The sequence below is a fragment of the Oppia nitens genome, unplaced genomic scaffold (assembly GCF_028296485.1).
Source record: "Oppia nitens isolate AA-2021 unplaced genomic scaffold, nextdenovo-longstitch-racon4-pilon3 scaffold19_pilon_pilon_pilon, whole genome shotgun sequence".
NCBI classification, from domain to species: domain Eukaryota; kingdom Metazoa; phylum Arthropoda; class Arachnida; order Sarcoptiformes; family Oppiidae; genus Oppia; species Oppia nitens.
Genome location: NW_026533198.1, coordinates 11,961 through 84,049, shown reverse-complemented (window position 1 = coordinate 84,049; position 72,089 = coordinate 11,961). Strand labels below are relative to the sequence as shown.

At 25.8% G+C, this 72,089-nt stretch overlaps 6 protein-coding genes and 2 long non-coding RNA genes across 8 annotated transcripts; 4 read left to right on the top strand and 4 right to left on the bottom strand.

Annotated features, from left to right (window-relative positions):
• Positions 1 to 3,486: 3,486 nt before the first annotated feature.
• Positions 3,487 to 4,712, top strand: LOC128966063 (uncharacterized). The gene is made up of 3 exons (XR_008484697.1): positions 3,487 to 3,699; positions 3,765 to 3,959; positions 4,577 to 4,712. It is a non-coding gene; the product is annotated as an uncharacterized LOC128966063 (long non-coding RNA).
• Positions 4,713 to 5,197: 485 nt separating this feature from the next.
• Positions 5,198 to 23,095, top strand: LOC128966013 (uncharacterized). The gene is made up of 3 exons (XR_008484694.1): positions 5,198 to 5,364; positions 16,989 to 17,364; positions 22,832 to 23,095. It is a non-coding gene; the product is annotated as an uncharacterized LOC128966013 (long non-coding RNA).
• Positions 23,096 to 26,466: 3,371 nt separating this feature from the next.
• On the bottom strand, positions 26,467 to 30,711 carry LOC128966107 (BTB/POZ domain-containing protein 6-B-like). The gene is made up of 3 exons (XM_054312920.1): positions 30,448 to 30,711; positions 28,374 to 28,924; positions 26,467 to 27,481 (listed from the first exon to the last, which is right to left on the bottom strand). The coding sequence occupies exons 1-3, from the start codon at positions 30,709 to 30,711 to the stop codon at positions 26,521 to 26,523; spliced, it is 1,776 nt and encodes a 591-aa protein (XP_054168895.1). The 3' UTR covers positions 26,467 to 26,520.
• Positions 30,712 to 39,259: 8,548 nt separating this feature from the next.
• LOC128966207 (RNA cytidine acetyltransferase-like) lies at positions 39,260 to 42,914 on the top strand. Its single transcript, XM_054313042.1, has 4 exons — positions 39,260 to 39,507; positions 39,657 to 39,748; positions 39,856 to 42,621; positions 42,707 to 42,914. The coding sequence occupies exons 1-4, from the start codon at positions 39,400 to 39,402 to the stop codon at positions 42,813 to 42,815; spliced, it is 3,075 nt and encodes a 1,024-aa protein (XP_054169017.1). The 5' UTR covers positions 39,260 to 39,399; the 3' UTR covers positions 42,816 to 42,914.
• A 136-nt stretch (positions 42,915 to 43,050) lies between these two features.
• Positions 43,051 to 47,208, bottom strand: LOC128966106 (WD repeat-containing protein 35-like). The gene is made up of 2 exons (XM_054312918.1): positions 43,986 to 47,208; positions 43,051 to 43,580 (listed from the first exon to the last, which is right to left on the bottom strand). The coding sequence occupies exons 1-2, from the start codon at positions 47,179 to 47,181 to the stop codon at positions 43,051 to 43,053; spliced, it is 3,726 nt and encodes a 1,241-aa protein (XP_054168893.1). The 5' UTR covers positions 47,182 to 47,208.
• A 1,856-nt stretch (positions 47,209 to 49,064) lies between these two features.
• On the bottom strand, positions 49,065 to 50,139 carry LOC128966105 (RNA cytidine acetyltransferase-like). The gene is made up of 3 exons (XM_054312917.1): positions 49,439 to 50,139; positions 49,288 to 49,353; positions 49,065 to 49,110 (listed from the first exon to the last, which is right to left on the bottom strand). The coding sequence occupies exons 1-3, from the start codon at positions 50,137 to 50,139 to the stop codon at positions 49,065 to 49,067; spliced, it is 813 nt and encodes a 270-aa protein (XP_054168892.1).
• A 1,089-nt stretch (positions 50,140 to 51,228) lies between these two features.
• On the top strand, positions 51,229 to 52,344 carry LOC128966219 (trafficking protein particle complex subunit 10-like). Its single transcript, XM_054313060.1, has 2 exons — positions 51,229 to 51,498; positions 51,577 to 52,344. Exons 1-2 carry the CDS (start codon positions 51,404 to 51,406, stop codon positions 51,731 to 51,733), a joined length of 252 nt encoding a protein of 83 aa, XP_054169035.1. The 5' UTR covers positions 51,229 to 51,403; the 3' UTR covers positions 51,734 to 52,344.
• Positions 52,345 to 52,421: 77 nt separating this feature from the next.
• LOC128966104 (uncharacterized protein PF3D7_1120600-like) lies at positions 52,422 to 55,589 on the bottom strand. Its single transcript, XM_054312916.1, has 2 exons — positions 54,899 to 55,589; positions 52,422 to 54,722 (listed from the first exon to the last, which is right to left on the bottom strand). The coding sequence occupies exons 1-2, from the start codon at positions 55,587 to 55,589 to the stop codon at positions 52,909 to 52,911; spliced, it is 2,505 nt and encodes an 834-aa protein (XP_054168891.1). The 3' UTR covers positions 52,422 to 52,908.
• Between the last annotated feature and the right edge of the window lie 16,500 nt (positions 55,590 to 72,089).

The following is a 72,089-nucleotide window of genomic DNA, read 5'->3' as shown; positions in this document are numbered from 1 at the left end:
TTTTTTGATTTTATTTTTAACAAATAATGATTGATTGGCTTAACATGAGGTGTACTGAACCCAACTTTATGTTTGGCATTGAGCCCAACATTTATACAAAAATAATAATAATATTGTGCTGTCTATTGTATATTGTGAAAGACCTAACCCTTTCCCCCCCCCATCAACTTATATACAGTGTATATATATTATATATATATATACAGTATATAACTAACTTATTTTTGACAACTCCTTGATTATCATCTCTATATAAAATAATAATAATAATAATAATAATGATTATGAGTTTATAATAATAATAATTGTGTGCCTTTTTTGAAAGTGGAAAAATATTTCTCTTTGTTTGTTAGATAACTAAAAAAAAATTTTAAAAAAAATTATCATCACTTTTGAGAGAATTATATATATATACATAATAAATAAACTATACATTAAAAACATTATCATTACGAATAAAAAGTTATAATTTTTTTTAGTGTTGAAAGTGTTGAATAATTTTTAGATATATATATATATAGTATTATATTTTGCCACTAAAAAATATTTAGATTTTTTTATGTAAATAAATATACAGTCATATACAATATCATATCAAATAAATAAATTTATATATAAAAATTTGTTTGTTTGTATTGCCAGTATTACTTGAAAGTTATTGCTGGTAACAATCAAATATTACAAATAAAAAAAATTATTATACAATTTATGAATCATCAAAAAAATATAATAATCATAATCATAACGTTAAATCTCTCTCTCTCTCTCTCTCTCTCTCTCTCTCTCTCTCTCTCTCTCTGACATATAATACAATAATACAACAACGATATCATTGAAATCATTTTTTTGTTGAAAATATTTTATAATATATATATATATATATAAAGTACTGTATAGTATTTGATTCTTATAAATTATTATTAGGTAGTATTAATAAGTGCAAAGCGATTGCATATAAATTATGAAAAAAAATATTTTTTAGTGCATTATTACATATTCATTATTATGCAGTTTATTATATATACAGTATATATATATATATATATATTGTAAGTCCGGTTTTATTTAAGGGTTTGGCACATATTATTATTATTATTGTATGATAGCAACAGTGAAAGTGAAAGGGGGGAATGTTAGCTAATAGTATCGTTTTGTTTTTTTTTTGGATGATAGTATATATATATTAATATACAGTATATATATATATATATATATGAATCGCTCAGTTAGTATGGATGGGTAGTATAGAAATGGATGGGACGACGACTATATATCATAACGATTCTAATGAATTGACTCATTTTGAGAATGCCTTGAAAATCAGGTTTTTTTTAAATAATAATAATAATAATATACTGTAATACTGTATAGATATAAAACATATACACTTATTGCACATACATTTATAGCACAGACAACACACACAACACACACAACAACATCAACCACTACTACCTCTTTTTTTTTGTATGCATGACTTTGACATTGAAATATATTAGTTGTAGAGTACATACAGTATATACTGTATATATATATATAGTTTTGTGTGTGTGTGTTTCTATGTGTTGTCTATGTAGTGGTAATTATAATGATTATATAATATGGAAATATTTTGCAATAGCTTATACTACTACTATTAATACTACTACTACTAGGAGTATGTTTTAGCATTGAAATACATTGCACACAGTATTACAACACATACTTTTATTAAACATAGTGTGTGTGTGTGTGTGTGTGTGTGAGTGAGTGTGTGTGTGTGTGTGTTAGCTAAAACAAATGTGTGTGTGTGTGTCTAATATAATATTTTACTTTTTTTAGGCAGTACCAGGTATTATATTTTTAGCTAACACACACACACACACACACACACAAACATTAAACAATTTTACTAATACATTATTAATATAGTATTTTATTAATATACATGTATTTAATATTGTATGTTAATATCAAACTATTCAATGGTGAATATATTAATAATATTTTTTAGAAATACAACAACAAATAATCTAACATTTTATAAATCATTTTTATAAAGCAATAAAAAAAATTGAAATTAATTTTGTTTCCAATTCCTATTACATACAGTTTTTAAAAAAAAATTATTTAATAGTTAACATATTTTTATTATTATTTATTTTTGTTGTTAAAAAACTGTCTACTATTAGTAGGAAAACTAAGAGAAACTGTTTTTTTCAACAACAAAAATAAAATAAAATTTTATTGCTTATTATGTTATGTAATAATTATCAGTTAAAAATACTGTAATAATTTTTATTTTTTATTTTGTAATCCAGAAAAGTAAGAAAACCAAGTAATTTATTAGCAATTATTTAGTATAAATAATTGAATGTGTTTTTTGAGGAGTGAAAGTTAGAGAGAGAGAGAGAGAGAGAGAGAGAGAGAGAGAGATGTGATATGAATTTTAAAATTATATTACTAATGATAACATTTCATTTAGGCGTAAAATTGTTATTTATTATTATCATCATTAATATTTAACTTATACTTTAGAGAGAGAGAGAGAGAGAGAGAGAGAGAGAGAGAGAGAGAGAGAGAGAGAGAGAGAGAGAGAGAGAGAGAGAGAGAGAGAGAGAGAGAGAGAGAGAGAGAAAGCTATATATAATTTTATTGAAAGTGTGTATTAAACCCAATGCTTAACCCAACCAAACAAAACAAAACAAAAAAAATAAAACTAAATGAGTGCTAATTGTGAGGACATTAATGTCTTCAACAATCATTTATCGGTTGGTTCACTAATTTATTGTTCACTGTATTGTATGTTTTAAAACAAAACAAAAAAAATCATGATTTATATATGAAAACAAAAAATAAATTATAAAAACTATCGTTTATTATCGTATTTTTTATTTTTAAGTGTATTTCAAGTGAAATGTTATTGAATTTTATGTAATTAAATACTTCTCTCTTTCTTTTTCTCGATTTTCAAAAACGATTAATAGATATGTTATTTATTATTATTATTATTATTATTAACTAATTTAGTTACCAAAAATAAATTTAATAATAATAATATCCTCTCTCTCTCTCTCTCTCTATTAAAATAAACAAATAACTAAATAATAATTACAATACAATATGAAAACCAATTGAATTATATAACATATTATCTACTATTGTATTAAATGATAATAAAAAAAATCTCTGTATGTCTTTGTCGACCACTTTGAGGCACCACAAGACATGCTATACTTATAAAGAGAGAGAGAAAGAGAGAGAGAGAGAGAGAGAGAGACGATGAAGACATTTCTCGCTAATCAAAAATGGACAGACATTTTATAGGAAAAGTTTTTACACAAATACACTAAAAACTAATAATAATAATAATAACTAAAACAAAAAAACTAAAAGTTATATTATATATAAATGTAATATAATATTAATAATAATAACTAATAAATTGTTTGTTTGTTGTCTTGAATAAAAAATTTTTAGCGTTGCGTCGGTGTGTATGTGTGTGTATGTATGTATCGGCGCGCGCGGCTATCGGTGACGACACCATCATCACCATCAGCACCGATACCATCCTATAGGTGTAGATGTATGCGGTACTGATGATGACGACAACGATGTCGGTACTGAAAAAATCTGGTGTTTTTTTTTCGGGTACTCATCATAATTGCCACAAAACAGTGGGTTTTTATGAGGATTTTATTTTTATTAGGCGCAGAATCGGTACTAACAAAGTAGTGGTTGTTTCCAAATGTGAATGTAATGTATGTGTGTTTTTTTGATTGCAGACAATGACTATATATCGTACATAACAACGACTAAACAGCAACTAATACTGCAATATGTGTTTTGCAATGCATTATCAATAGAAGAGCGCACCGGTAGGTCGGCTCTGGTAATCGACTAACTAACTGACTGACTGACTGACTGACTGACGGATAGAGTTAAATGGCAAAGACGTAGTTGTGTTTTAGCTCATAGAGGTATTACCGATTGAATTATATATATATATATATATATACAGTATATATATATAGTTATATATCTATACAATAGTTTAGTTTTTCTTATAAAATGTTTGTCTCTCTCCCTATCCATCCCTATGACTCTCTCTCTCTCTCTCTCTCTCTCTCTCTCTCTCTCTCTCTCTCCTCTCTCTCTCTTCAACCTCTAGTAGACCTTTAATATACACACTCTCTCTCCTTCTCTCTCTCTCTCTCTCTCTCTCTCTCTCTCTCTCTCTCTCTCTTCAGCCAACTCTCCACACCGAATGTCTCTCTGTTTTCTCTATACCAGAGCTCCCGTTCCCCTAAACATCTGAAACTACGACGCAATTTATTATCGAGTTTTTGAAAAAAATTATTTTATATTTATTTATATATCATATATATATATATATATATATATATATATATATATATATACAGTAAATGTCATTCAATTGTTATTCAATGAGTGACTTATTATTATTATTATTATTTTTGTTATCATTTAACTAACATATAAATATCGTAAAAAAACACATTTTGTTTTATCGACTGATATTTACTTTTATTTAAAAAAAATGTATTGTTATTAATGTTTTTTATTATATGTTAAGATTAAGAGTCGTTTTTTATTATTATTTAATCGCCAATTCATTAGACGCTATGAGAAATATTTTTTTGCTAACAAAAAAAAATCTCATATCTATTTCAATGAAAGTTTTTACATATGTTTTATATAATAATAATAATAATAATCACATTTTTTTCCGATGACTTTTAATTATTTATTACTTCAATAATAATAATAATAATAATAACGACAACAAAATATCAACGAAAAACAAGTAATACTTTTTTTTTAATATTTTTTATTTTGTTAATAGTTTTTATTTTTTGAAATTAGTAATAATAATATTATTATTATTTAATAAGTTTTTATTTTATTGCTGTTTTTTGAAATAAAACAAAATTAATTATTAATAACAAAATGTCAAAATTTTTGACATTGAAATTTGTTTCAATATTTTAAAAAAATTATTATATAATTAAATTAAAAACTATTATATTATACGATTGACTTACAATATGTTTTTTTATTGGTGAAAATTAACGTATGTTATAGTTTAATATATATTAATATATATATATATAAATATACAAACAAAACAAAAAAAACAATATAAACTATTGCAATAGTTTTTTTAAATTGCTAAATAACTTAATAAAATAATTAGCAAAATATATTTATTTTCTTGAAAAAAATATATTGAATAATAATAATAATAATTCAATTGACTTTAACTGAACCCCAAAAATATATTACTTTTTTACAACAACAACAACAACAACAAAAAATCGTCAAAAATCTAAGTCATCATATATTATTGCATCATATAATGCGGTAAGTATTTTGATTTATTTTTAAAATAAGTTATATATATATATAGTTTTATATGATATTATAAAAGTTGTTAAATAAAATTATGTGTGTGTGTGTGTGTGTGTGTTTCACAGCCAAAATTAACATTTTAGATATTATATATTATTTTTTTTATAATTATTTTTAATTATTTATTTTTAACTATCACATGCTATTGCTATTTTTTTAATGCTCATTTTAATTGCCAATTGTATTTTATTTCAACAAAAAAAAATATTTCAATATTTTTTTTTATTAAAAAAAACATATATTGTTTTTAATCTAAATTGTTTTTAGACTACAAAAAATTATTATGGTTATAAATTGTATCGTCTAAAATAAAAATAAATTATTTAATATATTATTTTAAAGGATTATTATTGTATAATACATTAAGCTTTTTTTGTTATGTACTAATGATATAAAATATTAATTTTTTTTAGTAATTTTTAGTATAATTTTTAGTATTATACACTGTATTTTACTCAGTGAAGACATCAAAAATTATTATTTGAATTAATAATTAAATATATTTTATTTAGTTTTTGTTTGTAGAAAAAAATGCTTGTATTTGACGTCAGGCATGAAATAATTTTTTTTTTTGATACAATTATATTAGAGTATATGGCGTAAAAAATTGTCTAAAATAATAAAATCTTTTAAATAATATATATATATATATAAATTAACGATAATTACATTGTTGTCGATGATTACACAATATTTTCCAGTTTTGTGTGGGAAAATACAGACAAATTTATTATATTAAATAAAGTATTTATATATACAGTATATTTATATACCTTTAGATTTATATATATTTAGATATTATATATATATATAGTAGAAATTTGATTTCATTAATTATTTTTCCCAAACATTTTTTTTATCAAATATTTAATTTATTAATATATTTGAAAAAAATGTATTTTCACATTATATATCTTCTTTATATTAATTTATTATTATTATTATTTATTATATTTAAAAATGTGTGTCTATGTGTGATATAAGAAAATTTTTATATAATTAAATTTCCTCGAAATGCAATAATAATAATAACTTTTTCAATGGCTTTACAAATAAAGCCTTGAAGTTTCAGTGAAAATTTCATTTTGATTCATCATTGTTTCTATCGATGTTTGTATAAAACTATTATTATTATTATTATTATTATTATTATTATTATTATTATTAGCAAAATTAGACAAACCTTTAAAATATTTATTATTATTTAATATCATTAGTATTATTGTATTTATCTAATAAAATATAATCTATAAAATATATACAGTATATATATATATTTGTATTGTTAGATAATAGTGTTTTTTAATAAATTATTTAAATATCAAACTATTTTATTATTATTATTACTGCTACCTAACAATGTATATATTTAAATCTACTTTATTAGACACATTTAGTTAATATTAAATTTAAATCCACAGTACCAGTAAAGTTAGGTTTGCATAAAATAATAAGTGGCTTAAATATTTTAATACTAATAAATATTTGAGATTTATATTAACAAAATTAACTAAATAATAAATAAAAGTAAAAAATAAATAAATATAAGATTAGTTAAACTAAAGCCTACATAGAAAATACAGTTAATTTAATTCCCAATAAAATTATACAGAAAATAACAAAACAAATAAAAAATCAAACAAACGAACAAACAAACAAACAAAAACAATCTAGATAAATTAAATTGTTAATTACATAATTTTTAGTATAAAACTGTATATAAAAATTAGCTGCAAAATTGATTATTATTATTATTTTTACATTTTTAATATTTTTATTTTTGATTGAAATTGGTGTAAAATTATCGTAATACATGTATAAACTAATAATAATAATAATAATAATTTATAATTATAAGGGAAAACAATGTGATTTAATGAATTAGCAAACAATAAATTTATAAATAAATTCATACATATCGTAGACTTTATTAATTTTGTCTATACTTTAATTATAATATTTTTTAATATCATTTTTATTTTCAAAATGTGATTAAACAATCAATTTATTTTTATGCTATTCAGCAATTATTTAATGTAAATATATATATATATTAATTTTGTTTTCATTAAATTGAATTAATTTTTGCAATTAAATGTCTTATATATATATATAAAAAACTGTATATATATATGTAATTAAAAAATGTAAGTAATAATTATTATAATGGAAGTAATTGTTTAAAAAAATATTATTCATATTATATGTATGATTGATAAATAGTTTTTTTTTTAATATTATAAAAGTTGTTTTTAAAAATAAATATTTGAAATACAAAAAAAACGCTAATTGTTAGCTATATTTAAGCCAACAATTTAGCTGATGTTAAATATATACAGTATATATACATAAATATTTAAATTTAGTTTAGTTTTATTTTTTAATATATGAAAATCTTTTTATTTATTTTTTATTTTTTTCCCCAAACAAAAAATATCATATGAATAGTCAATTATACATTAACATTCAGCTAACATACACACATACACATACACATACACATACACATACACATACACATACACATACACATACACATACACATACACATACACATACACATACACATACACATACACATACACATACACATACACATACACATACACATACACATACACATACACATACACATACACATACACATACACATACACATACACATACACATACACATACACATACACATACACATACACATACACATACACATACACATACATATACACATACACATACACATACACATACACATACACATACACATACACATACACATACAGTGTGTAGACGTCATTTAAGTAGACATAAAGTATTGATTTAGGTTTAAAACACACATACATTGCATCGGCTCATACCCGTACCATACCATACCATACCATACATCATACAGCAACCAAATAATGCCATACCAACCAACCAACCAAATACACTATCCCTGTGTGCGCTCCACTCGGAGCACAAGCAGATCCAACAAATAAAACTCTTTCCCTATATATTTCAGTACAAGTATTATCATCATTGACTGAAAACCCAATAGCCTTGAACTTGAAATAAGAGAGAGAGAGAGAGAAAAAAAACTTTTTATGTTGCAGTAGTGCAGTAGTACTGTACTACTACTACCAGTGCTCTGAGCTAATGGTGTGTTGGTATGCCTACTGCAGAGAGAGAGAGAGAGAGAGAGAGAGAGAGAGAGAGAGAGAGAGAGAGAGAGAGAGAGAGAGAGAGAGAGAGAGAGAGAGAGAGAGATGTCTTTATGCTCCACCACTTGACTCACTTTTGTAATATTTGTGTCAGTATTACTGCATTATAGATATTTAATAATATTATATATTAAACACATACCTATTTAACTATCTATCTATCCATCCATACCTATGTATTGTACAGTATATACACTATATATATATATATATATATATATATATATATATATATATATATATATACATTATCTATAAATCAATTTATATTTAAATGCAGTAATTTAATTTAATTTATGATCATTTTTGTTTTGGATTTAGAAATTAAATTATATATTTAAAATATACAGTACCGGTAATATTTTAATGTTTTTTATATTATATATAAATTATACAGTATATATATAAATATATATAAACAATTGATAAATTATTTTTCCAATAACCAAAATGAGAGGCAATTATTATAATGATAGATTTTATTTTTAAAAAAAATATAAGTTTATATTATTTTTATTTCGCTCATCAAATTAAATATATATATATATTTTTTTTGGGTACAAACATATCTAGAAGTATTAGTAGTATTATTATTATTATAGTCTACACATACATAAATAATTTTTAATACAGTAATATATATATAATATACTGTATATATATATAAAACATTAATTTTTATGAAGCCTTCAATTATTATCAATTATTTAATTTATAAACAATTTTTTTTTTAAATATTATTGTTGGTTATCTTTAAGAGACTCTTCAATGCATTAGAAATAATATATTATTTATTTAAAAATCAATTTATTGTTTTCTAATATTTAATTTTTTTAAAATTTATTTGTTTGTTTGCTTGTATGAGTCACACATTGTATTATATTTAAACAATACATTTACAAATTACATATACAAACAATAAAAGATTGTGTCAATTATTATTATTATTATTATTATTATTAATTTATTTAAACGTCTAATCGTTAAAATATATATATATATATAAATAATTTTCCAGTTACTAACCAAACTAAACATACTATTGTTAGCAAACATTTTTCTAGCCATAAAATTAATTAATTATTATTTTTTGTTACTGTATTTTTTCACAATATTACTGGTATTGTAATAATATTACTTATATTTTTTGCTGGGATGGGTGGGTGGGAGAGGGGGGAGAAAAACAAAGTTTCACAATAGTCATCAAAAAATATAAACAACAAATCATATAAAAATAATTTTCCAAATATATTTATAAATGTAAAAATAAATAAATATTTACTTATTTGATTTTAATTAAGTTTTTTCTTTAAATAACAAAAGTTTATTGAATTTCTTTAGCAACAAAAAAAATACTTTATAAGTAAAAGTAAATTATATATACAATAATTATTAGTGATTTTTATTATATATATAAAAAATAAATTTATACAACAAAACAAACTAAAAACTTAATTTATATGCTATCTAATAGTATTAATTTACACTATCCTGTTAATAATAATATATTATATATAAATTTAATATCATATTATTATTATTATTATAAAAATCTTGTATTAATGTTTAACATTAATTATTTAGTTGTTTATATATAAATTTGATACTCGTTTTTTCTAATCAAAACTAATTTGCAATTAAAATATTAGTGTGTTTTTATATATATAAGTTATTTGATTAAAATGAAAATTTATTTATTTTTTAAAATTATTAATATTATTATTATTAATTATTATAACAATAATCTTATTAATGATATCCTAATTATTTGAAATATAGAGTAATATATCAACGGAGCAGCAATTGCTGTGTCTCTAAGCAATAAATTTTATAATAATAATAATTATTATTATTATAATAAGTAACTACACTATCAATACATAATTATTTAGACAATTAACAACTTGTCTGTGTATATAATAATCATAAAAAATGTATTATATATATAGTATTACTAACAGATATTTATTGTTTATACAGGAAAGTATTTATTTTATATACAATATATACTGTATATACAGAATATATATATATACTGATAGTATATTTAGGGTTAAAATTAAATGTCAAACCAAACACACACTCACACAAAATAACACACATTTTTTACTTTAATAATAAATATATAATACACTCATTGGTTTAGTAAGTGTGTAAATAATATATATATATATATATATATATATATATATATATATATATATATATATATATATATAATATCGACTCACAAATATATAAGATTTCAAGGACGGGTAGACTTTTTTTTCGCAAGAATCGGTAATTTATAAGAAAAAGAAATTATTTAATATAAGCGCATAGACTTATAAAAGTATAACCAATAGTACAGTACATACAGTATATGTGTTGTATTGGAGAGAGAGAAATAGGAGAAAAGGGCTGTCCATTTAGGTCTAACATAAGACTACTTTTACATAAAGAGAGAGAGAGAGAGATAGATAGAGAGAGAGAGAGAGAGAGAGAGAAAAGAGAGAGAGAGAGAGATTCTAGAATATTCCTGCGCACCGATACCTAACCTCTAAAATACTTGTGTTTGTGTGTCTGACTATAATGACTATAATATTTGCTTATTTTTTCATTATCTCTATCTTTTTTAAACAAAATATATATATATATATATATACTGTAGTAGTAATACATAATACAATATATAAGTATCAATTCAAATATTAATGAAATAAAAGAGAAAAAAAACAATTTGCTATTTTATTGGATTTATATATAAATTAAATAAATTAATATATTTTTTTATATAATATTATATATTATTTGTGATTCTTTATTAATTTTCTATAATAAACAGTAATAAGAAATATATCGATTTTTTTATTAGAGAAAAAAAGTTAGTTTAACTGATTTAAGGTTTTCATATTTAAATAATAATAATTATTATTATTATATTAAAAGATAAATGTTTTCATGAATAGTGTGATTTTGTAATACCTTTTTTCCCCCACTATTTGTTTCAATGATTTATCAATGTCATCACTTTCAATAGTAGTATATATATATATATATATATATATATATATATATATATATATAGTATATACATATATATAAATTTATATATATATATATATTTTATTGTACGTCCATTTTCGTAATACTGTATTTTATGTAAACATTTATACAGTAGTTTATAAAATATATAGAAAACTAGCAGCAATTTTATTATTATTATTATTATTATGGCATTAAAAATAGCTACACTATTAATCATTAAACATACGATAATGACATTTTTGTAAAATAATTATCATATAAAAAAATTTAAGTTTGCTTAAATTGACAAAATCAATAATTATTTGAGTAAATGTCATTTTCTGACATTTTATTAATTAAATTAATTACTAAATTTTTAAAACATTAGTGTAAATTATTATTATTATTATTATTATTATTATTATTATTATTATTATTATTATTCAGTTGTTTGTTTCATATGTAAGTTAAAATTATTTATATTTATTTTTAAAAAAAACTATTTTGTGTTTATTTAGTACTTTTTAAAAAAAAATCATTAATTGAATTATCTTTATAATTAACATAAAATATTTTAATAAAATTAAATTATCATTAGTTTAGTCAATGTTTTTATAAAAATATGCATACATAATGATTAAACTTTTAAATTAATTTAATATAAATATATATTTTAGTTAGTAATTAATTATTTTATTTATTTGGTTTATAATTTATTACATTAGTAGCTATTATATACAATAGATTATTAAATATTATTAGTAAATTTCATTATCATAATCTATATATTATTATTATTATTTGATTGATAATAACTATTAAAATTCAATATACATATATCTAAGCAATAATTAATATACATTTAATTTGAAACTTAAAAAAGGAAATTGACATAAAAATCTAATTTAATATTCAGTATCCTATACATTGAATAATATTATTGTATTATATTTTTTTATTATTATTATATTTATAAAAAAATATAATACATTTACATCTCTGAAAACAACATATATAACAATATATATATATAATTTAAATTTAATTATTTATTACTTACAACACATATGTCTAGACTTTAAAATTTAAATCTTATTGTTGTCTATATATATATATATATATATATATATATATCTATAGACAACATTATTTAGGGTGTAATCGATATGTTAAACAAATAATCGATTTTTTAAGGATATATATATTTTTTTTGTGTATAAATCATTATTACGTTTAGAGTTATCTTATGGTAAATTACGACTACTATTAAATACAACAGACAATAGCTTTATTATAACCAAAATTTATTTTTTTTAAAAATTTATTAACCAAAAAAATAAATAATAAGTTTAAATAATACTTAAATAATAAATAATTATATGAAAACTTTTTAACTTTTTAAAAAATTGTTTTATGAAAAATCATTTCTCATTATAAAAGCCTATTAACTACTATTATATGTATACAACAACAACAACAACAAAACAGTACAGAAAATATAGTTAATATGTATTTATATTATATAATGTAACGAAAAATTCATTTTATTTCAAATGTTATCTATGATATAACATTTAATGTATATATACTAGTATATGTATATGTTATATATAAATATCAAATATATACAGTATTTACGTCATAAACTTTTTATATATACACAATATATTATATATACATATATAAAAAATTTATATATATATTATATAAAATACTTATATAATATGTGTTTGTCTGTAGTCTATATACACTATTTTTTCATATAAATAGTTGTCTATAATGTCTATAAAATTGGGTTTTTTTGTTGTTGTTGTTGAAGACCTGTCCGATCAATGTCTGTATATATATATATACTTATAGTTTAGTATGTATTTAGTATTGAAGATATATTGTATTCACGAGATTGAAAAAAATAAGTTTGAATGCAATTATAGATATGAAAATCAAATCAAACCAACAAAAAAACCCTATTATTATTTTGTTGGTTTTATACCTTTTTTTTTGTTGTTGATATGTATGACAGCACTTTTCACACCATTGCTATAATCAAAAAAAAAAAAAAATCAAACATCACATACCCATACACCCATACACTCAGGTATCTATTTATCTACCTGTGCTCAGACACAAAATGCAACTCTTTTTTCATATATATATTTAGTAGTATTTTCTCTGACTGTCTGTAAAAATCATAATAATTTTTTTTATATATATAAAAAGATACTTGAACTTCAAACAATTTATTTTTACTTTTATTTAATATCAATAGACATTGAGATTTAAACATTGTTTTTTTTATAATACAATATAATATATATATACTGTATATAAGTATATAATTGTGTGATTTTAGAGAAATCCTTGAATTTTTTTTTGCTATTCATTTATATTATTATTATTATTAGTTTTTCTCGAGACCAATATATTTGCCATTATTTTATTTTTTTTACTTTTATTATCAAATTTTTTTTGTGTTATGTCTGCTGAGCTTAAAAATCAATTTTGTAAATACAAAAAATACAACTATAAAAAAAGTAGACACAAAAACATAGACTTAGACGATATATATATATATATATATATATATATTAAATACAGTATTTTTATTAAAAATTTAGTAGACTTTGAATTTCTAGTCAACAAAAATATTACTTTAATTTTAAATATTTAGTTTTTTTTCTCTCTTTTTTTGAAATTAAAGGAAAATCCGTTACTTAAAAACAGATTCAAATATAACTTATATATTACTTATTTATATATATAAAAAAACACAAATTATCATTAATTAGTTGTACACTCAGTTTGTCTTATTTTTGTTTTTTTTTGTTGAAAACTACGAAAGTTTTTTTTTAAATAATAAAAACATAAACCTATTAAATGTCTTAAATTTTTTTGTTAGTAAGTTTGTCTGGAAATTTTGATATATATATATTAATAATATAAAATTTTTGTTATAAAAAATTTTAATGACATTATAAATCATATTTTTGTGTTTTTAATAAATTAAATATATATTATATACTCTGTATATATATAATACTTGACATAAGTCTATATGAAATTTTATGTTCAAATTTTAAAAAATATAATATTAATAATCGATTAAACCGATTAAAATATTTATTTATTTTTTCTATACTAATACAATAATTTGTTTAAATATATTATTTTTATACACAATTGAATTTTATTATTTTTAAAAATAACTATTTAATAATAATATTACTAAATAAATATTATTTTAATACTATTAATTAGTTAATAATTATCTATATTTATAATAAAAAACTACTAATTAATGATATTATTATAATAAAAATACAATAAAAAAATAAACAGTGAAAATAAATTATTAAACATATACTTACAATATGAAATTTTTTTGTTAATCACAAAGTTTATTATAAAATTTTAATAATAATAATAATTACCGTAAATTAAATAACATTAGCGTTTAAAACATTGCCATGTAAAATGTCAAGTTCCCGTATAAATTTTCAACGTATTTTTTAAAATAAAAATATATACATATATTATTTGGGTAATTATTAATTATAATCAATAAAAAATTAAATTTAAACAATTAGCAATAAATGTTTGCCATATATGTTAAGTAATATATTTTTATTTATTTTTTTAAAATCTTATTTTTAATCACGTTTTTGTTGTCATATTATATATATTGTGAGTTTTATATTAGTAGTTATTAATAATTTATTAAATGAATTGACACATGAAATCAATTAATAGTATACTAATTTTTACATAATATTATTCAATAGAAATATCTATTTATAGTTTATTATACTAATTATTTTGTTTTGCTGTCCAAAAATCATTGAATAATATAATATGATACTTACTATTGATTTCATAGGCTATAGTGGAATCATAACATATTATTAATTAATTATTATTAAAAATAATAATACAAATTTTTTTTAAATACTTATTTTACATTTTAATAATAATTGAATATATTGTGTTTGCTCATCACATTGTTGTTTGTAATAGAAATTTGTTTTATCATATTTTTTTGTAACAGACATATATATTAATATATATATATATATAATTGAATAACAATCATAAATAGTAATAACAAGCAATTAATTGACTGATAAAGTAATAGGCGTTACCAATTGATTACAACAATTAACACTTAATTCCTAATCAATGAGAGAGAGAGAGAGAGAGAGAGAGAGAGAGAAGGCCTTCAATGAGAGATTTAAAAAAAATAAAATAAATTTTATTGATTCAAAAAAAAATCTATTGTTTTAAATAACAAATAAATAATTACAAAGGATATGATTTATTCAATGATACTATTGATATGTCCTATTAAGTGAACTATTGTCAGCTATAGTCAGCTCCCGTGACACTTGAAAGTTAGTTATTGTTTCAAACAAACAAAAAATTATATAAATTTTTTTTCATTATTAGTATTAGATTTTTTATTTTATTTATTCAAGTACTTATAAATAGAGATATAGTTTATTGTAGTTTTTTTTGTTATTAGTTTGTAGTTATTATATTATTAAATGATAATCATATCTTAAACAAATTTAGTCGTAAGTCACAGTCAACTATTCAATATATATATATGAAAGTCAATTACACCCCAGTATAGGGAGGTCTCAACTATGTAACCGTTTTTTTTAAATAAAATATTTAATAGTAAAATAGATAATAATAGTAATAATGATATTAATTATCTAAAAACTATTAAAATAAAAATCTGTATATAAATAGTAGATATTTTTTTACTACATTTTACAGTATTATTTTTAATAATATAATAACATTTATTATTAAAAAAAATTTTACTCATATAAAAAATTATTACTATTATTATAATTATAATTATTTTATATTTGAGACATACGTTTATTACTATACTAATACTGTTTGTATAAAAAAATTTTTTTTAATTAAATTGTGTGTTTGGAAATATTTCACAACTTTTACATATTATAAATATTAGCAAATAAATAAATGCCTGTCCTTTATAATAAGTTTGTTGGTTAATAAAACTTATATATATATTTATTTGCCGGTTATATTGTTGTTAATATTATTATTATCGTTGTTGGCATGTCGTCCATATCACCAAACAAATTGATATTAATATTATTTTTGTTTTTTTGTTTAATTATTATTATTATTAGTTTAGTTTATTTCTACTAATACTAATAATAATAATTGAGTTTTACTTTTGTTTTCATATATATATATATATTAAATATATAAGTTTATGGTAAAAATTTGTTACCTGGTGAAACAACTTATAATAATAAATTTATAAATGATTTATAATGAATAATAATGAATAATAATTTCAATTTTTTTTTGTTTCTCTTATAATAGGTTTTAAAAAAATAAAACGTTGTTTGAGTCATCACTTAAAATCTAACCATCCCCTTCACCTACAGTCCCCCCTATAAATTGATACACGATTCTGGGTATATATATATATATATATCATCATGGGTAATAGAATCGTATTGGAAAGTACTATACTGTACTATTATAGTACCAGTGCCAGGAGCTACAAGTGCTGGGAGGTGGGTGGCGGCATCATAAATACACATACAGTACATACATACGCTCATACAAGCCGTAAAAGTTGTTAAAAAAAGATTTCATTGGAAATTGCCAACTAATTTCTACCTGTTTTTTAAAATATGATTGCAATTTTGCACCTGTAGTTTGGTTGGTAAAAAAAGTACCCAGTTATTATAGCGTAAGTTATTAAGCATGACTTCAATTATTATGATTATGATTATTATTGGTAATATATATACATATACTAGTATTTTATTGAATTTTCATATTTATGCATATAGTGTATGATTTTTATGTTTTTAAAAAAACCAAAAAAAAATCTATTATCTATTAATTGTGTGACCACTCAGTTATGTTTACTAGGTGTGTGTTTGTGTGCGCGCTTATGTATGTGTGTTTTTAATTGGGTGGGAAAGTGATCACAAATTTTATTTTTTGGCACAAAAATAACAACAATTTGAGTAGCGTTTGATTGGGTACCACTCTGGGTTCACCAGTCGCGCGGGGGGACTCTGGATCGGTGGCACTGATTAAATTGATAACAAAAAACAAACCAAAAACTCAGTGTCCACTAGAGACAGATACCCTCACCTGATATTTGATACACTTGTGAACACAGCTGGTGGTATCTCAGTTAAATCTATCTCATCCAGTCACCATCACCGTTACCACCATCACCATCATCATCAACAACATGAATGCCCAGTGCCATACATACGCGCACACATATACACACTTAACTAGTTTTTATTTTATGTGTGTATTTGCAGCTATTTATTACATTAAACTCTCTCTTTCTCTCTCTCTCTCTCTCTCTCTCTCTCTCTCTCTCTCTCTCTCTCTCTCTCTCTCTCTAAAACAAACAATCTATTTATACACCTTTCCTTTTTTTTACTTCCCTTCCCTTTCCGTTTATTTTACTTATTTTTTATTTGATTAAAATCTTTTATCGGATAATTGAATTTATACAGTATATATATTTAGCATATGTATGTTAAATTTAATATGTGGATAATAATAGTAATAATAATATGGATCCAAGATATCAAAATTGATATCGTCTATGGTTAGTTGTATGTATGTATGTATGTATGTATGTGTGTGTGTGTGTGTGTGTGTGTGTGTGTGTGTGTGTGTGTGTGTGTGTGTGTGTGTGTGTGTGTGTGTGTGTGTGTGTGTGTGTGTGTGTGTGTGTGTGTGTGTGTGTGTGTGTGTCTACAGTAGTCTGACTATGGCGTAAGCACCTGTGTCTATGGCAACAATCCTGATGTTCGTCATCATCAGTTAACTACAATATACCAAATAGGCAACAGATAACTGTGCTGTCTCTCTCTCTCCCTTTCCCTGGTTTACTAAACTATTGCATCCAATGCTTAAAGACATACAATACTTAATATTTTATTATATTACTATACTGTACGATGTGTTAATATATATATATGCATTTAAATGTCAACACATTTTGAGTCCCTGTCCTACTTATTTCCTAACTCTCTCTCTCTCTCTCTCTCTCTCTCTCTCTCTCTCTCTCTCTCTCTCTCTCTAATTAACTCTCAATATTTATATATATATATATATATATATATTTATATATGTGTATATAATAGATAGATAATTTCCAAGTAAATCAATTATATTCAACAATAATTATTATTTAATAATTTCAATATATTGTTGATTTTACAAAAGTCTATTATAAACACATTTTTTTAAAAACAATTGTCTCATCTCTTGTTCAATTGATTTCCTAATTTGTGTTAAATAAAAATCTCTGAAATATATAACTCTCTCTCTCTCTCTCTCTCTCTCTCTCTCTCTCTCTCTCTCTCTCTCTCTCTCTCTCTCTCTCTCTCTCTCTCTCTCTCTCTCTCTGCTATTATTTAATAATAACTATATTATTATTTTGTCATTGTTTTTATGCAATCACTTATTTTTGCTAACAATTTGTTTCTACAGAAAGTTATTAATTTTATTGTTTTATATATTGTGTGATCTGTTTTATATCGACAGTAATAATGATATTAACTTTTAGCTTTTGACTCGGAAGTTGTTATTAGTATTAGTATTATATGTGAACTGGAAAGTGATTTACAATTATTTTTTTGACCAAATATTTATTTTTCAGTGACTTAACAAATATGTTAACCAAAAAACGTCTGATATAATAATAATAATTATTATTATTATTATTATCAATAGGTATGTTATAAAACACTGTCATTCATATGTTTTATTGTTTTAACTCTATATATATATATATATATATTTTGCTATAATAAACTAATTATGTAAATATTTGGTGTTAATTGTTTGCTTAATATTTATATGATATATAAATTTATGATATTTTAAAAATCTATTTATTATATATATATTTTCTAAAAATGTTTTGTTAAAACTAAGTTCAATGTGCTTCTCATTATAATAATTGCTTTAAATAACTATATATACAATAAGTTTTTTTTTTAAAAATTTATTTAATATATTTTATTGTTTTTTTTTCGGTCATAATTTCCGATAACATAAAAAACTATTTGTCATATTATAAAAAAATATTTATATATGAGTTATTGTTGCGATCTATTACTATACCAATAGTATTACATTACATATATTGGTAATTATTTTTGTTGTTGTTTTTGTTTTTTTTGTCGTAATTGAAATACATGTATAAAAAGTTTTTAATTTCCAAACTCCAAGTGTGCGCCCATTTCTCTCTCTCTCTCTCTCTCAATACACCCATTCCTCCCCATTGCTAGCATACCAGCCAACACTTATGTTATGTTTTTATTTTTTTATAAAAATATATATACAAAAAATATGTGTTATATATATGCGAAATGTAATCATATATGCCGTTGTCGTGTATTTTTTTTATAAAAAAACCTAAAATTAATTAATGTTTTTTATTATTATTATATAATATTTGCTTTTAAAAAATCACTGTTTATTTCATTTGTATCGACAGTATACGATTGACTCTGTTATTGACTACAAATCAATTGCTTTATAATTCAATGTTTTTTTTGTTTGGTTATATATATATATGTGTAGTTATAATAATTTTATTTGTAGTTTATTTTAAAAATACAAAATTAATGTCCAATTTATTTGCTGATGAAAAAAAACTGTATTAAAATTTTTTTCCATATGGTTTTGTTTTATGTTGACGTTTAGCAAAATTATTTTAATTTTTATATTACATTTTTTAAGTTGTTTTATTATTTTATTATTAATACCTTTATATTAAAAATTATTAGGCATTAGAAAATAATAATAGCAAATAATTAATGTAATAATAACAACATTGCGATCTCCGGGGTTTGTATTAAATATAAATATATTTATATTTATTTTTTTTGTTAATACTTTCAAAAAAAAACTTTCAATCGATATATTATTTTTTTAGATATCTTGAGATATAATTTTCTTTAATTAATTAATTATTATTATTATTTTGTTAATATATGTCATATGAAAGTGTATCTTATATATTATTATTTGTTCAATTTCTAAATTATCTATCACTTTCATTATTATTATATATTATATAATATAATTAATGTTTGTCTTATTATATATGATCTCTCAAAATATATATATATAACCGACACATATGCCCGACACTACTACTACTACGACATCCAATAATTATTGTCGCGCGGAATGGGGAGGTATTTACTACATAGAGAAGCGCACTGACCATCCAATGCAAGCAATGATTATCGGCAAATATCTTAATGTATTATTAAACCGAAAGAGAGAGAGAGAGAGAGAGAGATAATCCACATATTTTTGTGGTCCCAAACACTCAATGATACAAAATTGAATTTATCATTTTGTTGTTGTTGTATTATATTTTTATTTTTTTTTTTGACTACCGGTGCCCATCATCATCGATGGGCACAGTTATGTCTATACTAATCGCTGGTAACTTCGTTCCAAAACTGCATTTTACACAACTTTTAACGGTTTTTAAATACATAAGCTGTAAATGCATTTATTTGGAGCGCAATATATCAGCGATGATCGCAACGATTAACTCATATATAAATATATATAAATATATATTAATTTTATTTATTTAATTTTTTGTTTGTTTAAAAAAACTAATTATTTTTTAATTCAATTAATTTTGTTATAATAATAATAATAATAAAAATACTAAATAAATAATTTATATTTGTATAAAATATTACAGAAATATTGTCTATAAATTATAAATCATATCAATAATTTAATAATAAATAATTTATATATTTAATATATAGTGTAAAGTATTTATACAGTATCGTATATATATACTAAATATTAAATTGCAATTTGATTTATTAGGTTTATTTTGTTGTTGTTGGCTAATATGATACACAAATTTTCACTATTGAAAAAACATTATGTTATATATATATATATATTTCGGATAATTGTGTTTTTGTTGTTATAAATATATATATTTGATATGATATATTAAATATACAAATAAATCAATTCATGGGACTAACACTTGATACATTAGTTTTTTTAAAAAATAAATATTATTATTGAATTATTTCATTCATATAAAAATAAAATATATATATATCAAAAAATTTATTTATCAACTTAACATTTGACGTTAACAATAATAAATAAATAAAAATAAAATAAATGATATCAAGTATTGTTTTTCAAAAATATTGTTTTTTGAAATATATATATATAAAACATTATTTATATTCTGTAGTATATTGTATTTAATTAAAAAATAATTTAATACAATATTGCGTATTACATTATTAGTGTATTTTTATTGATATTTATTTTAATTGATTTTTTTCAGTATACATATATCAATTGATTCAATAAATTATATATATATTTATAAATAAAAATCTATATAATTTTTCATTTTAAATTAAAATTCTAAACAATTATATTTTAAATAATATGATATTACAGGTAAAAAAATTAATAAAATATATATCATATTAATTATTTGTAAATACTAATTAAAATTAATTAAATTGTATGTTTGTTTGTTTGTTTTTCTGAGCTAATTTATTTTCTAACTAATTTTCATATATATAATTTTATTTCAATTTTTGTTTGTTTTAATTATACATCACATACACACACACACACACACACAATACAATAATCAATATTGAAGACAACATTTAATATTTATTTATTAATTTTTTTTGGGATAAAAATTAAATATCATATAACAAATAATTTATTATTATTAATAATAATAATAATTATGACACTGGTGTTTGGCAGTGTGGTTAGCTTGGTTGTTTTTTACAAATATGTGATGCAAAACAACCACTATCTGCACAGCCCAGATACCGGTGCCTACTATGTCATCGTCTATAATAATAATAATAATTAATTGTTATCATTATTGTCATTATCATTTTTATTATTATTATGATTAGTAAATATATATATAATTGCTTTTATAATATTAGTTGCTAATGCAATTATTTATATGTACTTATACTATTGATTATACATTTTTTTACATTTTTAATATATATAATTATTATAATATTATATTATAATAATTAAATTTATTTTATCAATTTAATTAAATTTATAATAAAAATAATAATACTTTTATTTATTTATAATTAATTAATTGATTTTTTATTAATTTTTAGTGACACTTGGATATGTGACCCATGATTTGACTGAAATGATGATATGTTATGAAGATTAGCGACAATTTCCAACAATTAATAAATATTATCATTAGTTTAATTACTTTTTAAAAACTATCATTAATGAGATATCATATAAATGATTTATCATTTTGTTTTAAATAGTATTTTTTGTATGTATTTATTTATTTCTATAGTAAATGCTATCTTGTATTTTACTTACTATCAAATTGTGATAAGTTAACTGTGATAATAATAATAATAGGGGAAAAATTGTAATAAACATTTTTTAATGTAATTTATAAAATGTGTGATAATTTGTAAATTTTCTAAAATAAAATTAATGTCTCAAATATATATATAAGATATTATTTAATTGCATATAAAATATGTAATACCGTAAAATTGTTCATACAATTGATAAAAATAATAAATTATAAATTATTTAAATTTGTATTCATTTTTTAAAAATCATATCAATGTGTTTGTTATGTTATGAATTGTAAATCAATATAAATAATAATTTTATTTACTTAAAGATCTCCTTAACTGATCAGATAATTTAAAAAATCATTTGTCTAATCGATGGTTAATCAGATATTACCTGTATTTTTAAGATTTTTGATGACATTGATGGTGGCCATCAAACATCACTTTATTTTATAATTAAATGGTTTTTATCTCTTATCGTAACTTTTATCACCATTGGATCAGATATCAGACAACAACTTATATATACAGTATTATTGTTAACAATACAAACAATTGATAAATAAAAACTATTAATTTGTAAATTTCTAAAAATTTACAGTAATTTTATTATCAATTTCAAGTATTTAATAATTAAGATAATTTTTTTTTGTTTAACATTTAAGCTATCAATTTTTTTTGAATAGTCAATAGTTTTATAGACATTACTAATTGATGAGTCAGTCAATGTTTAGTTTTTTTTTAATAAAAAACATTAAATAAAAAGTTTATAACTTTGAAAATTTATGCTAATATTTAGTATTTAAAACTATTATTATTGACTTATATTAGTATATATATACATGTATATATATATATTAAAATAAACATCATAAATAAAATGTTTAACAAATTTTTTTAGATATTAAGATAAATAAAATTTATAATCTAAATAATTATTAAAAATTTAAAAGTCATTTTTAATTTATTTTATTATTAATCATCATTAAATAATACAATATTTTTTTTATAAACAAAGATATTAATAGTCAATTAGATTTTAACATAATAGTTAACTTTTAATTAACAAAAAACAAACAAACTTTATAATATGGTTTTTTTTCAAAATATATATAACTTTGATTTGAGTAATTAAATAAACAAAATTTAAAAGTATTTTCTTTTTTAAAAAATAAAACTAATATCTATTAACAAGAAATCATTATTTTTTTAAAAATGTTTATTACAATATTTTTGAAAATATATTTTTAAATAATAATGTTATTACTGTTGTTATAGAGAATTATATATTTATATTTAAACACATAGTTATCAATGAAAGACAATGAAAATAATGTATTTGTTATAATCAACAAAAATAATTATCAAATTAAAAATAAAAACATATTTTTTGTTTTGTTTATATATGTGTATATATCAATCAATCAATGAATATACATTATATAAATTATACATTATATTTAAATTTTAATTAGTTTTTTTTAAACATAAGTTATTCAAAAAGTAAAACAATTAACTTTTTTTTAAATCAATTGAATGTCATTCACAAAATCATTGTATTTTTAAATATATAAAACAAAAATATATAAATCGATGGTTCGGACCCCCAAATAAAAGGCATTCAAAATATATATAAATATTTTGTTTGTTTGGATAATTATAAATATATATAACAAAGTTTGCGCTCATGTAAAGTAAAGCACCCGTCAATTAATCGTGTAGTAGTGGTGGTGGTGGTGGTGGTGGTGGTGGTGGTGGAGTTGGTGTGGAGGGGACAGTTAGTTAGTTATCCAAAAATAAATAAATAACTGTACTGTCAACATAAAACAAATTGCTATATTATTATTAACTACCAATAATACCCTAATTAGTTAGCTAATAAATTTATAATAAGGAATTTAAACTATTTATTATTTTTTGTAGTATTGTTTATAGATCTAAAAACATAGGGTTTTATGTATGTATGTGTGTGTGTGTGTGTGTGTGTATGTGTGAGACCACTATAAATAGAGTAAGCCATAAAAACCTACTCCCTGTCCTATCCACTCCCACCCTCACCCACCCACCCCTACACACATACAAACTGTACAAAAATCACATCCATAAGCGCTTTACTTTTACAGTACTTTCAAATTTAACAATTAATTTTGTGTCCCTCTCTTTCTTTCTCTCTCTCTCTCTCTCTCACTCTCTCATGTTTTAAAATACAACATCAATTTGTGCCTAAAAATAACATATACCAGTATAATAATAATAATAGTAATAATAGTAATAATAGTAATAAGTAATTTAATCCAAAAATGTTTTTATCGTCTAATTTGTTTTTTTTTTAGAAAACGTCAAAAATATTTATATTTAACTCCCAATTTGCAGATGAAAGTCAATGTCATAACCTAATTACTGGTCCTATTTTTTGTTTGTTTATTAGTTAACTATTTATATATATATATATATATATATACAGTAATAGTTATAAACAGCAACAATCATATCATTTCATAAATCTATAATTTTTAAATGCACTTCATTTTCAATTAATTACTCAATCAATAACACTTTTTTTAACCTCACTAAACATTTTTTTTCAATTAACCACCAATTTTTCATTTGCTGATTGGGAATCAATCATAAAATATCAATCATATTTGTTAAACAAAAAATTATATATATATAGTATTTACCAATATATTGATTGAAAAACAAAATTTACACCAATATTGGTAATTGTCAAAGAATTTACATTAATAATAATAATAATTTTTTAAAGTGTTTTTTAAAAAATTAAATAACTCTACTCAACAATTTTTTTAGATTTGTATAATAGATATAGTAATATATATATATGATAAATTGATTTATATATAATATATTTAGTTAGTTAATTGTAAATTAAATTGTAGATAATTATTAAGTCAGATAAAAAAAAATGCAAGTTTTTTTTGTGGAGATAATAATAATAATCTACAATTAAATTTTTAAAAGCCATTATCACATAAAAAACAATTTGTTTGAATATATGATAATAAGCTCATCCAAAAAATTTAAATTATGTTTTATATTAGTACAGAATATATTGTTGTAATATAATAGCAGATATTAATAAATATCTATAGAATATATAAAAAATTATAATTATGTAATATTAACAATAATAACAATATTTATAGTAATAATAATAATAATAATTAGATTATTGATAGAAATATAATTGTAATTATTATCAATAAAATTATTCATTAAAATTTAAAAAATTTTTTCTCTCAAGATTTTCGTAATACTGTAGTATTGATATCATAGTAATGTAAGAATTATTATTATTAATAATAAAATGTTAAATATAGCAAAAAAAAAAATGGATAAATGCTTAAAGATTTTTTCAAACACAATAAAGCTAATGATTGAACCAATTAGTTAATTGATAGGACTGGTAGATCATGTGTGTGAAACAGTCGGTGGTGTCGACCCATAAGTGTTTGTCTTCAGTCGAGGAGTCGGATAACACAGATAACCAGATCTCCCAAACCGTTCAACAGTTTCTTGGAAGTGGACTTTTTCTTTGCAATAATACCCGCATTACCACCATTACTACTACTACTACTACTTCCAGTAGTTCCAGTATTTAGTGGACAGTTGGCCATTGCTGATGGTGATGATGGACTCGTCAACTCATCCAAACGTTTCAGGTGTTGTTTCTGTTCGACAAATACGCGCCGAACGTCCAGTTTTCTGCCGGTCAGATGGCTGGGCATCGGTACTCGTGTATCGCCGGTCATACGGGCCAACAGTGCCTGTCTTTCCTGATCGGATAGCAGATCACTGGAGTGCGGACCGCGCATAAACTCGTCGACAGTCATCGTCAGATAGCGGGTACAGTATAGAGCTTTGCCCAGAAGTGTCCGCTTGTTGTCGGCGGTCATCTCTTTGCACTGACGGGTACACTGTTGACAGGACCAGCGTTTGATACAATCAAATACAGTCGTTTCGGAAACAATATTCAGCGAATCGCGGCTCAAGATCTTGACAATCAGGTCGTGCTCGAGATTGATGAACCCGTCCGATGACAGTATCTTTACGGCCTCACTGTCCAGCGTATAGTAGCATCGGGTGATCAGTTCGTTGAGAATGTTGTCGCAATTGCTGGAAAACTGTAGCGATGCCTGTCTTGAGATGATCGGCGATGACGAGACACTATTGCTGTTGATGTCCGCGGCTGCGGCTGTTGTTGTTGTCGGCGGTGTTGTTGTCAAATATGATGGCCGCAGATATGAAAATTGTGAAAAATGTGACAGCATTTCCAAAACGGTTTCGTCCGTACAGTTGTCGTAGAGGAATGTCAGACACAGTCGGCACAGGTCGCCCAATAGGAATTGATTGGCAGCTGTAAACAGTGTCAGCGCATTGGACACGGATGTGATGGTGATCTCATTGGTGTAGATGTGTCTTTAAAAAATAAAATAAAATTCAAATTTAAGCAATTATTTTATGATTTTTTTTGTTGTCTCTTAAATATCATAAATAAATAAATCAAATTATTTATTATCAAACAGACCATCAAAAAATTTTTTTATGTAATACTAATTGCATATCAAATATCATATTTTTTTTATAAATATTTATTTTTAAATAATAAGTTTTGATAACATTTTTTTGTGAATAGTGAATGAATTTTTTTTAAAAACTATGATATAATATTACAAATATTTTAAAACTAATTATTTGTTTATAAATATTCTTTTTTTTTATATTCATTGTTTCAAAAGTTTCAAAAATATTATATTTAAATAATTCAAAATATTATTAACTATTTGAAATTACTATAAATTATATATTTATATATATATATATTATGATTATATAATATATTAAAAATAAACAATTGTTGAACAATTCACTAACAATCAGCACTAGGAGTCAAAAAAAAGGAAATCCTATTAAATAAAAAGCAAAAATATCTTATCTAATTAAAACTTATATTCAACACAAATATATTATACAAATAACTAAATTATTATTTTTTAAAATTATAACTTATGGTAGTACAAGGCTATACATGTGATAGTTAACTAATTTATTATTATTATTATTAATAAGATTTAATTAATAATAATGCAACTTTATTTTTTTGTTTGCAAATTATAATAAAATTAATGTATTAAAAATTGCCACCGAAAAAAAAATATTTATTATCCACTAAAATAAAAACTCTAACAATATAATTACATTATATCTAAATTTATAAATTATATATATATATTAAATATGATTTGTTAGTATAAATTATATTTAAATAATAATATAATAATATTATTAATAACAAACAAACAAAAACTACCTTAAGATGACATAAAAGATTTCTGGTTCACAATAATTGATTTGTTTAATGTGTTGTTGTTTGGCATCAGCTGTTCGGTCAGCGCCACCGAAGCCGCCGCCGCCGCCACCGCTATCGACAATGGCTTTGAATACGGGACTGGCGTTTTCAACAATGAACGAATGGGCCGGAAAACGCCAAACCGGTCGACTATCGTTGCTAACCATAAACACAATATCGGAGTGTTCTTCACTGTTGAACAATACTAGTCCAGGACTGGGAGCTGTCGGCTGTGCGGTGACTGCCGTAGTAGTAGTAGTAGTGACTGCGGGACTAAATGAGCTATCATTGGGAGCCATCGTTGTTGTTGTTGTTGTTGCTGCTGTTGCGGCAATGTTTTGTTGGCTGGAATTAGACGATGAAACCGAGGATGAAGTTGTGGCCGGAAGTGATGAAGAGGACGACGACGTCAACTGTGGCGATGGTGTCGATGCCGGTGATGTCACTGATATATATTGGACACGATTTTTCGGACTTGACTTTTGCTTGCGTTTTCGGTTACATGAAATGCACTGTTAATTGAATTAAATTAAATAATAAATATATCGATATATTAATTACAATTGACATTCAAAATATTTAGTGAGATAATAAAATTTAATACTTTGACTAATATTATTATTTAATTTTTTTTTTTGAAATAAAAAGTTTTTAATTTACTGAAATAATCATCATTTTGTATTATATATATATAGATATTTAAATATAAAAAAGTTATTTTATATTTTAAAAAAGTGATCTGATTTCAAACACTAGTAATTAATCCGATTCTTAAAAAATAAATTAGTTTATTGTTACTTAAGTTTAGAGTTTAAATATGATAGTAATATAATAGAGAATAATATAATAATAAAATAATATACAATAACATAATTATAAGTATCAAAAAAATCAATTATTATAAGATATAGCAATAAAAATATTTTACATAAATTAATATATTAAATTAACTAATAATATAATACTTTTTTTTATATATATATGTATTAAATTCAAACGACTTGATTATTATAGATATTTAATTTAATATAATATAATAATAATAATTATTATTTATATGATAATAATAATATTGTTATTATTTAGCTTAAACTTGACCTTCAATTGCTATAACTATAATGTAGAAAAAAAACTATAGTCAGGTATCTGGAAACTTATGGTTAAGAAAAATAGCAATTCAATAGTGAATATAATAATTTTTGTTATTATTAATAATATTATTATTAATCACAAAATTTTTCTATTTTATACAATAAGTGTTGTAATAATAATAATAATATTAATATTAATTAAAAGAATTAATTCTTGAAATTTGTCATTAGTTGGCATAAAATAAATCGTAAAAATTAATAACATTTATCTCTCTCTATCTCTCTCTCTCTCTCTCTCTCTCTCTCCTATGTTATTGTCTCTTAATTTTGTTAATAATAATAATAATAACAAACAACAATTAATTTTTAACATAAATATAATACTGTATATAAGGGAAAGTAAATTTCAATTATTTATTTTTTTATTACTAATATGGTTTAATTAATCGACAATAATTCGGAAACTACTGTATATAAATTAAATTAATATTAATAATATAATATATACAGTATATAATAATAATGCAATAATAATGTAATTGTTGAATATAATAATGATATTAACATAAAAATAATAGATTATTATGAGTGAAAATCAAACAAAATGTTTGCCAATAAAACAAATGAATCATATATTGAAACAAAAAATTATTTCAAAAAAATAATTATTATATTATCTAATAATGAATAATTTAGTAATTCAAGTGATATATAAATATAAAGTGATATATATATATAAAGTTATATATATATTATAAATATATTACTTTATATTTATATATATATCACTTTACTTTATATTTATATATCACTTGAATTACTTGAATATATATATATATATATATATATATATATATAGAGAGAGAGAGAGAGAGAGAGAGAGAGAGAGAAATTAAAATTTTTACAAAAACACTGTTGTTTTTTATTAAACGATATTTACATACATTGAGTACAACTCTATTGACGAGATTAGGAAGCGATCGCCAAAAGGCACGGCTGAAGATGTCGACCGGATTTAAGTTAAAAATCAATACATGAATAATATGGCCGTAAAAATCACGGCCAGAGGTCGATGAAGAAGAATAAGAAGAAGAAGAAGTGGTGGTAACACTTCTTGTCGACCAGACTTTTGTTTCAGACAATAATAATATTATTAAACATTTGTTGTTTGTTTGACTTTCGCTTAAATTCATGACATATGAACCCATTTTTTTAAACAAATTGTTTTATTTTATAGTCTAATATCAATTTACTTATATTTAAATATATAGCTTTAGAAAATATTTTTAAGTGTAATTGAATTCACTTAAATAATATATATATATATATATATATATATATATATATATATTGTGTTTAAATCATTAGCTTTTTTACGATATACAGTATATTTAAAATGTATTCAAATTACATTCAATAGATACTTTTTATTACTTATAATATATCTTTTTTTAGGAAAAAATACATTAGTATGGACTTTGAAACAATAATTTATTATTATTATTATTATTAATTTTATTCACTATATATATATATATATATATAATACTGATATATAAATTAATAGCATATCTTTTTAGGTATAACTAGTATACCAGCGGCATATAGTATACAATATATACTGTATAACAGTATTATATAACTATTGATATATATATTAAATAAATTGTGAAAATAATATACTGTATATAAACTTAATTATTAAAATAATATCATAATAACAATTTGTTTCACATTGAAAATAAACACAAACAACACATTAATAGTAATTTTTTTAAATATATATATATAATAAAAAAACATATATAAAACATGTAATTCACTGATTGATTGTTGTTTTCATGAAAAAAATGAAACAAACACGGAATTAAAGCCCAGTTTTTTTTTTAAATATTTCAAAATCAATTAATTCAATTAATTAATTGAATAAAAATAAAATTCAAAAGTCAAGTCTGATTATGATTTCCCATAACATTACATAATACCCAACAAAATAGCAGATGATATGTGAATAAACACCACTTGCAATAATAATAAACATATAATAATAATAATAATTTGTTATTATTATTATTATTATTATAGTATTTTGTTATATATATATATGTATAAAACTCTCACATAACGGTGCCTACCCCTGAAACACACAGTCAATGTCCCCTTTGAATTATTATATTAAAATACAGTACATTAATATAAATAGATAGATAGATATAATTTATATTACAATGGCAATCAAAATATTATTTTTTTAAAAATGCTATTTTAGATATACAGTACTATAATATAGTATATATTAAATACTATACAATATACTGGGTAATTTATGTAACTATATATACGTATATCATATATATAATTTTAGACAACTGTATTTATTTAATGAGACTAATAATTTATTATTATTATTATTATTACAAATAATAATAATAAGTATATTTAGATGAACTTTCAAAATATTAATATACAGTACTAAACACACATATATATAAAGTGAATAAACATTGATTGTATTTAATATTTTTTATAGAAATTTTAAAAAAATAAAGTCTAACACAAGTTTTGTTGTTGTTATTGTCGATATGTTTTCAGTGTTATCATTGAAAATTGAAACATAAAAAAAACTAATTTGTTCACAGAAACTATTTGTGTAACTCACACACACACACACACACACACACACACACACACACACACACACACACACACACACACACACACACACACACACACACATACACATACACATACATACACACACACACAGTCACACACATATAGCTTAAATTTGTTATAATATATAGCCAGCTTATAAATACATTGATTTACTAGGCTTTTAAAGTAGAGAGAGAGAGAGAGAGAGAGAGAGAGAGAGAGAGAGAGAGAGAGAGAGAGAGAGGATAGTTAGATTATTAGTAGGTTTTCACACTACATTAACATTAGACCATGGTCAGGTAGTATAGTACCATACAGTAATAGTAATAGTAGTAGTAGCACCAGTATCAATCGCACAGTTATACAGTATTACTTGACACATGAAAACACCATTATTTATCATGAATTATTGGTTGCCTCTCTCTCTCTCTCTCTCTCTCTCTCTCTCTCTCTCTCTAAAAACTATAATTTTTAGCACAATTTGATTTTGTAGGACCATTTATTTAGTATTTTTTCAATTAATTTCTACATTAATAAAAATAATCATAATAATAAATGTTTTTTTGTTGTTGGTTATACTATTTGGTTATATAACTTGTAAAATTATTTAAACAACTCAATTATAAATAGTTATATATTGCTAATATAAAAATTGCATATAAATAGATAGGTTTTTTTTATCAATGTAGTTATCACACACAATAAATACTAATCAAAAATCACTAATAATAATAAATTTATTTATTTATTTAAAAAAAAACCAATATTTCAGTTCAATTAATTCAATATATTATTGTATAGCAAATTATATGTTATCGAAACTATATAATTGTAAATCTCATTTGATTTTGAATCAGTAGATATCTATTTAGGTTTATATATATATATATATATATATAGAGTATTTGACAATTTATTTTTTTTTAGGAAACTTCCTTTTAGTTTATAAAAAAATATATAAATTATGGAAACAAATCTATTTATTTTCAACAAAAAAAAACTAAAATAATTAATAAAAATACAGTACAATATAGTATTAAGTTTTTGGTATATTTAAATGTAATTATGTTTCAAACAAGGATACTAATGAAATGGTACTGTTGTATAGTATAGTATCATATGATATAATTTGTATTATAAATATTAAATTATAAATATTGTATATTAATTACAACAAAATTTTCATAGTACTGTATAATATACATATTTTTTGTGCTGTAAACTTAGTCAAATTCATTCAAAAAAAAAATGTCATTAAATATTTACATTAATTTAAATATTTATATATTTGTTTTGTTTTTTTTTTGAATTCAAAATGTTTGCTTCAAAAAAAATAAGTTATTTTTCCGCTTAAAAAATTTTAAGTCATTGCAATAAAAATAAGAAAGAGAGAGAGAGAGAGAGAGAGAGAGAGAGAGAGAGAGAGAGATTCAAAATAAGTATTAGTATATTAGTTAAGGGGAAAGGGAGATTTTGAGAGGCCACACCCCACTTGAATGGTTATGTTCATCGCTAAAATAAACTATATATTTATTATATAATGGGTTCTCATTATACATAGGGGTTCCCGACTATTGAGGAACTCATACTGTACTGTATAAACACATACACATAGAAAGAGAGAGAGAAAAAAAAATAGAGAGGCTATGAATAATAATAGTTTTTGTATATAATATTTTATATAATAAACAATAATCTTTGAATGTTTTGAAAATTTTTTTAGATCATAAAATTTTTTTTTTTTTAGTTATGAATCGATTGCATTCATAATACTAATAATGTTAAGGAATCGCTTACAGAGAGAGAGAGAGAGAGAGAGAGAGAGAGAGAGAGAGAGAGAGAGAGAGAGAGAGAGAGAGAGAGAGAGAGAGATCCCAATAAAATACATAAAATATTTATGGCTTTTAATGTTTTTTTCTGAGAGAGAGAAAAAAAAGGAGTCAAATATCCAGATATACTGAGAGTTAACTATTTATAAAAAAAACTAAGTTTTTTTTGGGATAAAATATTTGTTTATTTTTATTATTATTATTATTATTATTTCAATCGTTGCTCATTGCTACTGTACTACTGTATCTAATAAATAATAAACTTAATATATTATATATTTATATATATGTTTTTTTGGTGCAAATAAACTTTTTTAAAATATGTGTTGTTTATTTATTTATATACTAATAAAAAAATTTCAATATTATCAATAAATTTTCTTTTAACTTAGCTATCTATAATAAAAATCTAATTTTATTATTATTATTATTATCATAATTTATATATATATATATAAGTTATAAATATAACCTAGATTATAAGTTAGGTTATAATCTATTGGAAAAAATAAACGTCAAATAAATAGTTTTAAAAATTATATCAATAAATTTTTTTCATAACAAAATAAAAAAGGTTAACAATATATGATAATTAGTTTTGTTTTTTTCAAATTTTTATGTTAATACAAACAGATATAATAAATTATTATTTGTTGCTTAAAAAAATAGTAAGAATATCGTTATTAAAACAAATTAATTTAATATATTTTTTATTGTGTTTTTTTCAACTAAAAACATAAATAATAAATATATAGTTTCAAAGTTTGACACTAAGTTTAATACCAAATAAATATTGTAGTTTATTTTGTTATTATATTTTTTTTAACTATGTATTAAAAATAAATATATAAATTATATCGTATAATTTAAATAAACAACTAAAACTGTCTATAATCGTGTTATTTATTTATTATTAGTTTTTTTAAATATAATATTATTCAGGCATTTGTTAACCTATTAAAAAAATTGGCATTTTTTTAAATCAGGGTTACAAATATTATATAATTTGATACACAATTTAATCAAAACATTATGTATGTATCAATAAATGAAATGGAAAAAAATAATAATCTATAATAATAAAATATACAGTATAACAAAAATTACAGTATTATATTGCAATAATGCAAAAAAAAATTAACTTTAAATACAGTATTTATATATACAGTACATATAATATATTACAGATAAAATAATAATTAAATCATCAATTATTATTATTATTACAACACAACTATTTTATTGTGTATAAGTAGTTTATTAAGCAATTTGTTTATTTGTTAGAATTGTATAAAATAGTTAAATCATATAAATTAACATTTTGTTTATATTAAAATCTAAATTGAGAGTTTATTTTATTTTTTATTTTACTTTTGTTAATCATATAAACTAAATTACATTTAATTAAATTGCAACTAAGCTTTTCTAAATAAATAAATACAGTATATATATATAAATATATATATATTTAGTAAAACTCTAGCAATAGAGTCATAGAGAGAGAGAGAGAGAGAGAGAGAGAGAGAGAGAAAGAGAGAGAGTGAGTATTATTACTATTAATTACTTACACGAAAAGTGATTTATATCTATATATTTCATGTATTTATAGTCATCCTAAGTTATCCTTGAATTTTGTATATATTAAATAATATTTGGTATTATTATTATTATTATTAGATTATTATTATTAATAACAATATGATAACACAAAACAGCATAAGCAATAATTTAAGGAAAAATTTTCACTCATTTATTGTTAAGATATATCACTTATGTATATATAATATATAATGAATTATAACATGAATGACATCTAGAGATTACATCAAATTATTTGTTAAAAAAATGATGTCTTTTTTGTTATTATTTTATTTTATTTTTTTTGTAAATTCAAAAGGAAGTTGAGATCACATATTTTGATAGATATGGCAAACAAATACACATACAGTATATGCAAAATTAAAAAAAAAATTTTCGCAATTATAATTTCATGAGTTATTTATTGTATGATAAATATAAATTTATTTTTTTAGATGCTTACATAAATTGTATATTATAATTTATAATAATAATAATAATAATAAGTTAGTGTAAGTAATTTGATTGACTTGCAAACAAAAATAAATAAAAACCTATACAACAATCATATCAATAAATAAAATCAATTTAAATGTTATTTTTTAAAAATCATTATTATTATTATTATTATTATAAACTTTAAGATTGTTTAAGATGATATTTAAAATAACTTATTTTTATTTTATTATTATTATTATTATTATTAGCATACAAATTAAGGTAATGAATTAAACTATATATATTTTTTGTATTATTTAATAATAATATTATTATTATTTTATTCAATTAATTCATCAAACAATATACATTAATTTATATGTTGTAACTTTTTTTTATATAACTTTTTATGTTAACATTATATAAAAAAAAAATTATAATAATAATAATACTTTTATTTAATGAAATAGTTTATAATTATTTCAAGGCAAATGTATTATTATTATTTTTTTTTATTTTTTTGTTGAAGTCATTTAGATCTAAGCGTATCGACACAAACAACACACATTTGATTTTGATATATATATATATATATATATATATATATATAAATATAAAGTTTTTTTATTTCAATTAAAAAAACACAAACATAAAAATTGATGTTTCATTCAATCAAATGTTTTATTTGTTTTAATTGCTATACTTTTTATTTTTATTTTATTAATTTGCTGTTATTTTAGTTATTTAGACTCTCTTTCTCTTTGAAATGTGTGTCTCGGACTGGGATTTACTAATTTTACCATTAAATGAAAAATCAATTTTTTTATTAATAATAAAAATCATATTATTATTATTAAATGAGTTGTTTTGCCATTTAGTATAAGTTATAATTTTATTTTTGTTTTATATATGAATATGCTTTTGTCATTTCAAAATTACTAATAATAATAAACTTTAATATTTAATATATATATATAAAAAATACCAGTATGTCAGGGATATAACCTATGCTATTGGAAAATTACTAATTAATTAATATAAAATAACTAAAATTATATTTAGATAAAACCATAGACAGACAGTCAGACAGACAGACAGACAGACAGACAAACCAAATATCTTATTAAAGGTTATTAACAATTTATATTAGATATTTAGGTAGCTTTTAGACCCTATACTTATATATATACTATATATATATATATTGTATATACAGTATTAATAAGTAGTACTATTAATATTGAATACTAAGCTATTAATTATACAAATATATATATATATATATATAAAATGTTAGACTTATTAATCCGGTACTGAAAAAAAACATAACAAAAACACACAAACAGTTTATTATATAAAGTATTAACAGTTATTTTTTCACAAAAACAGATCAATAATAAACCATACATTATATAAGTTCAATGAAAATATACCGTATATACGGTATATACAAATATTTAGCCGCCGATCGATACTACATGAGCTCATCCTAACAACCGTTGTATTGCATTATATTATTATTATTTTTATTATTATATCATATATTATTATCAGTATTATAATACAGTATATACTGACTGTACTGTATATATGAATTTGCATTTCCAAGATTTTATATGTATTTTACTCATTTTAACCGATAAAAACAAGCTATAAATATATTGTGACACAACAGCACATACATACACACACACACACACACACACACCAAGTCATACACTTATATATATATATATATTTTTAAGAAAAAAAATATATAATAAAATAAAATCTATTTTAGAAATACTAAATAAAAATAAATTTACATTGAATTCAAGCCAAAAGATGATGATGTCTTTAATTAACAATAATAATAACAACAACAGCGACACTAATATCTAGACGTTTATATTTGTATATTTACGGTAAATACATGAGCCGTGGCCTATATATTATTGACTGGATTAGGTATATACCAGTCTGTATATAACCCCCAAAATTATTATTATTGTAAAAAAAATAGTTAAAGTAAACAAATTTTTAGGACACAATTTCTTAAATAAACTATAATATAATAATAATAATTACAGTATTATCATATGACTTACCATAATCTTGGTGTGCAATCGGTGGTTATAGTATCCGTGTCCACACAACAACAAATAACAATAGTCGACAACACCTTTAAATAAATAAATATATAATTAAATAATTTAATATTTTTTAAATAAAATTATTAAATATATTAAAATTCGACAACAAAAAGATTATATATATATTTAATTTTAATATTATTATTTAATCAAAACATTTATAGATACCCTAAATACATATTAATATTATTAATAATAATAGGAATATTCTCTATCTATATCTCTCTATCAATTGACTTACCATTCAATTGAATTCAAAAAAAAAATTATAGTCTTTTTTTAATATATGCAAAAGTCAGAGCCGATAATAATAATTATTATTCATAATTTTCAGGGCAATGGATGGTAACCCCTAACGAAAAATACACAACGATTTTTGTTGTTGTTGTTGTTGTTGGTTGAATACAGACTACCAAAAATTATTTTGTTGCTAAAAACCCCACCGATTCCTTAAAATTAAAGACTACTTGTGCGCACTAACGGTTAGGGTTAGGTCATACACACACACACACGCACACCAGTCGGTTGGATAGGTGGGCGCATTTTATAATGTCTATATGTGTGTATATTTTATAGCCCTAAACACTACTACACACTGGTATGCAATGAGCGCCACACACACACACACACACATACATAAGCCATACCAAAGAATATTCTGTATTATTATTATTATTATTATTTAGTGTATACTTATAGCCTGTATTTTATATGTACAGTATTTTGTTGTTAACCCTATTATCCACTGTATTGTACAGTACAAGTGTATAGACGCTTAACAACACACACACACACACACACACACACACACATATATATATATATATATATATATATACACATATATACACACACACACATACATACATACACACACATACATACACACACATACATACACACACACATACATACATACATACACACACATACATACACACACACATACATACATACACACACACACACACACACACACACACACACACACAYATATATATATATATATATATATATATATATATATATATATATATATACACATATACACACACACATACATACATACACTAACAGTGAAAACTTGTTGTCCAATAGATGACAGTATATGTCAATGCATTGCAATTAAAAAAATACATGTGTTTTGAAAGTACAGTGTTTTTCAGTCAAACATGTGTTGTACTTGTCTTATGATGAAGTAATTGATACAAACAATTGGAAAGACATTCAACATCTGATCCAATCAAACCAAACCGACAACACAATGGTCCTCAAGAAACTGGATAATCGTCTGAAAGTATTGATCGAGAATGGTATCAATTTGGGACACCGATCCATGTTTGTGGTCGTCGGCCAAAAAGCCAAAGATCAGGTCAGTAGATGTCGAAGATTGTTGTTGTCTTCTGTATTCTTATTCATGAAGACATTTTTTTTGTTGGTTTATTTACTTATATATATATTATTATTATTATCTCTTTGTCTCTGATCTCATCTGTGACTTCAATCACCCGATAATATTAGGTACCGATATTGCATGAAATGCTATCGAAATGTCAGGTCAAAAGTCGGCCAACAGTTCTCTGGTGTTATAAGAAAGAGTTGGGATTTTCCACGTAATGATTGATGACTTATTTTAATTGATTAATTGCTAACAAAATAATAATTGTCTGTTTTTTTTTATGTTTGTTGGACACCAAACACCAAACACCACACACACCAGTCATCGGAAGAAACGGATGAGACAGTTGAACAAAAAGAAGAAAGCGGGCATCGATTTGGACAACGATGAGGATCTGTTTATGACATTTGTTGCCCAAACAAACATACGTTACAGTTATTATAATGAAACCCATAAGATATTGGGACAAACGTTTGGTATGCTTGTACTTCAAGATTTTGAGGCCATAACACCCAATCTATTGGCCCGAACTGTCGAAACGGTTGAAGGCGGCGGTATTGTTGTTGTCCTATTGAACGCAATTGATTCACTTAAGCAGTTATATACGATGACAATGGATGTACATTCAAGATATCGTACGGAAGCCCATCAGGACGTTATCAATAGGTTTAACGAACGATTCATTTTGTCGATAGTTTCGTGCAAAATGTGTGTCTGTGTCGACCACAGGCTAAACATACTGCCCGTATCGTCACATTTGGCCGATCTTATAGCTGTTCCCCGGAAAGATTCGTCGACACCGTTGTCGCCGAACGATACAGAATTAGGCGAAATGCGCCAACAGTTGGCCGACACACAACCGATCGGTTCGATAATCAATTTGTGCAAAACACTGGATCAGGCAAAAGCTGTCCTCAAGTTTGTCGATACGATTTCGGAGAAAACACTGAATTCGACCGTATCGTTGACCGCTGGCAGAGGTAGAGGCAAATCGGCTGCACTCGGACTGGCAATATCGGCGGCCATTGCATTCAACTATTCAAATATTTACGTTACGTCGCCGTCGCCCGAAAATTTGAAGACATTGTTTGAGTTTGTGCTCAAAGGTTTTGATGCCATTCATCTGAAAGAACATCTGGATTACGATATCATTCAGTCGACAAACGTTGAGTTCAACAAAGCCGTCGTCCGAATCAATGTGTTTCGAGAACACAGACAAACCATTCAATATATTCATCCAACAGATGCTCTGAAGAATAAAATATTGTCCCAATCGGCCGAACTGGTGATCATTGACGAGGCGGCAGCCATTCCGCTACCAATTGTCAAATCATTGATTGGTCCGTATTTGGTATTCATGTCGTCGACAATCAACGGCTACGAAGGAACTGGTCGTTCACTATCATTGAAACTACTGCAACAACTCAGACAACAGAGCGCTAGTTTAGGACACAAAGCGGGAACAGCTGTCACGGGTCGTACTTTACACGAACTAACACTAAACGAGTCGATTCGTTATCAAAATGGTGATCACGTCGAACAATGGCTCAATAAATTGTTATGTCTGGATGCGACTATTGTCGAATCGGTTCCGATCGGCGGTTGTCCACTTCCCGATAACTGTAATCTATATTATATTAATAGAGACACATTGTTTAGCTTTCATAAGGCATCCGAAGAGTTTCTTCAGCGAATTATGGCACTGTATGTGTCGTCTCATTACAAGAACACACCGAACGACTTGCAGATGATGTCTGACGCACCACAACATCATCTGTTTTGTCTGTTGCCGCCAATCAGTGACAAACATCGATCTAAAGGCAAAATACCTGATGTATTGTGTTTTATTCAAGTCTGCTTCGAAGGACAGATATCTGAAGACTCCATTACGAACAGTCTGTCTCGTGGCAGACGAGCCGCTGGTGATCTGATTCCGTGGACAATATCGCAACAGTTTCAGGATTCACACTTTGGTTCGCTATCGGGAGTACGTGTTATCAGGATTGCCACAAATCCTAACTACCAGGGAATGGGATACGGATCGCGTGCACTGAAACTCTTGGAAGACTATTTTTGTGGTCAATTCAATATTGATCTCAACGAAAATGAAGCGACAATTGAGTCGACCGATAGCGATGGTCAAAGCAAGACATTGCCGCCATTATTGTTGGCATTAAACGAACGAAAAGCTGAACACTTGGACTATTTGGGCGTTTCGTTTGGTTTAACCAGTGATTTGCTGAAGTTCTGGAAGAAATCTGGTTTTGTTCCGATCTATTTGAGACAAACACCAAATGAATTGACTGGAGAGCACTCATGTATTATGTTAAAGGTATTGAACGAGTCATCCATTGAAGATAATATCACAGCTTCTCAGCTTAGATCCAATAATTGGCTCAAAGAGTTTTGGATAGACTTCAGGCGACGTTTCATATCATTACTGTCCTATCAGTTCAGTAAATTTGGATCAGCTTTTGCACTAAATATTCTCCACAACACAAACATCAAAACAGTTGACAATACAGATGTCAAACAATTGAATAAAGAAGAACTGGAAGTTCATTTGACTTTATATGATTTGAAACGTCTGGAACTGTATTCACAAAATCTTGTCGATTATCATCTGATTGTAGATCTGTTGCCAATCGTTGCCAGACTTTATTTTACCCAAAGATTTAGTTCGCAAATTCATTTATCGCACGTTCAGAACGCCATTCTCTTGAGTATTGGTTTACAACACAAAGACATCGATGACATAACCAATGAATTAGGTCTGCCTTCCGGTCAAGTGTTGGGTTTGTTTAGTCGTGTCATCAAAAAGTTTGCAAACTATTTGAAAGCAATTGAAGAGAAATCCATTGAAAAGACATTAACAAACATTAAATCATTTGATGAAAACAAGTTACGACCCATCAGTCAGACACTGGACGACGAGTTAGAAGAAGCGGCACAAGTGGTCCAAAGGTCTGAGAAGAAACAATTCAAAGAGTTGTCTAAAGATTTGGCTCAGTATGCCATCAAAGGATCGGAGGATGACTGGGATAGTGCACTGAAAGGCAGCAAAAAGACATTGATTTCCATCAAAAGGTATTATTTATTCATTTTTAGTATTATTATTGACTTATTTTGTGAATTAGTTTATTTAAAATGTTTTGTTTATAATTACCGATAGTCTTGCAAAGCGATCGATTGGCGATGAAAGCGGTGACCAAAAGTCTAACGAAAAAAATCATAAAAAGCAAAAAAAGTTTAAGAAATTTAAGAAAAACAAAAATCATTGATTGAAATGATTTTTTTTTATTAAAATTTATATTTGACTTCAATATTGTTGATAACTTATAAGACAATTATTTTATTAATATTAAACTAAATACCATTAAATATATATTATTTTAATCACATTTACGGTACTCTGTTTTGTTTGCAGTAAATAAATAAAATAGATTATTATTATTAACAAATTATAATTGAAATTGTTTTAACAAAAATTATCGGTAAAGACATATAACAACACAATTATCTCATCGATTGCTTGTTATCAATGATTTGATGACAAAGTGGACAGTTATTGAACGTAATAATATCGGATTTGTATGCATGATGTCCGCATCGGTTACACGTCCACTGTTTGCTGGCGTCCATAATCGGTCGACCGCTGGCCACACATATGGCAAACTTGATGTGACAACTGGGACACACTGTCAGCCAATCGGCGATCATTGTCTCGCAATAAGTGCACTCACTTTTCGTAGCCGTTCGCGAATCTTTTGGCGGATTCTTACTGAATATATTGATTGCCAGTTCTTCGTATTGGATTCGATGATCATCGCCGATGGTGTCCATCGATTCCAGTTTGATGAACGCCTTGGAACAAATGGAAAAGGCTTTGTTGGCACAACTGGTCAGTGCAAGCAAACAGTATATCTCTTTGCCGTCTATAAAGTCTTCGTAATCACGCAAATGTAATGCCGTTTTCATAGCCGAATCATAGTAGCCTTCGTACAGTTGTCGCTGACATAGGATCAAGTAGTGGTAGGCTTCGGCACCTGTAGTATTAGGGTATGATTCAGGTATAGGTATTCATATAATAATGCGTAAAAAAAAAAGTTTGTTAACTTTATTTAATATAAATTTACTGTATATTACTGTATATAATCTCTAATTAAAAATTTAAAATCAATTTAGATATCAATTAGATATCAATTTAAATATCAATTTAGATATCAATTTAGATATCAATTTAAATATCAATTTAGATATCAATTTAAATATCAATTTAGATATCAATTGATATTAGCATCAATAATACCAATTCATTTCAATAAGTTATTACTAATTTAAATTAAATTTTTAAAAAATATATTTTTTTTAATCAATAGTTTAGCCACCGATAGTCTACTAGTCTAACACCGCGAGACTACCGATTCCCCCCCCCTATCGGTAATGCCTACCTTTCCACGGTTCGTCTAAAATCATATAATTTGTATTTTCAAATGAAAACGATTCGTCATTCAACAGCGCATTCAACGAACTGACATTTCGGTTGATGGCCGCCGACGACGACGAGGACGGCATTTTGGCCGTCGATTTGCGACTTTCTTCGTGTAGTAAACCAACTAAAGTATACAACTTTTTCAACAGTATTGGATCGGATTTGTTGTCATCTTTTTTATAATCACTGATAACTTTGATCAACATTGTCGACGCCTCCGGTATTTTGTTGGCCTTCTTGTAGAGTTCGACGATATCGAAGAACTTGTTCTTAGCTAACAAGTGTTGGGCATATTTGGACAAAAGCGGATCAATATCGGGTACATCGTAATCGTGTGCCATATCGATGGCCAGTTTCCATTCGCTCATTGTTACACAACAACTGATGGCCAAATCAATCTTACGGCCCCTGCGATAGGCTTCTACCGCTTCCGAACACATACCGACCGATTCAAAGACTCGGCCAAATTCGACAAGAATCGGATGATTGTCGTTGAAGTTGGTCATCAACTTTCTCAGGCCATCGTAGTTTTCCAGCAAACAGTAGCACTCGAATAGCCGATCAAATGCATTGGATCTTTCATAGTAGACAACTGCTTCGTCCCAACAATGATTATCGGCAAACTGGTCGCCCAGATTGCACAGTGCGTCACGCAATTGATTGTCATCGGCGGTAGCGAATCCCGATTGTAACAGTTCAACCACTCGCTTGTATTGGCCCAATGTTTTCCTTAATTCAATGGCCAGATCTTTGCGATCGATATCCAAATAAACGCGTTCCGCTTCGTCAAACTGACCACTATATGCATAAATTTCGGCCCGTTTTAGCGAATCACTGGTCAATTGTTTGACACGTTTGACAAACTGTATGCCCTTATAGTCCTTGCATCTAATCATTGCCATCTCAGCGACATTGAGGTCGAGTTTGTCGAGAGCCGTGTGACACAACAGACGCCACAATCGCGGATGTGATTGTTGTTCAATATATTCGATGGCTTCGCTTAACTCGACTTTTTCGAGCAATTGTCGCGCTTCGGCCAGCGATTTGGTCTCATAGTCGACAATATGACCGCTAATAACCATAATTGGTTCGTCTGTTTGATGACAATCGTTGACCAGTTCGTCGAGTAGTACTGTTCTCAATGTTAGATCATTGAACGTACAGATGTGTCCGCTGGACATAAACGGCTCTTCCGATTCACCCGTTTTCATATTATAGACACAGAGTTTAGTTTTTTCGGTAAATGCCAACACATCTGTGTCGTCGAACGACCATTTCGTGTCCCAGACGTCATGTTTTTCAAACTCTACTAACTGTCCACTTAGATCGTTGCCGGTGTTGGCCTCAAAATCATAGATAAATAGAGTACCGTTTTTATCGATAATCGACAGTTTAGTCGAATCCCTATTGAAGGCCATTCTAGTGGCCACACAATTGATGTTAAACTTGTGGACAACATTCAGATTCGGTAACAAATAGTGTTGAAAAGTACCCGAATCTTGAGCAACGATCAGATTCTTTTCGGATAAACTGATGCAAACAATCGGATCGTTACGCGACACAAACGTTATCTTTACTGTCTGGTCATCCAAGTCTAGATCATCGCCTGTCCGACCAATTTGCGTATAAGTCATACGCTGAGCGGCAATACCTTTCGGTGTATTAGTATTGGCCGCCGGAGTCTTGAATTTCCACAAACAAAACGAATCTTTCGATGAAGCGATAACTCTTGTACTATTAATGGACAGATAATGTACCGACAGTTCAATGGTAGTCATATCGACTGGTGTTCCGATAGCGTTGCATATTATCAGCGATGATGTCTCCTTGGTTTTCGGAGATCCGCCCATTTCCTCAGTTCGGGTAGCGATTACGCACAGTTGTCCGTGGGATGCAATTTGTAGCAGATTTCGGACACTTTTGAAATATTTGGTTTCGCTGGGAATGTGCCAAAAGATAACCGTATCGACAGTACTGCCGGCGGCCGCTACCGTCTCATCGGTTTGTAGCTGTTGTTGTTGTTGTTGTTGCTGCTGTTGGCCACTGGTATTGTTGATGATCATAGCGTAGACAACTGTCGATGCAAAGTAGCACCACTTATAATCGGGTCGTATATTAGCGAAGAATATATAGGAATCGACTGCCAGTGCAATCCTCAGACTCTCCCTTTCCCACGAAGAACCGTAGATCTCTTTTCCCGGCACTCGCATCGATTGAATCAAATCTCCCGATTGATTGTAGAATTTAATATAATTACGTTTGTTATCCGTTTCAGTGTCCATACAACCGGTTACCGACAAAATGGATCCATTGGTATTCCAGCAGATACTCGATATACGTATATCGGCGTCAAAGACAATAGGATTGTCGTCGTTCTCGTGTCTCATCAATTGGATTCTTCCGTTTTCGAAAGCAATGGCCAACGATGTTGTGTCCCTGGAATTTGGCCGTCCATTGAACCATTCGATGCCCATAATCTGTGTGGTAGTCCCGTAGCCAGCCGTACGGCCATAGATTCCATGTATGGCCTGTAGAGTCAGTTTTGTCAGAAAGTTACCGTTTTGGTCATAGATGTGTACTTCAGTATCGAGAACACCGAACAATATCAGTCGGGCATCGGGTGACCACTCGACACGCGATAACTTCATACCTTTAAGTTCTTTACCCCACAAACGGTTGCCGTCAACCGAACCGACTATAACAGCGCCGTCTTCATAGACGATACAGATTTTTAGTCCATCAAACGTCCAGGACATACCTTTTACTACCGATTTGTTTCTATTATTGACCATCTCTTCAAACCACGAACCCTTATAAAGCATCCAAACAATAATCAGACCGTTTTGATCGCTTGACGTTAACTTCTGAAACGGTTCGTTCCAACAAAGATTTTCAACGGTTCCCGAATGGCCTTCCAGTGTCTGATTCATCGATAGATTCTTTGAAGCGGCCAAACCTTTGGCACCACTTTTAGCACCACCAGCAGTGGTGTCGCCGCCATCGGCGGCGGCGGCGGCCATCGACTCGAGTTTCAATACTTTTAGTAGTCCATCGTCGCCGCCGCAGGCAATAAAACCGTGATCCCGACTCCAGGCCAGTGCCCGAACTTTGTTGTTGTTGGGAATTGCAATCTTTTTGCTTAAATAGACAAACATTTTTGTTTTTTTTAATTAGTCAATAGACATCTGCGCGTTGTGTTTGTTGTCCACTTAGCGGGTAACTATAGTAACCTATAATTTTTTTTTATTATAAACTTATACAGTATTATAGTACTGTATACCAGTATATTATAAAATCATTTATAAAATCATTTGAAATATTATTAAAAAAAAAATTGAAATTATTTATCATTTTAAAGATTATTTTATTCATTTTAATAAATGTATTAAATTTAATAATTATAGAATTACACAAAAAATATCAATTACCGGTACAAAAATATTTCAAATTTTTTATTAAAAAAGTATATATTTAATTAATTTTTCCCCAAGCTTTTTCGAAAATTTTACCCCCCCCCTCCTGAAATCGAAAACCTTTAGCAACCCTGTTATTATTGTATTTTTTTTATATTATTATTATTATTATTACGGTAATATAATTTTTTTGTAATTGTTTTATATGTACTGTATATATATATTATCAATTAATATGATATCATATGTAAAAAAAATATTTAAATTTTGTACCGGTAGTTAAATAACATAAAAAATTTATTTATTAAAATATTCCTCCAAAATGATACGTCTTCTCATGGCATAAAAGCGGTTCCGTAGGCGATCCTCGTTGGCGTCTAATTGGGCGCCAATTTCAGCCCAAACCCCAACCCAGAATAGCTTTTTCAGATCGGAGTCCACAACTAATTTTATAAAAAATAATTAATAAAATATTAATAAAATATTTAATAAGGATTTTAATTAGCAGTGAGTGAGTGAGTGAGTGAGTGATTTTGTCGGTAACCGGTTGTATGGACACTGAAACGGATAACAAACGTAATTATATAAAATTCTACAATCAATCGGGAGATTTGATTCAATCGATGCGAGTGCCGGGAAAAGAGATCTACGGTTCTTCGTGGGAAAGGGAGAGTCTGAGGATTGCACTGGCAGTCGATTCCTATATATTCTTCGCTAATATACGACCCGATTATAAGTGGTGCTACTTTGCATCGACAGTTGTCTACGCTATGATCATCAACAATACCAGTGGCCAACAGCAGCAGCAACAACAGCTACAAACCGATGATACGGTAGCGGCCGCCGGCAGTACTGTCGATACGGTTATCTTTTGGCACATTCCCAGCGAAACCAAATATTTCAAAAGTGTCCGAAATCTGCTACAAATTGCATCCCACGGACAACTGTGTGTAATCGCGACCCGAACTGAGGAATTGGGTGGATCTACGAAAACCAAGGAGACATCATCGCTGATAATATGCAACGCTATCGGAACACCAGCCGATATGACTACCATTGAACTGTCGGTACATTATCTGTCCATAAATAATACAAGAGTTATCGCCTCATCGAAAGATTCGTTTTGTTTGTGGAAATTCAAGACTCCGGCGGCCAATACTAATACACCGAAAGGTATTGCCGCTCAGCGTATGACTTATACGCAAATTGGTCGGACAGGCGATGACTTAGACTTGGATGACGAGTCGGTAAAGATAACGTTTGTGTCGCGAAACGATCCGATTGTTTGCATTACTTTAACCGAAAAGAATCTGATCGTTGCTCAAGAATCGGGTACTTTTCAACACTATTTGATACCGAATCTCAATGTTGTCCACAAGTTTAACACCAATTGTGTGGCCACTAGAATGACCTTCAATAAGGATACGACTAAACTGTCGATAATCGATAAAAAAAACGGTACTCTATTTATCTATGATTTTGAGGCCAACACCGGCCAATTAATCAATCAATGAATGAATGAATGACTGAATCAATCAATCAATCAATCAATCAATCAATCAATCAATCAATCAATCAATCAATCAATCTATGAATCAAACAATCACTTACCTATCACTCAACTACTATTGTCTGTTAAATATTATGGCCAAACTGTGGCTGAAGGATAACCTTTTAGATAGATACCAATAGATAGCAATGACAATGCAATATCGAATATCTATTGAAATGTCATATTAGAGACTATTTTACAGTATTTTGAATTCACGTGAAATATGACTTTTTTTCTCATTACTGTATAATAGTTAATGATTTTTGTTTTTCTTAAATTTCTTAAACTTTTTTTGCTTTTTATGATTTTTTTCGTTAGACTTTTGGTCACCGCTTTCATCGCCAATCGATCGCTTTGCAAGACTATCGGTAATTATAAACAAAACATTTTAAATAAACTAATTCACAAAATAAGTCAATAATAATACTAAAAATGAATAAATAATACCTTTTGATGGAAATCAATGTCTTTTTGCTGCCTTTCAGAGCACTATCCCAGTCATCCTCCGATCCTTTGATGGCATACTGAGCCAAATCTTTAGACAACTCTTTGAATTGTTTCTTCTCAGACCTTTGGACCACTTGTGCCGCTTCTTCTAACTCGTCGTCCAGTGTCTGACTGATGGGTCGTAACTTGTTTTCATCAAATGATTTAATGTTTGTTAATGTCTTTTCAATGGATTTCTCTTCAATTGCTTTCAAATAGTTTGCAAACTTTTTGATTACACGACTAAACAAACCCAACACTTGACCGGAAGGCAGACCTAATTCATTGGTTATGTCATCGATATCTTTGTGTTGTAAACCAATACTCAAGAGAATGGCGTTCTGAACGTGCGATAAATGAATTTGCGAACTAAATCTTTGGGTAAAATAAAGTCTGGCAACGATTGGCAACAGATCTACAATCAGATGATAATCGACAAGATTTTGTGAATACAGTTCCAGACGTTTCAAATCATATAAAGTCAAATGAACTTCCAGTTCTTCTTTATTCAATTGTTTGACATCTGTATTGTCAACTGTTTTAATGTTTGTGTTGTGGAGAATATTTAGTGCAAAAGCTGATCCAAATTTACTGAACTGATAGGACAGTAATGATATGAAACGTTGCCTGAAGTCTATCCAAAACTTTTTCATTAGATCCATGTCTTCATCACTAAAACTTTAGTTAACAAAAAATAAATAAAAACTATTGAAAAAAAAATTATTAATAATTAAATTCAATCAATAGATTATTAATAATAATAATATAAATAATATTAGTTATTATAAGTTATATTTAATAAGTTTATTATTATTACTATTGATAAACAAAAATAAACAATAAATACCTTATAATTACCACTAGTATTGACAATACATTTATATGTTTTACAATAACAACAACAAAACAAACAAACAATTAAAACTAATTGTAATAAAAGTATTTATTTTAAAAAAAAAATCATTTAAATTATTAACTGTTTAACTATAAAATGTTTTAAAATATATTTTAATTATTATTATTTTTTTTAATTAACTTATAAAATAATAATAATAATAATAAACTAATTGAATAGTAATTTATGATAACATTAACAACAAAATTAATTAAACAAAACAATAAATAAATAAACATTTGATTGAATAGAACTTTTTGTTTCACTAATAATAATAACATTTTTTTGAAATAAAATAAAAGTTTTTAACTCAATATTACATTATATAGTATATACTGTACTGTATTCTACCCAAAGAAAAAGCCTGCTTAAAAATTGTGTGTATGTCTCCTCCCACTTATCACGCAAACAGTGTAGTAATAGCTACAGTGCAGCAGTAACTGTTACTACACTGTTTGCGTGATAAGTGGGAGGAGACATACACACAACTGCAAAATTGACAGGACCTCTGATTCTACCGGTAGTTAAACTAATACTACAGTATAAACTGTAGCCTATTATAGGCACTGCCTATACTCTACACAACAGTACAGGTACTGTAGTATAAAGTAATTAATTGTTTCAATATATCAATAGATGTCTCTAATAAAAACACATTTATTGTACACGGAAGGGTTTCAAAATTCACTCTGTGACGTAATAAAACTTCAAACTAGTAATAAATTCATACAAATATAACATTACATATATGTATAATAAAAAATGAAATTTAATGTAAAAATTTAATACAATATTTATCAATTATACAGTATATGAATAACTTTAAATTGTATGTAATTTTGCAAACATTGTGTGACATTACATAACATGTGATAAGACTATCACATAAATAAAAACAAAAGAAAGTGTCCGCTAAAAGCAATACAGAAAAGACAAATCGAAGAAATGTCAATTTCTGTCAAAACTATCAAATCAGTGGCCAATGTGTTGAATCACAATTTAGAGGACAATAACACACAATAGTAGTCTTAATGAAAATATCGGAGCTAACAATGGGTACCTATAAACACATCGGACGCATGCGATTTGCCCGACTAATTGGCAAAGAGTTGACCGAACTTTATATGTATGTAAACACAAAATCGGTATTTTTATCCAATGAAACTAATGTCTAATCCATTTGTTGTTGTTGTCGCTTATGTAGCAAAATGGGTAAACCACAGAAAGCTATATCTTTTCTGCTCGACTTTGAGAAAGTCTATGTCCGAGAAAAATGGCCGCACCTGTTGAACGAAATACGTGTGCTATTGTTGAAGTGCTACGAAATGGTTGGCGACTCACGCCGTGTCTTCAAAGTCTAGTGTCAGTTGGCCGTCAACGAACTGATTGCCGGCAACCAGCGGCTAAACTATTGCTAGAAAACGAACGACTGTTGAAGACACTGCAACACCAGCCAAACAATAATATTAATACCGGTACTAATAATAATAATCAATACAATGATCTGTCAATGATATCATCGTCATCATCATCAGCGGTGGGCCGATATGTATAGCAATGGACGAACTATTTGAAGTACAATCGATGAGATTGTTGGCTCTCGACGGTCATTATACGGTCGTCAATCGGCATCTGGAGCTATCACTCGAGCTCATCAATAACTTTCCCAAAGATATTCATTGTGATAAAGTAGTGATTACGTTGATCTATGAAGACTTGTCGTCTAACATGACTATAACGGCAACAAGCATAGGACAACGATCACCGGCGGCGGCGGGTGTCCACACATGAATGAAATTATGCATACAATTGTTGCCAACATTTTCCGATAATAAAAAAAATAAAATAATTTGTTTGTTTTATTTGTAAACTAATTAATAAAAACAGTAATACAATTAATGACAAATAGTGTAGTAATACATGACCGCATACAGCGTTCAATTAGTGTCTCAACATTTCGGAGATAAAAATCAGAGGTAATGAATGAGTTATTTATAAATGATTTTCAATTAATTATTTGTTTGTCATATTTAAAGACCGATAATTGCGACCAAAGACTAGATGTTAATGAATCGACTGATGAGCCAAACGATTGGACAGACAATAATGAATTTGAAGAGTTTGACGACAAACAGATATTACATATATGGTTCAATATGTCCACCATCACAAGTAATTAAATATTGCCATCTCTTAATCATATTTTCTCGAATATTTCGTAACATTATTTCATCAATAAAAGTAAAGGCATACTCTATTTCTTGTTTTAATTGTTCAACAGTTTCAACATATTTTTTTGATACAATACCATGAATTATGCCCCATATCGAAAAGTCCATGGGCGTGACATCAGGGGATCGTGCTGGCCACTCGGCTAAACCTCCTTTTGATCCTCCCCTACCAATCCATCGCTTTGGAAGTTTCTCGTTTAGCCATTCACGTGAAATAAGACTAAAATGAGGACTTGCACCGTCCAGTAAAAATATGACATCGTCGCTATCGGGTTGATTGTTAATTACTGGCCAAACCTGTTCTTCTAGCATTTTAGTAAACGAAGCACCAGAAACAGATCCATCAAAAAAAATGGACCAAGTATACGGTTTCCCCAAACACCTCCTAAAACCATAACTTTTTGGGCAGTTTGGTAATTTAATGCTCTATTAAATACCGGTTTACTTCCATAAGGAGCATATAAGCGATAATTTTGTATATTAGGTCTTTCATTGATTTTGAATTCCTTTTCATCCCAAATGGCTAATTTCATAGGAAATGTCTTTGTCGGATCGTCTTCATATTCACAAAGCATAAAATTAGCAAATTCTAGTCTTCTTAACTTATCTATCTCAGTTATAGGTTGAATGGTTTGTAACTTATACGGATGCATATGAGCGGCTTTTAAAACTTTTCTGACAGAATCGCGTGATATTCCAATTTTTTTCGCTACTTTAATAGGTGGTTGTATTGGGTTTAGTGTATATTCAGTTAATATTCTTTTAGACATTTCTGGTGTTGTTATTGTTGCTTCTCGGTGATATCTTTTATTCGCAACAGTACCTGTCTTTTTAAAAGCAATAACGTATCGGCGTATGTCGCTATAGTTTGGACACCTAGTCTTTAACGGGTGTAATTCTTTATATCTGATTTCAGCTTTTCGTGTACTTTTCAGTTCGTGGTATAGCTGAACACATTCAGATCTTACATCCAATGGATAATGAGAAAACTTCTTTTGTTTTGTGTTTTCAATGTTTTCAATGTTTTCAATGTTTTCAATGTTTTCAATGTTTTCAATGTTTTCAATGTTTTCAATGTTTTCAATGTTTTCAATGTTTTCAACTCTTGTTATAGTAGTTGTAACTATTTTTTTGATACTTGTTATTAATGTCGTACAAAGTCTTTTAGCGTCAATTGTTGTTATGAGTCTACAACACGTCGCTAACATTGGTATGATTTGCGCCGATTTGAGTATTTCCAACTGATCCGATGTGCAACGCGAACAAAATATCTGCAGTTCATCACAAACATTGTTAATCTGCTGAAGACTAAAATTCTTCAAAACTGTGTTTAGTATTTGAACAAAACACAACATTTCTTCGCCGCCGACGATAAAACCCGATATGATTTGGTTTTCTATTATAGTCTCAAATATATTACATTTGTTGATATCTGATGTGGTGATCAACGGCTGTGTGTCTGAAGTCGACAATATATTATTCAACTTCGGTGAACAACTCGATACAGGACTTGACATTGCATTCGACAGCGTCGGTGACAACGTTGACATTATATGTGTTGAAGATGACGATGTGATGGGAGACTCACAAAGTGAATGGTTGTTCCGGTCGTGACTCAACTGTTTGTTAATTCTTTGTTTAATTGGTGTCAAATTATCCACATTTGCATTGATTTGTATCTCAAGCGGACTCTTTGGTCTCTCATCTATCGATTCGTCAACATTTGATTCATTTGAATGGTTATCAAATTTTTTATGAATATTATTATCAGGTGTTGTCTGACAACTTTGGTATGAATCTGGAGTCGACAATATATTATTCAACTGTTGAGTACTGGCCTCAACATAACTACCACTGAAATCTATAAGATTAGGCATTATGCATTCACCCATCTCTTCAATATCTTTATCGATAAGTTGATTAGAGTTTTGAGTGCCATCGGTGGTACAATCGGTGATTATTTGTTGTATACACTTGTCGTTGTTGTCTTCACTAATCTGTGTTGAATTGTTTCTTTTGTTGTCATTGTCTTTCACCTCTTGACTAACATTAAAATCGTCATCAATTTCTGTCACTTTCATTATGAGTGATGGAGTGGTTGGCGATGATAATGAAGTGTCTGTGGAGTTGTTTATTAGGGATGAGTTGTTAGATGAAAAGTTGTTTATTTACCTGAATTGTTATCGACATTTAATTTCAAATTACATTTAATATATATTTTATTTAAATTAATAAATTTAGTGTGAATGCCATTGACTTTGTCTGCTAAATATTTAAGTGTAACGCATTGTTTACCAATAATTTTTAATAACTCTTCAGATATGTACGGTTTGTTCATATTGTCGACATTAGTATCAAAATCTTGTATTTGTTTTGAATAAGTATTCATTTGTTGTTCAAAGTTGTTAATTGTTTCCAAGAAGTATTGATTAGTCGATGCGTTAATATACTTGTTTTGAGTGATTGTATAACTGGACGGCGTCTGTAAGACTTCCACTTTTGAGATCCGATACGCCATCTCTGCCGTCGATAGCTTATTAGTGTCTTTCTTAAGTGAATCCATAATCTTTGAATTGTGACGTTTTTTTACTTTTATTAGTTTATATGACACGTCTTTGTTGTATTTGTTGGCATCGGCCGACTGGTCAGTGGCCGTCTCCGATGCAATGCTTGGGGTTCCGCCCATACCGTGAAATGTTGTCATCTGTTGTGTTGATGTTTGTGGGGTCGCTGTCGGAGCACTGGTCAGCGTTAAAGTTAATGGCGGTGTAGTTCCCAATGGATTCATTCCAGTGTTGGCCAAACTTGAGGTCAACAAAGAGTTTAATGCATTTGTATTCAATGAGAAAGGAGTTGTTGTTAATGAAGTGTTAAAAGACGGAAGTGTTGACTGAGATGTTGTGGTCAACTGACCAAACGTGAAGGTGGATGGCGTCGATGTTGTGGCCAAAGTGGGCGCCGAACCAAAATTGAATTGAGTGGTCATTTGCGGACAACGATTGTGTAAAAGTCAAAAACAAATCAAATTGTGTTTTGTTTTTACTTTGAATAACACTTTAAAAACATGCTTTCAATCAATTGTATGAAAAAAATATTCACTATATTTTTTAGTCATTATATTGTAGTACAGTATATATGTATGTACAGTATATTACATTATTACATGACGTTATAAAAGAGAGTGACTATTGGGCCGCAAGACTGTATAGTAATTAGTATTACTGTATAAAACATTACATGCATTTAAAAATTCAAATTTTCAATACAGCATAAGTTTATACAGTGTATAGCATTAAATAGTTATAATAGTTTTATTTTAGTGACACCTATTGTATAATATATTGATATAATTTTTTTATTTGTTGAAAAAATCACTTTATATTATTGTTAAATACACTAAACATTTTCAGAACAATCTCGGTACTTTTTTATTTATGTTACTTATGTTTTTTGTGCTACATTTGGTAATTATAAAAGATACCATATTGTCATGAGTTGTTTAAAAAAATGCGACATCATTTATGTAATTATATAATTATTTAATAGAGATATAGTTACACAAAAAACATATGTAATATACATAAAAAGGGCCCGAGTTTTCGGTAGATCATAAGCCGTGTATTATGTAATGTTAACAATAAAATAATTTTGACTAAAAAAAATAGTCATTTTTTAAACTAAATTTTCCCACAAAATTAAATCTAAATTATTATTATTATTAATTTAATAACAATTTTCAATAAATATTATTTAAATATATATATATCACATGTTTTTAGTTAAAATTATTTATTATTGTATGTCTTTTGATAACTTATTATTAATTTAATATTTTTCTAATTTTGTTTTATATTTATTTATTTATTAATAATTATCAATAAATATCAATAAATAGATATATGGATTAAAATTGCAAATTTGTTTATTTATAATAATAAAATTAAAAATATTCAAAAATTTTTATCAAAGCGATTAAAAATAAAGTTTTTGTGCGATTTTTAGTCTATAACCTAAAATAAGTGTAAAATCATATTTATATTATAAACTTAGATAACAGGTTTTTAAAAGTTTAGTTGTTTGTGTATTAACAATATATTATAGTACAGTATTATACTGTATTAAAGTTGTTATTAAAGTTATAAAATAATAATAATAATAATCATATGAATTATTGCCTCCAAAAAAAAATCTAAAGTAACCTTCAATTGTATGTTATTTTATTTATTTATTTATAATATAATAGCAAAACTCTTGAAGACCTCAACGACTATTGTCTGTTAGATATTATGGCCAAACTGTCGCTGAAGGATAAGCTAAGGTTCAGACTTAACAAACGATTCAAATATTTGGTGGAAAAAGATCTCAGTTTATTGAAAGGTATGAAAATTGGTAAAACAGTTGGCGGTTGTTGTGATGGTAGACATAGATCACTGGCAGTCGATATTGTTGACCATCAATCCAGTGATTTGTTTACACTCAATGACTATACGAAGAAAATCTTGTCGAAGATGTTCAAGTTTTGCCGAAATATTCGTTGCATTGAATTGAGTGCCGAAATCGATCTGAAACTAATCGTTTGGATTAGACGTCAGTGCCAACAACTGGAGTGTCTTCAGATCAATAACTCGATGCTTAACAATCATCTGTCTTCGCGACAGTGGATGCAAATCGGCGAAACCCTTTCGGATCAATTGATTCATTTGTCTATTACATCGACAACCAATTTAGATCGAATGACCGAATTCGGTCTAATGTATTTGATACAGAATCTTAAGCAACTGGAAGTATTCAGTTTCGATGTTCACGAAACTCCGATCGATAAAGTGTCGCAATTTTTCGGACCAACACTTCATACACTAAAGCTAAACAAGTGTCACAAATATCGTATAACTCAGCAAATGTTAGATATAATCAAACGAAATGCCATTAATTTAAAACATCTGGAGTTTGAGGTCTACAATGTCGAGCCATTGGCACTGATAGCCAATACATTTCCTCAGTTGAAGACATTGAATGTACTGTTTTATACACCGGAAACATTTATGCCGCAAAGTGAATCATCGTTTCCACAATTGGATCAAATGAATGATTTGCAACACTTGAAGATTGATTTCTATCAAAATCGGGCCATAATTAACAATTATCTAACAAGAAGTTGTTTTCCGAAACTATTGTCCATCAATCTGACCGGTATATCGTTTACGCCGAATATGTTTGACCAGTTTGACCGATATTTGCCAAAACTGGAACAACTGGTTCTAAACAACTGTTCTCTACTTTGCTGTGACACTAGCATCGACTACAGTAGTCGTCAAGACTGTAACGAATGTAAAGAAAAATTATGGACCTATTTATCACAATTAAAACATTTACGACAATTATCGGTACGATTGTTGCCCCGCAAAGACACCGGTCTGTCCAAGTCATATGTCTGGACATTTGACGACAACTCATATCCAGCTATCGAAGAGCTGGACTTCAAATGGCTTCCCTATGATTTCAGTGCATTCGTTGATAATCTATTGAAACCGTTTATCCGTTTTGCTGGTCGACATCCCCGACGGCTATTTAAATTGAAAGTCAATTCCGAATATTTCGGTTATCTAACGAAACGCAAGAAGATTATGGGTATTGTCTACAATGTAATTGTTCCACTGGTTCCCAGAAATGTCAAAATTATCAAAATTTCGGCCCTTTTTAGCGAATCACTGGTCAATTGTTTGACACGTTTGACAAACTGTATGTCGACAATAGCTGTTGTTGTTGTTGTTGTTGTTGTTGTTGTTGCTGCTGCTGCTGCTGTTGGCCACTGGTATTGTTGATGATCATAGCGTAGACAACTGTCGATGCAAAGTAGCACCACTTATAATCGGGTCGTATATTAGCGAAGAATATATAGGAATCGACTGCCAGTGCAATCCTCAGACTCTCCCTTTCCCACGAAGAACCGTAGATCTCTTTTCCCGGCACTCGCATCGATTGAATCAAATCTCCCGATTGATTGTAGAATTTTATATAATTACGTTTGTTATCCGTTTCAGTGTCCATACAACCGGTTACCGACAAAATGGATCCATTGGTATTCCAGCAGATACTCGATATACGTATATCGGCGTCAAAGACAATAGGATTGTCGTCGTTCTCCTGTCTCATCAATTGGATTCTTCCGTTTTCGAAAGCAATGGCCAACGATGTTGTGTCCCTGGAATTTGGCCGTCCATTGAACCATTCGATGCCCATAATCTGTGTGGTAGTCCCGTAGCCAGCCGTACGGCCATAGATTCCATGTATGGCCTGTAGAGTCAGTTTTGTCAGAAAGTTACCGTTTTGGTCATAGATGTGTACTTCAGTATCGAGAACACCGAACAATATCAGTCGGGCATCGGGTGACCACTCGACACGCGATAACTTCATACCTTTAAGTTCTTTACCCCACAATCGGTTGCCGTCAACCGAACCGACTATAACAGCGCCGTCTTCATAGACGATACAGATTTTTAGTCCATCAAACGTCCAGGACATACCTTTTACCACCGATTTGTTTCTATTATTGACCATCTCTTCAAACCACGAACCCTTGTAAAGCATCCAAACAATAATCAGACCGTTTTGATCGCTTGACGTTAACTTCTGGAACGGTTCGTTCCAACAAAGATTCTCAACGGTTCCCGAATGGCCTTCCAGTGTCTGATACATCGATAGATTCTTTGAAGCGGCCAAACCTTTGGCACCACTTTTAGAACCACCAGTGGTGTCGCCACCATCGGCGGTGGCGGCCATCGACTCGAGTTTCAATACTTTTAGTAGTCCATCGTCGCCGCCGCAGGCAATAAAACCGTGATCCCGACTCCAGGCCAGTGCCCGAACTTTGTTGTTGTTGGGAATTGCAATCTTTTTGCTTAAATAGACAAACATTTTTTTAATAGTCAATAGACATCTGCGCGTTGTGTTTGTTGTCCACTTAGCGGGTAATAGCTCAATACATAATGGATTTGTATTTGATGATTAATAAAAAGTTTTCCGATTAATCTAATACAACACTAATTTATAAATCCTATAGTATAGCTCAAAACATGATCGAATTGTATTTGATGATTAATAAAAAGTTTTCCGATTTCTAATACAACACTAATTTATAAATCCTATAGTATAGCTCAATACATAATGGATTTGTATTTGATGATTAATAAAAAGTTTTCCGATTAATCTAATACAACACTAATTTATAAATCCTATAGTATAGCTCAAAACATGATCGAATTGTATTTGATGATTAATAAAAAGTTTTCCGATTAATCTAATACAACACTAATTTATAAATACTATAGTATAGCTCAATACATAATGGATTTGTATTTGATGATTAATAAAAAGTTTTCCGATTATTCTAATACAACACTAATTTATAAATCCTATAGTATAGCTCAATACATGATCGAATTGTATTTGATGATTAATAAAAAGTTTTCCGATTAATCTAATACAACACTAATTTATAAATCCTATAGTATAGCTCAAAACATGATCGAATTGTATTTGATGATTAATAAAAAGTTTTCCGATTATTCTAATACAACACTAATTTATAAATCCTATAGTATAGCTCAAAACATGATCGAATTGTATTTGATGATTAATAAAAAGTTTTCCGATTAATCTAATACAACACTAATTTATAAATACTATAGTATAGCTCAATACATAATGGATTTGTATTTGATGATTAATAAAAAGTTTTCCGATTATTCTAATACAACACTAATTTATAAATCTTATAGTATAGCTCAAAACATGATCGAATTGTATTTGATGATTAATAAAAAGTTTTCCGATTAATCTAATACAACACTAATTTATAAATACTATAGTATAGCTCAATACATAATGGATTTGTATTTGATGATTAATAAAAAGTTTTCCGATTATTCTAATACAACATTAATTTATAAATCCTATAGTATAGCTCAAAACATGATCGAATTGTATTTGATGATTAATAAAAAGTTTTCCGATTATTCTAATACAACACTAATTTATAAATCTTATATTATAGCTCAAAACATGATCGAATTGTATTTGATGATTAATAAAAAGTTTTCCGATTAATCTAATACAACACTAATTTATAAATCCTATAGTATAGCTCAAAACATGATCGAATTGTATTTGATGATTAATAAAAAGTTTTCCGATTATTCTAATACAACACTAATTTATAAATCCTATAGTATAGCTCAAAACATGATCGAATTGTATTTGATGATTAATAAAAAGTTTTCCGATTAATCTAATACAACACTAATTTATAAATCCTATAGTATAGCTCAATACATAATGGATTTGTATTTGATGATTAATAAAAAGTTTTCCGATTATTCTAATACAACATTAATTTATAAATCCTATAGTATAGCTCAAAACATGATCGAATTGTATTTGATGATTAATAAAAAGTTTTCCGATTAATCTAATACAACACTAATTTATAAATCCTATAGTATAACTCAATACATGATCGAATTGTATTTGATGATTAATAAAAAGTTTTCCGATTATTCTAATACAACACTAATTTATAAATCCTATAGTATAGCTCAATACATGATCGAATTGTATTTGATGATTAATAAAAAGTTTTCCGATTATTCTAATACAACACTAATTTATAAATCCTATAGTATAGCTCAATACATAATGGATTTGTATTTGATGATTAATAAAAAGTTTTCCGATTATTCTAATACAACATTAATTTATAAATCCTATAGTATAGCTCAATACATAATGGATTTGTATTTGATGATTAATAAAAAGTTTTCCGATTAATCTAATACAACACTAATTTATAAATACTATAGTATAGCTCAATACATAATGGATTTGTATTTGATGATTAATAAAAAGTTTTCCGATTATTCTAATACAACATTAATTTATAAATCCTATAGTATAGCTCAATACATATGGAATTGTATTTGATGATTAATAAAAAGTTTTCCGATAATCTAATACAAGTAATTTATAAATACTATAGTATAGCTCAATACATAATGGATTTGTATTTGATGATTAATAAAAAGTTTTCCGATTATTCTAATACAACATTAATTTATAAATCCTATAGTATAGCTCAAAACATGATCGAATTGTATTTGATGATTAATAAAAAGTTTTCCGATTAATCTAATACAACACTAATTTATAAATCCTATAGTATAGCTCAATACATAATGGATTTGTATTTGATGATTAATAAAAAGTTTTCCGATTATTCTAATACAACATTAATTTATAAATCCTATAGTATAGCTCAATACATAATGGATTTGTATTTGATGATTAATAAAAAGTTTTCCGATTAATCTAATACAACACTAATTTATAAATACTATAGTATAGCTCAATACATAATGGATTTGTATTTGATGATTAATAAAAAGTTTTCCGATTATTCTAATACAACATTAATTTATAAATCCTATAGTATAGCTCAATACATGATCGAATTGTATTTGATGATTAATAAAAAGTTTTCCGATTATTCTAATACAACACTAATTTATAAATCTATAGTATAGCTCAATACATAATGGATTTGTATTTGATGATTAATAAAAAGTTTTCCGATTATTCTAATACAACATTAATTTATAAATCCTATAGTATAGCTCAAAACATGATCGAATTGTATTTGATGATTAATAAAAAGTTTTCCGATTAATCTAATACAACACTAATTTATAAATCCTATAGTATAGCTCAATACATAATGGATTTGTATTTGATGATTAATAAAAAGTTTTCCGATTATTCTAATACAACACTAATTTATAAATCCTATAGTATAGCTCAAAACATGATCGAATTGTATTTGATGATTAATAAAAAGTTTTCCGATTAATCTAATACAACACTAATTTATAAATCCTATAGTATAGCTCAATACATAATGGATTTGTATTTGATGATTAATAAAAAGTTTTCCGATTATTCTAATACAACACTAATTTATAAATCCTATAGTATAGCTCAATACATAATGGATTTGTATTTGATGATTAATAAAAAGTTTTCCGATTATTCTAATACAACACTATAAATTTATAAATCCTATAGTATAGCTCAATACATAATGGATTTGTATTTGATGATTAATAAAAAGTTTTCCGATTAATCTAATACAACACTAATTTATAAATCCTATAGTATAGCTCAATACATAATGGATTTGTATTTGATGATTAATAAAAAGTTTTCCGATTATTCTAATACAACATTAATTTATAAATCCTATAGTATAGCTCACTATACATGTATAGCTCAATACATAATATTGTATTTGATGATTAATAAAAAGTTTTCCGATTAATCTAATACAACACTAATTTATAAATCCTATAGTATAGCTCAATACATAATGGATTTGTATTTGATGATTAATAAAAAGTTTTCCGATTATTCTAATACAACATTAATTTATAAATCCTATAGTATAGCTCAATACATGATCGAATTGTATTTGATGATTAATAAAAAGTTTTCCGATTATTCTAATACAACACTAATTTATAAATCCTATAGTATAGCTCAATACATGATCGAATTGTATTTGATGATTAATAAAAAGTTTTCCGATTATTCTAATACAACACTAATTTATAAATCCTATAGTATAGCTCAAAACATGATCGAATTGTATTTGATGATTAATAAAAAGTTTTCCGATTAATCTAATACAACACTAATTTATAAATCATAGTATAGCTCAATACATAATGGATTTGTATTTGATGATTAATAAAAAGTTTTCCGATTATTCTAATACAACACTAATTTATAAATCCTATAGTATAGCTCAAAACATGATCGAATTGTATTTGATGATTAATAAAAAGTTTTCCGATTAATCTAATACAACACTAATTTATAAATCCTATAGTATAGCTCAATACATAATGGATTTGTATTTGATGATTAATAAAAAGTTTTCCGATTATTCTAATACAACATTAATTTATAAATCCTATAGTATAGAATTAATGTATTTGATGATTAATAAAAAGTTTTCCGATTATTCTAATACAACACTAATTTATAAATCCTATAGTATAGCTCAATACATAATGGATTTGTATTTGATGATTAATAAAAAGTTTTCCGATTATTCTAATACAACACTAATTTATAAATCCTATAGTATAGCTCAATACATAATGGATTTGTATTTGATGATTAATAAAAAGTTTTCCGATTAATCTAATACAACACTAATTTATAAATCCTATAGTATAGCTCAATACATAATGGATTTGTATTTGATGATTAATAAAAAGTTTTCCGATTATTCTAATACAACACTAATTTATAAATCCTATAGTATAGCTCAATACATAATGGATTTGTATTTGATGATTAATAAAAAGTTTTCCGATTAATCTAATACAACACTAATTTATAAATCCTATAGTATAGCTCAATACATAATGGATTTGTATTTGATGATTAATAAAAAGTTTTCCGATTATTCTAATACAACACTAATTTATAAATCCTATAGTATAGCTCAATACATGATCGAATTGTATTTGATGATTAATAAAAAGTTTTCCGATTATTCTAATACAACACTAATTTATAAATCCTATAGTATAGCTCAATACATGATCGAATTGTATTTGATGATTAATAAAAAGTTTTCCGATTATTCTAATACAACACTAATTTATAAATCCTATAGTATAGCTCAAAACATGATCGAATTGTATTTGATGATTAATAAAAAGTTTTCCGATTAATCTAATACAACACTAATTTATAAATCCTATAGTATAGCTCAATACATAATGGATTTGTATTTGATGATTAATAAAAAGTTTTCCGATTATTCTAATACAACACTAATTTATAAATCCTATAGTATAGCTCAAAACATGATCGAATTGTATTTGATGATTAATAAAAAGTTTTCCGATTAATCTAATACAACACTAATTTATAAATCCTATAGTATAGCTCAATACATAATGGATTTGTATTTGATGATTAATAAAAAGTTTTCCGATTATTCTAATACAACACTAATTTATAAATCCTATAGTATAGCTCAATACATAATGGATTTGTATTTGATGATTAATAAAAAGTTTTCCGATTATCTAATACAACACTAATTTATAAATCCTATAGTATAGCTCAATACATAATGGATTTGTATTTGATGATTAATAAAAAGTTTTCCGATTATTCTAATACAACACTAATTTATAAATCCTATAGTATAGCTCAATACATAATGGATTTGTATTTGATGATTAATAAAAAGTTTTCCGATTAATCTAATACAACACTAATTTATAAATCCTATAGTATAGCTCAATACATAATGGATTTGTATTTGATGATTAATAAAAAGTTTTCCGATTATTCTAATACAACACTAATTTATAAATCCTATAGTATAGCTCAATACATGATCGAATTGTATTTGATGATTAATAAAAAGTTTTCCGATTAATCTAATACAACACTAATTTATAAATCCTATAGTATAGCTCAATACATAATGGATTTGTATTTGATGATTAATAAAAAGTTTTCCGATTATTCTAATACAACACTAATTTATAAATCCTATAGTATAGCTCAATACATGATCGAATTGTATTTGATGATTAATAAAAAGTTTTCCGATTATTCTAATACAACACTAATTTATAAATCCTATAGTATAGCTCAAAACATGATCGAATTGTATTTGATGATTAATAAAAAGTTTTCCGATTAATCTAATACAACACTAATTTATAAATCCTATAGTATAGCTCAATACATAATGGATTTGTATTTGATGATTAATAAAAAGTTTTCCGATTATTCTAATACAACACTAATTTATAAATCCTATAGTATAGCTCAATACATAATGGATTTGTATTTGATGATTAATAAAAAGTTTTCCGATTAATCTAATACAACACTAATTTATAAATCTATAGTATAGCTCAATACATAATGGATTTGTATTTGATGATTAATAAAAAGTTTTCCGATTATTCTAATACAACACTAATTTATAAATCCTATAGTATAGCTCAATACATGATCGAATTGTATTTGATGATTAATAAAAAGTTTTCCGATTATTCTAATACAACACTAATTTATAAATCCTATAGTATAGCTCAAAACATGATCGAATTGTATTTGATGATTAATAAAAAGTTTTCCGATTATTCTAATACAACACTAATTTATAAATCCTATAGTATAGCTCAAACATGATCGAATTGTATTTGATGATTAATAAAAAGTTTTCCGATTATTCTAATACAACACTAATTTATAAATCCTATAGTATAGCTCAATACATGATCGAATTGTATTTGATGATTAATAAAAAGTTTTCCGATTATTCTAATACAACACTAATTTATAAATCCTATAGTATAGCTCAAAACATGATCGAATTGTATTTGATGATTAATAAAAAGTTTTCCGATTAATCTAATACAACACTAATTTATAAATCCTATAGTATAGCTCAAACATGATCGAATTGTATTTGATGATTAATAAAAAGTTTTCCGATTATTCTAATACAACACTAATTTATAAATCCTATAGTATAGCTCAAAACATGATCGAATTGTATTTGATGATTAATAAAAAGTTTTCCGATTATTCTAATACAACACTAATTTATAAATCCTATAGTATAGCTCAAAACATGATCGAATTGTATTTGATGATTAATAAAAAGTTTTCCGATTAATCTAATACAACACTAATTTATAAATCCTATAGTATAGCTCAATACATAATGGATTTGTATTTGATGATTAATAAAAAGTTTTCCGATTATTCTAATACAACACTAATTTATAAATCCTATAGTATAGCTCAAAACATGATCGAATTGTATTTGATGATTAATAAAAAGTTTTCCGATTAATCTAATACAACACTAATTTATAAATCCTATAGTATAGCTCAATACATAATGGATTTGTATTTGATGATTAATAAAAAGTTTTCCGATTATTCTAAATACAACACTAATTTATAAATCCTATAGTATAGCTCAATACATAATGGATTTGTATTTGATGATTAATAAAAAGTTTTCCGATTATTCTAATACAACACTAATTTATAAATCCTATAGTATAGCTCAATACATAATGGATTTGTATTTGATGATTAATAAAAAGTTTTCCGATTAATCTAATACAACACTAATTTATAAATCCTATAGTATAGCTCAATACATAATGGATTTGTATTTGATGATTAATAAAAAGTTTTCCGATTAATCTAATACAACACTAATTTATAAATCCTATAGTATAGCTCAATACATAATGGATTTGTATTTGATGATTAATAAAAAGTTTTCCGATTATTCTAATACAACACTAATTTATAAATCMTATAGTATAGCTCAATACATGATCTACTATAGTATAGCTCAATACATAATGGATATTTGATGATTAATAAAAAGTTTTCCGATTATTCTAATACAACACTAATTTATAAATCCTATAGTATAGCTCAAAACATGATCGAATTGTATTTGATGATTAATAAAAAGTTTTCCGATTATTCTAATACAACACTAATTTATAAATCCTATAGTATAGCTCAAAACATGATCGAATTGTATTTGATGATTAATAAAAAGTTTTCCGATTATTCTAATACAACACTAATTTATAAATCCTATAGTATAGCTCAATACATGATCGAATTGTATTTGATGATTAATAAAAAGTTTTCCGATTATTCTAATACAACACTAATTTATAAATCCTATAGTATAGCTCAATACATGATCGAATTGTATTTGATGATTAATAAAAAGTTTTCCGATTATTCTAATACAACACTAATTTATAAATCCTATAGTATAGCTCAATACATGATCGAATTGTATTTGATGATTAATAAAAAGTTTTCCGATTATTCTAATACAACACTAATTTATAAATCCTATAGTATAGCTCAAAACATGATCGAATTGTATTTGATGATTAATAAAAAGTTTTCCGATTATTCTAATACAACACTAATTTATAAATCCTATAGTATAGCTCAAAACATGATCGAATTGTATTTGATGATTAATAAAAAGTTTTCCGATTAATCTAATACAACACTAATTTATAAATCCTATAGTATAGCTCAATACATAATCGATTTGTATTTGATGATTAATAAAAAGTTTTCCGATTATTCTAATACAACACTAATTTATAAATCCTATAGTATAGCTCAAAACATGATCGAATTGTATTTGATGATTAATAAAAAGTTTTCCGATTAATCTAATACAACACTAATTTATAAATCCTATAGTATAGCTCAATACATAATGGATTTGTATTTGATGATTAATAAAAAGTTTTCCGATTATTCTAATACAACACTAATTTATAAATCCTATAGTATAGCTCAAAACATGATCGAATTGTATTTGATGATTAATAAAAAGTTTTCCGATTATTCTAATACAACACTAATTTATAAATCCTATAGTATAGCTCAATACATGATCGAATTGTATTTGATGATTAATAAAAAGTTTTCTATAGTATAGCTCAATACATGATCGAATTGTATTTGATGATTAATAAAAAGTTTTCCGATTATTCTAATACAACACTAATTTATAAATCCTATAGTATAGCTCAATACATGATCGAATTGTATTTGATGATTAATAAAAAGTTTTCCGATTAATCTAATACAACACTAATTTATAAATCCTATAGTATAGCTCAATACATAATGGATTTGTATTTGATGATTAATAAAAAGTTTTCCGATTATTCTAATACAACACTAATTTATAAATCCTATAGTATAGCTCAATACATAATGGATTTGTATTTGATGATTAATAAAAAGTTTTCCGATTAATCTAATACAACACTAATTTATAAATCTATAGTATAGCTCAATACATATGGATTTGTATTTGATGATTAATAAAAAGTTTTCCGATTATTCTAATACAACACTAATTTATAAATCCTATAGTATAGCTCAATACATGATCGAATTGTATTTGATGATTAATAAAAAGTTTTCCGATTATTCTAATACAACACTAATTTATAAATCCTATAGTATAGCTCAAAACATGATCGAATTGTATTTGATGATTAATAAAAAGTTTTCCGATTAATCTAATACAACACTAATTTATAAATCCTATAGTATAGCTCAATACATAATGGATTTGTATTTGATGATTAATAAAAAGTTTTCCGATTATTCTAATACAACACTAATTTATAAATCCTATAGTATAGCTCAATACATGATCGAATTGTATTTGATGATTAATAAAAAGTTTTCCGATTATTCTAATACAACACTAATTTATAAATCCTATAGTATAGCTCAATACATAATGGATTTGTATTTGATGATTAATAAAAAGTTTTCCGATTATTCTAATACAACACTAATTTATAAATCCTATAGTATAGCTCAATACATTTTTGTATTTGATGATTAATAAAAAGTTTTCCGATTAATCTAATACAACACTAATTTATAAATAGCTCAATACATATAGTATTTGATGATTAATAAAAAGTTTTCCGATTAATCTAATACAACACTAATATAGCTCAATACATGATGAATTTGTATTTGATGATTAATAAAAAGTTTTCCGATTAATACATTTATAAATCCTATAGTATAGCTCATAATGAATTGTATTTGATGATTAATAAAAAGTTTTCCGATTATTCTAATACAACACTAATTTATAAATCCTATAGTATAGCTCAATACATGATCGAATTGTATTTGATGATTAATAAAAAGTTTTCCGATTATTCTAATACAACACTAATTTATAAATCCTATAGTATAGCTCAATACATGATCGAATTTTGTATTTGATGATTAATAAAAAGTTTTGATGATTAATAAAAAGTTTTCCGATTATTCTAATACAACACTAATTTATAAATCCTATAGTATAGCTCAATACATGATCGAATTGTATTTGATGATTAATAAAAAGTTTTCCGATTATTCTAATACAACACTAATTTTATAAATCGAATTGTATTTGATGATTAATAAAAAGTTTTCCGATTATTCTAATACAACACTAATTTATAAATCCTATAGTATAGCTCAATACATAATGGATTTGTATAGTATAGCTCAATACATAATGGAATTGTATTTGATGATTAATAAAAAGTTTTCCGATTATTCTAATACAACACTAATTTATAAATCCTATAGTATAGCTCAATACATAATCGAATTGTATTTGATGATTAATAAAAAGTTTTCCGATTAATCTAATACAACACTAATTTATAAATCCTATAGTATAGCTCAATACATAATGGATTTGTATTTGATGATTAATAAAAAGTTTTCCGATTATTCTAATACAACACTAATTTATAAATCCTATAGTATAGCTCAAAACATGATCGAATTGTATTTGATGATTAATAAAAAGTTTTCCGATTATTCTAATACAACACTAATTTATAAATCCTATAGTATAGCTCAATACATGATCGAATTGTATTTGATGATTAATAAAAAGTTTTCCGATTATTCTAATACAACACTAATTTATAAATCCTATAGTATAGCTCAAAACATGATGATTGTATTTGATGATTAATAAAAAGTTTTCCGATTATTCTAATACAACACTAATTTATAAATCCTATAGTATAGCTCAATACATGATCGAATTGTATTTGATGATTAATAAAAAGTTTTCCGATTATTCTAATACAACACTAATTTATAAATCCTATAGTATAGCTCAATACATGATCGAATTGTATTTGATGATTAATAAAAAGTTTTCCGATTATTCTAATACAACACTAATTTATAAATCCTATAGTATAGCTCAATACATAATGGATTTGTATTTGATGATTAATAAAAAGTTTTCCGATTATTCTAATACAACACTAATTTATAAATCCTATAGTATAGCTCAATACATAATGGATTTGTATTTGATGATTAATAAAAAGTTTTCCGATTAATCTAATACAACACTAATTTATAAATCCTATAGTATAGCTCAATACATGATGGATTTGTATTTGATGATTAATAAAAAGTTTTCCGATTATCTAATACAACACTAATTTATAAATCCTATAGTATAGCTCAATACATAATGGATTTGTATTTGATGATTAATAAAAAGTTTTCCGATTATTCTAATACAACACTAATTTATAAATCCTATAGTATAGCTCAAAACATGATCGAATTGTATTTGATGATTAATAAAAAGTTTTCCGATTATTCTAATACAACACTAATTTATAAATCCTATAGTATAGCTCAAAACATGATCGAATTGTATTTGATGATTAATAAAAAGTTTTCCGATTATTCTAATACAACACTAATTTATAAATCCTATAGTATAGCTCAATACATGATCGAATTGTATTTGATGATTAATAAAAAGTTTTCCGATTATTCTAATACAACACTAATTTATAAATCCTATAGTATAGCTCAAAACATGATCGAATTGTATTTGATGATTAATAAAAAGTTTTCCGATTAATCTAATACAACACTAATTTATAAATCCTATAGTATAGCTCAATACATGATCGAATTGTATTTGATGATTAATAAAAAGTTTTCCGATTATTCTAATACAACACTAATTTATAAATCCTATAGTATAGCTCAAAACATGATCGATTGTATTTGATGATTAATAAAAAGTTTTCCGATTATCTAATACAACACTAATTTATAAATCCTATAGTATAGCTCAATACATAATGATGATTTGATGATTAATAAAAAGTTTTCCGATTATTCTAATACAACACTAATTTATAAATCCTATAGTATAGCTCAATACATGATCGAATTGTATTTGATGATTAATAAAAAGTTTTCCGATTATTCTAATACAACACTAATTTATAAATCCTATAGTATAGCTCAAAACATGATCGAATTGTATTTGATGATTAATAAAAAGTTTTCCGATTAATCTAATACAACACTAATTTATAAATCCTATAGTATAGCTCAATACATAATGGATTTGTATTTGATGATTAATAAAAAGTTTTCCGATTATTCTAATACAACACTAATTTATAAATCCTATAGTATAGCTCAATACATGATCGAATTGTATTTGATGATTAATAAAAAGTTTTCCGATTATTCTAATACAACACTAATTTATAAATCCTATAGTATAGCTCAAAACATGATCGAATTGTATTTGATGATTAATAAAAAGTTTTCCGATTATTCTAATACAACACTAATTTATAAATCCTATAGTATAGCTCAAAACATGATCGAATTGTATTTGATGATTAATAAAAAGTTTTCCGATTAATCTAATACAACACTAATTTATAAATCCTATAGTATAGCTCAATACATAATGGATTTGTATTTGATGATTAATAAAAAGTTTTCCGATTATTCT

What these genes read in the sequence shown, in the direction of transcription:
- LOC128966107 (XM_054312920.1), bottom strand. Translation starts at nt 30,711, where the DNA reads ATGGGTTCATATGTCATGAATTTAAGCGAAAGTCAAACAAACAACAAA. An exon ending in TCAATAGAGTTGTACTCAAT is followed by an intron (nt 28,925 to 30,447) that starts GTATGTAAATAT and finishes TTCAATTAACAG; the next exon opens with TGCATTTCATGTAACCGAAA. An exon ending in ATCTTTTATGTCATCTTAAG is followed by an intron (nt 27,482 to 28,373) that starts GTAGTTTTTGTT and finishes TATTTTTTAAAG; the next exon opens with ACACATCTACACCAATGAGA.
- LOC128966207 (XM_054313042.1), top strand. Translation starts at nt 39,400, where the DNA reads ATGGTCCTCAAGAAACTGGATAATCGTCTGAAAGTATTGATCGAGAAT. An exon ending in GCCAAAAAGCCAAAGATCAG is followed by an intron (nt 39,508 to 39,656) that starts GTCAGTAGATGT and finishes CGATAATATTAG; the next exon opens with GTACCGATATTGCATGAAAT. An exon ending in ACATTGATTTCCATCAAAAG is followed by an intron (nt 42,622 to 42,706) that starts GTATTATTTATT and finishes AATTACCGATAG; the next exon opens with TCTTGCAAAGCGATCGATTG.
- LOC128966106 (XM_054312918.1), bottom strand. Translation starts at nt 47,181, where the DNA reads ATGTTTGTCTATTTAAGCAAAAAGATTGCAATTCCCAACAACAACAAA. An exon ending in TTTAGACGAACCGTGGAAAG is followed by an intron (nt 43,581 to 43,985) that starts GTAGGCATTACC and finishes CTAATACTACAG; the next exon opens with GTGCCGAAGCCTACCACTAC.
- LOC128966105 (XM_054312917.1), bottom strand. Translation starts at nt 50,139, where the DNA reads ATGGATCTAATGAAAAAGTTTTGGATAGACTTCAGGCAACGTTTCATA. An exon ending in ACATTGATTTCCATCAAAAG is followed by an intron (nt 49,354 to 49,438) that starts GTATTATTTATT and finishes AATTACCGATAG; the next exon opens with TCTTGCAAAGCGATCGATTG. An exon ending in AACGAAAAAAATCATAAAAA is followed by an intron (nt 49,111 to 49,287) that starts GCAAAAAAAGTT and finishes TCTATCTAAAAG; the next exon opens with GTTATCCTTCAGCCACAGTT.
- LOC128966219 (XM_054313060.1), top strand. Translation starts at nt 51,404, where the DNA reads ATGAAAATATCGGAGCTAACAATGGGTACCTATAAACACATCGGACGC. An exon ending in GAGTTGACCGAACTTTATAT is followed by an intron (nt 51,499 to 51,576) that starts GTATGTAAACAC and finishes TCGCTTATGTAG; the next exon opens with CAAAATGGGTAAACCACAGA.
- LOC128966104 (XM_054312916.1), bottom strand. Translation starts at nt 55,589, where the DNA reads ATGACCACTCAATTCAATTTTGGTTCGGCGCCCACTTTGGCCACAACA. An exon ending in AGAGTTATTAAAAATTATTG is followed by an intron (nt 54,723 to 54,898) that starts GTAAACAATGCG and finishes ACAACTCCACAG; the next exon opens with ACACTTCATTATCATCGCCA.